General features: G+C 40.3%; 7 protein-coding genes across 8 annotated transcripts; 5 read left to right on the plus strand and 2 right to left on the minus strand.

The window, feature by feature from the left end:
- Window positions 1–968: 968 nt before the first annotated feature.
- Window positions 969–2,746, plus strand: LOC113760797 (protein DMR6-LIKE OXYGENASE 2-like). The gene is made up of 3 exons (XM_027303526.1): window positions 969–1,631; window positions 1,915–2,242; window positions 2,324–2,746. Exons 1-3 carry the CDS (start codon window positions 1,162–1,164, stop codon window positions 2,582–2,584), a joined length of 1,059 nt encoding a protein of 352 aa, XP_027159327.1. The 5' UTR covers window positions 969–1,161; the 3' UTR covers window positions 2,585–2,746.
- A 709-nt stretch (window positions 2,747–3,455) lies between these two features.
- Window positions 3,456–5,435, plus strand: LOC113763946 (probable esterase PIR7A). Its single transcript, XM_027307944.1, has 3 exons — window positions 3,456–3,960; window positions 4,747–4,878; window positions 5,013–5,435. Exons 1-3 carry the CDS (start codon window positions 3,499–3,501, stop codon window positions 5,295–5,297), a joined length of 879 nt encoding a protein of 292 aa, XP_027163745.1. The 5' UTR covers window positions 3,456–3,498; the 3' UTR covers window positions 5,298–5,435.
- A 3,979-nt stretch (window positions 5,436–9,414) lies between these two features.
- LOC113754098 (kinesin-like protein KIN-12D) lies at window positions 9,415–24,033 on the plus strand. The gene is made up of 36 exons (XM_027298433.1): window positions 9,415–9,470; window positions 9,573–10,248; window positions 10,372–10,527; window positions 10,619–10,702; window positions 11,328–11,447; window positions 11,546–11,659; window positions 11,751–11,843; window positions 11,915–12,075; window positions 12,169–12,243; window positions 12,337–12,424; window positions 12,504–12,562; window positions 12,657–12,720; window positions 12,832–12,897; window positions 12,973–13,149; window positions 13,614–13,718; window positions 13,863–14,098; window positions 14,198–14,306; window positions 14,686–14,765; window positions 14,841–14,922; window positions 15,487–17,193; window positions 17,322–17,771; window positions 18,095–20,854; window positions 20,953–21,060; window positions 21,134–21,255; window positions 21,333–21,420; window positions 21,557–21,631; window positions 21,721–21,954; window positions 22,047–22,145; window positions 22,280–22,342; window positions 22,427–22,485; window positions 22,571–22,682; window positions 22,781–22,891; window positions 23,049–23,219; window positions 23,339–23,404; window positions 23,520–23,639; window positions 23,757–24,033. The coding sequence occupies exons 2-36, from the start codon at window positions 9,574–9,576 to the stop codon at window positions 23,874–23,876; spliced, it is 9,009 nt and encodes a 3,002-aa protein (XP_027154234.1). The 5' UTR covers window positions 9,415–9,470; window position 9,573; the 3' UTR covers window positions 23,877–24,033.
- Window positions 24,034–24,847: 814 nt separating this feature from the next.
- LOC113762272 (CCG-binding protein 1) lies at window positions 24,848–26,706 on the plus strand. Its single transcript, XM_027305649.1, has 3 exons — window positions 24,848–25,188; window positions 25,776–25,849; window positions 26,187–26,706. The coding sequence occupies exons 1-3, from the start codon at window positions 24,957–24,959 to the stop codon at window positions 26,490–26,492; spliced, it is 612 nt and encodes a 203-aa protein (XP_027161450.1). The 5' UTR covers window positions 24,848–24,956; the 3' UTR covers window positions 26,493–26,706.
- A 994-nt stretch (window positions 26,707–27,700) lies between these two features.
- On the plus strand, window positions 27,701–30,194 carry LOC113760758. 2 transcript variants are annotated; one of them, XM_027303467.1, is made up of 3 exons: window positions 27,701–27,965; window positions 28,761–29,192; window positions 29,787–30,194. In XM_027303467.1, the coding sequence occupies exons 1-3, from the start codon at window positions 27,918–27,920 to the stop codon at window positions 30,009–30,011; spliced, it is 705 nt and encodes a 234-aa protein (XP_027159268.1). In that variant the 5' UTR covers window positions 27,701–27,917; the 3' UTR covers window positions 30,012–30,194. The 2 variants fall into 2 exon arrangements, with proteins under 2 accessions (XP_027159268.1, XP_027159269.1); XM_027303468.1 differs by having other exon boundaries at window positions 28,764–29,192.
- A 2,841-nt stretch (window positions 30,195–33,035) lies between these two features.
- LOC113760757 (cleavage stimulation factor subunit 77) lies at window positions 33,036–44,428 on the minus strand. The gene is made up of 22 exons (XM_027303466.1): window positions 43,999–44,428; window positions 43,833–43,895; window positions 43,129–43,238; window positions 42,732–42,832; window positions 42,139–42,200; window positions 41,896–42,036; window positions 41,242–41,370; window positions 40,804–40,850; window positions 40,522–40,585; window positions 39,744–39,864; window positions 39,453–39,511; window positions 39,304–39,372; window positions 38,876–39,016; window positions 37,818–37,882; window positions 37,369–37,465; window positions 36,508–36,567; window positions 36,273–36,425; window positions 36,062–36,128; window positions 35,879–35,977; window positions 34,878–35,030; window positions 33,770–33,958; window positions 33,036–33,419 (listed from the first exon to the last, which is right to left on the minus strand). The coding sequence occupies exons 1-22, from the start codon at window positions 44,056–44,058 to the stop codon at window positions 33,259–33,261; spliced, it is 2,211 nt and encodes a 736-aa protein (XP_027159267.1). The 5' UTR covers window positions 44,059–44,428; the 3' UTR covers window positions 33,036–33,258.
- A 921-nt stretch (window positions 44,429–45,349) lies between these two features.
- LOC113761794 (serine/threonine-protein kinase SRK2E) lies at window positions 45,350–50,025 on the minus strand. Its single transcript, XM_027304932.1, has 9 exons — window positions 49,339–50,025; window positions 48,231–48,305; window positions 47,931–48,032; window positions 47,792–47,845; window positions 47,596–47,688; window positions 47,217–47,309; window positions 46,339–46,443; window positions 46,162–46,260; window positions 45,350–45,873 (listed from the first exon to the last, which is right to left on the minus strand). Exons 1-9 carry the CDS (start codon window positions 49,513–49,515, stop codon window positions 45,580–45,582), a joined length of 1,092 nt encoding a protein of 363 aa, XP_027160733.1. The 5' UTR covers window positions 49,516–50,025; the 3' UTR covers window positions 45,350–45,579.
- Window positions 50,026–61,898: the final 11,873 nt, after the last annotated feature.

Genomic DNA, 61,898 nt, shown 5'->3' on the forward strand with positions numbered 1-61,898 from the left:
GTTTTTTTATCATTATGAAGAAATACTAAAAGAAAAGCAAAAATATAAGAATCCTGCTAATTCTATCAATTGAATATCAATTGACAACTAAATAACCAATCGAAAATAATTAAGTACTATAAATCATTTACCTTCCTTACTTACATTAATAACACTTGGAAAAAAATATAAATAATCCAAATTTAACAATGCACCTTACATTATTCAATTCAAATTGGCCAAAAAAAAAAAAAAGAGAAAAGGCCAAGTACAAAAATATAAAGTAGCATAATCAAATGTTCATGTGAAGTTGGATAATAGCATGATTCATGTATTTTATTCTTAAATAATTAATACATTCTAATTGTACAATTGCATTTTGTTTGTCTTAGCAAGGAAAAAAATAACATTCTCACACTTGACATGTGTACATGTATTCCCTATTTAACAACACCCTTTGTACAATGGTAAAAAAATAACATTATGATTTAATGGTAAAATATTGTGAGTATACAACAACTTTGGTGAAACACAATCGTATTAAGAACTGTTTATTAAAACTAATCCATAATTTATCAAAAAGCTCAAAATAAATTCAAAAATCAACAGATCAAAGAGTTCATATTTAGATAGTCTTTGTAACAATAATTAGTTAAAGAAATTGAAAATATAAAATATTCTATTATCAGGTAAACAATAAAATTTTACAAAAATATATATATATATATATCTAAGAGATATTATATTTGAATTAATATAATCACACGCAAAGTACTTGAACTATTACTAGTAAGGTAAAATGTCGAGAAAACATGTCGATCAATCATTAAGTTACACATTTTGCTGAAAAACCATCCTGATGCTAGTAGCTAGCAAGGAAAGTTTAGTTTCAGTCGAAAATATGTAATCCATGACGAAAGGCTCCAATTACAGGTCTTTGTACGATGTTTGTAAGGTTTCTAATTAGCCAACTCCATCCATATGTTTCCATGCTTGCAAAATGAAACCCAAACACGTTTTACCATATATATCACAAATGTCTAGGTTCGGTGAATCTCAATCATCTGCTACAGCTGCAGCATATAAGGCCATTCAGCATTATCAATCTGACCCGAGTTGTCTCTGCCACTGCTGTAGGAGTGCTGCTAGTTCTTAGACTTTTAGCAGAACAATATCCAAGCCATGGGAGAGGCAGCAGTAGACCCAGCTTTTGTTCAAGACATTGAACACAGGCCTAAACCCACAAGAATTGAAGCTGAAGGCATCCCACTCATTGATCTCTCTGCGTTAAACTCTCCCCATTCTGATGCTGATTTGGCGCGCCTGGTCTCTGAGATAGGTGATGCATCCCAAAAATGGGGTTTTTTCCAAGTTATCAATCATGGGGTTCCATTGGAATGCCGAGAAAAGATCGAACTGGCATCGAGAAAATTCTTTGCTTTACCCAAAGAGGAGAAGTTAAAGGTGGGGAGGGACGAAGCGAATCCTTACGGATACTATGATACCGAGCATACAAAAAATGTTAGAGACTGGAAAGAAGTGTTTGATTTCTCTGTGAAGAATCCTACATTTATTCCAGCTTCTCATGAACCCGATGATCAAGAAGTCAGGGAATTGACTAATCAATGGCCTCAAAATCCTCCGGAGTTGAGGTAATATCTGTTTTTTGCGTCCGACCTTTAGAAACTATATACATCAACCAGATAACTTTAGAAATTATATATTATATACATCAACCAGTATTTTTTTGCCTTATAGGAGAAAAGCCATGAAAGTAGGACCCTCTGTTTTAAGGCAGGAACAAAACCCCCTTAACCTTGTTGGTTATGAGTCAAAACAAGCATATGATTTGCCTCTTTATGAGGACCCTTAACCTAGACTACATCATACTTTGGTTTTTTGTGTGATTGAATAATTAAGTTGCATTTCTTCCAGGGAAGTTTGCGAAGACTATGCTCATGAAGTGGAAAAACTGGCTTTCAAGTTATTGGAGCTAATAGCTCTGAGTTTGGGGTTGCCCAAGAACAGGTTCAATGGCTTCTTTGAGGACGAAACGACCTTTATCAGGCTCAATCACTACCCACCTTGTCCTAGCCCTCATTTGGCTCTCGGGGTTGGTCGACATAAGGATGCTGGGGCCTTGACCATTCTTGCTCAAGATGATGTTGGAGGACTTGAAGTGAAGAGCAAAACTGATGGAGAGTGGATTCTTGTGAAACCAACTCCTAATGCTTATATCATCAATGTTGGTGACATTATCCAGGTATCATCAAAGGGCAAATAAGCCATGAAATCGAAGCCCGATGTAATAATTCAGCTAACAATTTTGTCGGATTGTGTGCAGGTGTGGAGCAATGAGAAATATGAGAGTGTAGAACACAGGGTGAGTGTGAATTCTGAGAAGGAAAGGTTTTCCATTCCGTTCTTCTTCAATCCAGCACACCATACCTGGGTTCAACCCTCGGAGGAACTCATCAATGAGCAGAATCCTCTCAAGTATAAGCCCTATAACTGGGGAAAGTTCTTCACAACCAGAAAGCGCAGTAATTTCAAGAAACTTAATGTTGAAAATTTGCAAATATATCATTTCAAGATTGATAACTAAGAAGCTGCTGTATTGGTGCTTGCTCGTGTTAAAACATGTAATATGCTTTCAGCTTTTCACCTTGCCCGGGAAGGCTACTTATTCTGTATCTGTAAATGAGTGAAGAATAAAATTAGAAGTGCTGAAATAAAGGATCACAGCTCACTTGAGTATCCTACTTTATTTCCAATGATACTTGTATTATATTTCTTGCATTCGCTTACTTTTCTCTTAACATTAAAATTTGACTAGTGAATTGAAGGCTGCTGCGCTTCAACACATTAAGAGGTTCAAATATTTGCTAACAGGATTTAATTAAAGTTTTTAGTGTTGGAAACCGGAAAAATGAGTAATGGGAAAATGCAGCCTAAAATGGTTGCTGACTAATGCTGTGGAATAGGCAATTGTCACAGAACTGCAGAAAGCTCATTCCCACAAAAACCAAAAAGAGAACAACAACAATAACTGCTACTGCAACAACAACAGAGCTCAAACCTGAACGCTATCGCTATCCGCTTTCTAATGTGCAAAACTGCACAGAGGCGAAAATCAGATTCAACTTAACACCACGAATAATGTCAATATCCAATTTCAGAATGTGAATCGCACGTTTAAGCACGATCAATTTCAAGACATGAATCCTTAAAGATAAGAAAATAACTTGATAGATCAAGTCAAGCTGGTAAAGCTGGAAACTAATTAACAGACAAATATTTCAAGAATCAAGACAATGGGTTAGTAAAAGTCTTCATATTTTAATTTCTACGAAGGTTCCTTTTCATTTTAAGTGGAACATGTGGCCAAAGTTGATAAACTGCAGGCCCCGCAGACAGAATTCGGTGTCAAAACCTACCATTCAGTTTGGTCATAAGAAATTTAGTAGATTGGTACTTCCGGTTAGAGTCTGATAAAAGAAAACTAGAAAAGAGAGAGACATGGAGGCAAGGAAGTCAGAATTCAGCATGATCATGTCAGTTCTTCTTCCAGTGTTTCTTCTCCAATTGCCAAAACCAACAACATCAGCAACGCCTCGCCTTCAGCCGAGCAAGCATTTTATCCTAGTTCACGGGGCATGTCATGGAGCCTGGTCCTGGTACAAGCTAGTTGCGTTGCTAAGATCAGCAGGTCATAACGTCACAGCTCTTGACTTGGCAGCTTCAGGAATCAATCCAAAGCAGGTCTACGATGTCAAGTATATATCTGATTACTTTCAGCCACTGAGGGATTTCATGGCTTCCCTTTCTTCAAATGAAAGGGTGATCCTTGTTGGCCACAGTTTCGGTGGACTCGCAATTTCGCAGGCCATGGAAATTTTCCCCGAGAAAATTACTGTTGCTGTTTTTATAACTGCTTTGATGCCTGGTCCAGAGCTCAAAATATCCATCCTTAACCAAGAGGTATGCCTTTGCTAACCAAGATTGGTCACATACCTGATATTCCTTTGTTTTTTTTTTGGGTGGTGGTTGTTAGTAAGGTTTCATTTTGAGTAAAAGTTACTTGCAGGCATTGAGTGATTTGCAAAGACTGATTGTGGAACCAAAGAAAATAATAATAGCAAGATGATTTTTTCAGAACTAGATGGGGTGTTCGTGCCAAATTTTTAAAACCACAAGGGGTGTTAGTCTGTCATTTTTACCTCTTTTCTTTCCAGCCTGCGATAGAATGTGAATCAGCAAGTTAAGCAGTATGCAAACCAGTACGGTTGGCATCAGACACTCAACAATGACGTTGTTTTGTTGTCAAATTTGACGGTTAAAATGTTATTGTCAATTACTGCCACAAAGAAAGCAAAGCTTCATTCACTCAGAATGCTTGAATTTATGAAACAGAAAAATAGTTTCTTGGGTTCCTTCCAAGTTCCAACACCTGCCTAGGATATTCATCCTTGAAGGCTGAAGCCCCACAAACAGCATAAACGACTCTCAGATTAAACGATAAACGCCCACCCCAGCAGTCTCTTGAGTGAGTACCAGCCTGTTATTGTAAAGACTATTTAGGATAGAAAATGACCATAGAACGTTGCTTTGCATTCCATCAGGTTGGCCTTTTGAAGTACTTGAAAGTAACTAAATGGAAAGTCGGTGTATGCAAGACAATACTACTTATAAGGGCAGAAGATTTGACAGCTGGTTAGTCCTTTGTCCTATGTCCTTTCTGATCAATTTTACACTGTGCTGTTGTAGTCATTCAGGAGACAGAATTCTCTACTAGATAGCCATTTTCTTTATGACAACGGACCAAATAATCCTCCAACTGCTTTTGTCTTTGGACCAAAGCACTTATCAGCAAAAGTATATCAACGCAGCCCAATTGAGGTAAGGAGAATTAGATTGTCTGTTTCTGGGATTAAAGTTCAAATATGGATTAAGCACTCATAGCTTGTATCTATTCCAGATTATTCACAGCGTCATATAAACTTCATTACCAATTGTGCCCCCATTTGTTGTAGGATTTGGCACTGGCTACAATGTTGCTGAGACCTTTATTCCTGTACAGCGAAGAGGACATGACAAAAGAGCTAATGTTGACGACAAGGAATTATGGATCTGTTAGTCGTGTGTTTATTATAGCGGATGAAGATAAGCTGCAAGAGAAGGGTTTTCAGGAATGGATGATACAAAAAAATCCCCCTGATGAAGTGGTTGAGATCACAGGGTCTGATCACATGGTCATGATCTCGAAGCCAATTGAGCTCTTGGTTCGTCTTCTAGGAATTGCTGGGAAGTACTCTTGATTAGTCACAGGGTCTGATCATACGATTAGTTTTGCTCTTTTGTTATTTAAAGACTTGTTCATTCAGTCACTGAAATGGACATTTATGGTATTCAAGTCTTCCAAGTAATACACAATTTTGCTCCTCTATTGAAAAGCTTTTTCCTCTTTTCTAATGGAAAAGGATAGAATAAGCTGTCAATATCTGCTGAGCTAGACCATATGCTTCAGCAATCAATAAAATGTTAATGCAAGAAGTATACATTCTGCAACTAAGGCCCTACAGTGAAGTAAACACTGCCATGCTTCAAGAATGTTTGGTGTTACATTCTTCCTCTTCATTCAGTGGAAAACGTCCGCCTAGGAGGTGGAGCTTAAAGAATCTCACCTGCACTTTAAATTTGCTCAAGGGAAAAAGAAAACAGTTTGCTTGATTATTATATGCAGACATAAATTGATTAAAATCGCTGGCATGCAAATCATATGAATGTTTGATGTGATGCCACAGATGAGTCGAAAGTGCAATTATTGTCATTTAGTTTGAATATTTTAACTTGTCAGCATACAAATATTAACGCTTATCCATTACTCCATTAATTTAACAAAAAGGTTCTCCAGTTTCTTCAAACTGGGGTACTAAAAAAGTCCTAGTTTCAATATTTTAGATGGTTATTTATTGTCCTGGCAGGCAGAGAAAGAGAAATAAAGCTTACATATAATACAATGACATAGGCTTCTTCGTTAACTTGAACAAATGAATAGAGACAAAGGACGAAGTTATATCCACATCCAGAGTGATACTTTGAAATCCTGATTGCTGCAGAGTGCAAATTTTGTATGTAATTGGAGCTAAAAAATGAGCAAAACTCCTTTCAGAATATGCCAACTCTTGTGAATCTCGCTCATATGAATCCTCCTTTTGAATGCAAAGAACATACCAACACTTTGTCATTCTACAGAAGCCAGAGTATTATGATCCTGATAGAGGCAGAGGCCTATGCACTGCCCATATTGACCATTCATCCCGAAACTGCAAGTCTTTTCTGATTTTCGGTCCTTATTTAAGATATATTACATATTGTCAGCGGTAACAAACTAATAAACCAAGCATTCTGCTCATCAAACATAGCAACCATCTTGCAGGTGAAAGCATTCTTTATTGCACTGAAAAACAATAACAATTTAGAACTTGGAAGCCATTACTGTCCTGAAGAAACAAGAAGAAACGAAAAGGGCCCAAATCACCTTAGCAGTGACATTTCCTAACAAATTTTGCCGGGGAAATGACAAGCAAAAACTTCAAGTATAAATCTCAATTTATGTGCAAAGGTACATCGAGACAAAATGCATATGCATCACAAAGATGGACAGACGTGATACAATCTTGAAAATGGAAGATACAAGCTCAGCTATACATTACTGAAACAGCACACGCACAAGGGCTCTCCTAGACATATTTTGGTGGCAAAAAAAAAGGATTCAAGGAAGAAGACCGACATATGGAGCTGGAACGGTATAAGCTGGATTGGAAGCAAAGAGATGCCGCGAGGTGGTTTGATCGACAACCATTCCAACAGCGTTGATAAAGACCACCACGAACTCAATTACAAGGTTCAGTAGTTCTATGCATAATTCCAATCTCTGGATCACCATTTTTAGCTGCTGCTAGAGTATCCTTCCTTTTGTCCCCAACTGTTCCAAATTTCAACTCTTTTATTTTGTTTTGTGAAAAGAATTCCAACCCTTTTTATACTTGACAGACTTCCTGTCTGAGTTATGCAGAGATAAAGTTGGCTTTTGGAAACTCCAATGGTCACGCCACCTCTTCGTTCTTTTTTCTTTTTTTTTTTTTTTTTTGCCTGACCTTCTTTCTGATAGCAATACCCCATCCTGTGTTAGGTGATTGGGTATACGAAATGGGTAGATGGGCAATTATTGTGTTGATTAATAGTAGTACAATATATATCTCTTCCAACGGGGAATATGACCTTATTATTTAGTAGTAATTGAAAGTCTCGATTTTTTTTTTTTTTTATTATTATTGAAAGTCTAGATTACAACACCACAGTCAATATCTGGACTTATCCATAACAGGTTAGACCAAAAACAAGGAAAAATGCTGCAAACCAATGCAGATTGCGGGGTGCTTGCGGATATAGGTGACAAATAAATTTATTTAGTTAAATTTACTCATATTCGTTCATAAATAGATGGATATGGATATCTTGAATTTTTGCATATAAGTATAAATGAGTTACTCAAAAATATTAATTTATTAAATGGGTATTATTGGGTAACCCATCAAATCCAATTAATCCATTTAGAATTGTCTTTTCCCAAACCTCCTCTCTTCTCCCATTCATTTTTTTTTTCAAATTTTTTATTTTGTCATGATATTAACTACTTTTGTTTCATTATTATTATTATTTGTTGGTTTTATTTTATCATTTTATTCTCTCTTAGTTTGTTAACTTGCTCTTTTTTAGTATTACCAATTTATAACAAGTTTTAGTCTTTTTTCCTACCTTTCCAAAATAAAATTTTAAATTTACATATTAAAAAAATGTTAGGAGTTCAAAATTTTTTGGATTAAATTTTTATATTAATTTTTATAGTACTTTGTTCAAAATTTTATATTCTTATTGTTCAATTGTTAAATAGTATGTAATTTTATAACATAGAGTACGGATGGAAAAAATTTAGTAATTAAGCTTATTGAACATTATAAGTAAATATTTAAAATTAATGATGGGGTGCAAAGGGTGGTATAAATTGAGTTATAAATGGATAATTAGGTTACCCAATTCATATTTTGACTTATCCATTTATATCAATCTAATTAAATGGATATAAATAAGTTGACTCATTTCTACCTATTACTCATTTTAACCAATCTAAACCCGTTTAAGTCACTCATTTTGATATCTTTACCTTTGGGGAAGGAACCCACTGGCAACTGGATTTTTATGCAGATTGTCCGTACCAATGGATATATCTTAAACTAATATATAAGCTGTCTCGGTAATTTGAAGTGATCTTGCGGGAAACTGGCTTTTCATTATCTTACTCTGCCCAAATCAAAATGTACATCAGAATGCTTTATTCATGCACATAAAAATGTGATTCATGAGCACGTATTATTCTTGAAGCACTTCATTGCTCAGGATTTAAATCCCGTGGTAAATGTTGTCGAAATAGTTACGTGATAATTCGTTTGGATTAACTGTTTTTTGAGGTGTTTTTGAAATATTTTATTGTAATAATGTAGGTGAATAATTTTTACTGTAAATGAAGTTGTTTTTGATATTTTTGAGATTATTTTTGTTTGTATATTATTGTATATGAAAATTTTATTTTTTAAAAAATGATCGATCCAAACGGAGTCAACAGAATACTACTCTGTTCTCTGTGCATACAGTGCATTGTATGAACTAACTTACCAAACACGACAAGTTTCTTGAAAATTTTCAGAAACAATCTCATACAACTGTAGCAAACTGATTACTTGTCTGAATGAAATTCCACATCGATATCGTAATTCGACTTTTGTCCAAAAATTGTGAACAGTTGTAATAACCGAAAACGGGGGTAGGAATGACGGAATTTTGGGCCCCTTCTCAAAGGTACCCTATTTCCTTCCTGGCCGTGGAGGGTGGACCACGGCTCGACGTCATTTAAAAATCATAAAATCTAGCCGTTATGAGCAAATTATTTACACTTCAAATTTCAACCCCTTGCTTTTCCCTTTTTCTTCAAAAAGACCCAGCCTGCCCCCCAAATTAGCCTCTGCGGTTCGCACATTTCAAATCCCACAGCCGCGGTGGTGCTTACAATTTTACGCCACCCTCAAAATTCAAAATCTCCTCAAATCCCAGCCGTCCATCCAACCCCAACGCGCCACCCTTGTTACCAAACCCATAATAGTCATAGTGAGTAGAGTACTAGTGCTCAACTTCTCCTTTCAAGATTTCAAGACTCCCCCCTCCCCTCTCCAAATACTACACAGCACATGAAGAATCTGCGGAGAAACTCACTTAATTTCCCTTCTTACCACTGCTTATAGAGCATTAAATCAAGCCGAAGAGTAAAAATCAAGCACTGGATCAGCTAAATATAGCTGCTTTTCTCTACCTCAGAGGAACACAATTTCAGGGTCTCGTGGACTGAGAATTCTTTTTGTCATTTCCTCAGCCAGGTAAACCATCGAAAATCCCTTCTTCATCTTTTCTTTTTTTTTTTTCTCAAGAAATCAAGAAACCTCTTATTTCTCACTTCTGTTTGCTCGTCTTCTGTACAGAATGTTGAGAGATCTCAAGTTCTTGCGCCGAAACACGGGGAAGGATTCCAGTATAGAGGATGCTGAGAATGTTCCACTGAATCCAAAGGACTCATTGGTTCCTCAGATTGGTTCAGATTCATCATCAAGGCCCCCCTTAAATGTAATTCAAGAAGCAGCCCAGGTTTTGAAAGGTGGCTTAGATCAAGAAATGAGTGTTAGGGCCAGTAAAACTGATAGAACCCCTACTAAGTCCACCAAAGCTACAACCTCGGTGCACCTTCGTACACCGGAAAAGCAGGGCAAAAATCGATTCGGTTGGGCCCAGAAAAGTGAATCAAGTTCAAATGCTGCAGAAATGAAGGGTGATGGGAATGGTAATACGCGGACAGTGGCCAATGTTGTAACTCCTCGTTCGACTAGGACTATGGGGAGGGCTAATAATTCCAGTTATTCAGAGTGTAATTCAACTCAAAGCACACCTACAAAGAGTGTGAGCAAGCCTCAAAATCCGGGATTTTGTTTGGCTAGTGGTTCTAGGCCTCCTCCTAGTGGTGGTGCTCGGATGTCCAACTTTGCTGCTCTGTCTAAAGGGATACCAATTTCTTGTAATTCAGTTACTGTTGTCAATTCTGTCGAGGTCCCCCATTTTGAACCCAAGGAGGACCCCTCATTCTGGTTGGAGCACAATGTCCAGGTAAGCTGCTTTTATTGATGTGCTATGTCTTTTCAGCTCTCGATGAATATATTTGTTTATTTTTTTTCCTTACATTATTTGTAAAAGATGTAAATTTGGAAGCTAAGCATTGAATTTATTTAGGTTTTGATACGTGTACGGCCTCTCAGCAATGCAGAAAAAAGTACTCATGGTTACTCTAGGTGCCTGAAGCAGGAAAGTGCACAAACCATCACCTGGATTGGGCAACCTGAAACACGGTTCACATTTGATCATGTTGCCTGTGAATCAATAGACCAGGTATTCTATTAGATTAAAAAAAAAGCAATTACGAATGAATTTCTTGAGGAAATTTCCTTCGTCTAATATCGAAACTATTGCAATTTTTCAGGAAACACTTTTCAGGTTGGTTGGTTTGTCAATGGTGGAGAACTGCTTATCTGGATACAACAGCTGTATGTTTGCTTATGGGCAGGTATGAAATATAAATTGCACGTTCTTCTTAAAATCATTAGAAGTAAACTGGGGAGTGTATATATTGTTGGCTTTCATTTACCAAAGTAGAAGCCTGCAGAATTACCAAGCATTTCATAGGAAAGAATGCAACTGAGACAAAAAAATAAAATAAAATCGTAGGAGAGTATTTCCGAGAATCCCTATCAATAGATAGAATCTGATGCGTATCTTGACTGAACTAAAAGGATATATTACTTCTTATATTTGCTTTATTCTATTGTCTGGCTCTAAATGTCCTCTCCCGCTAAATATTTTGAGACTCTTCTATGATTTTAAAATGTGTAAACTGTCAACAGTTTTACAATTTTCTGTCTCTCCTGGCTTCCTTGAATAACTATTGCCTTTCCTCTGCTAATTATACTTGGTTTTAGGTGTCTGTGTTGCTGTCAAAGTTTCCTCCTTTTCAAAATGCGGCAGTTTTTTCAGCTCTGGTTGTTCACTTGTGGTGTTAATCAAAATTTATTGAACCATTAAACCTTGTCCATATGTAGTTTGAAGTAAAATTGCTTTAATCTGCTTATCTTTTCTTGGGTTTAGCCTGAAGTCAATAGCTTGTCCTGAAATGTAAAAGTTAAACAATGCAGACAGGAAGTGGGAAGACGCACACAATGCTTGGTGACATTGATGAGCTAGAAATTAAACCCAGCTTAAATCGTGGTATGACGCCACGGATATTTGAGTTCTTGTTTGCAAGAATCAGAGCAGTAAGATTAACGCCTTTTCTTTCTTTTGTTCAGTCAACTTCTGATTTAAGTATTTTAACCATATTTGAACATGCTTTCTATGACTCTTTACCATTCAGGAACAGGAAAGTCGTAAGGATGAGAAATTACGATATCATTGCAAATGTTCATTTTTAGAGATCTATAATGAGCAGATTAGTGATCTCCTTGATCCTTCATCAACAAACTTACAGGTACTTTCGGTTCTGCCTTTGTACTAATATGACTTTAAACACACATGAAAGGTTTTGGATGTTTTCTGATAATTAAATTTTCCATTTCAAGTTGCGTGAGGATATCAAGAAAGGTGTGTACGTTGAAAATCTATCAGAATTTGAAGTCCAAACTGTTGGTGACATTCTTAGACTTTTGAGACAGGTGACTACTTCTACTTAGTAATTCAATTTGGAAAATGTCTCTACATGCTGAGCTTTAATGTTGCTGCTTAGGGTTCTTCAAACAGGAAAGTTGCAGCTACCAATATGAACAGAGAAAGCAGCAGGTCACACAGTGTTTTTACATGTGAAATTGAGAGTAGTTGGGAAAAGGACTCCACATGTAATTTCCGTTTCGCACGGCTGAACCTTGTCGATCTTGCTGGTTCTGAAAGGTAGCGCTCTAATATAATCAAGCTTGCCATTCATTTACTATGTCAAAAACATGAACTCCAATATGTATGCCACATTGCCCTCGCTTGCAACAGGCAAAAGACTTCTGGCGCTGAAGGTGAACGTCTAAAGGAGGCAGCAAATATCAACAAATCGTTATCTACTCTAGGGTATGCTCAACATCATTATATGCTGCTGCCAGTATTACCCTTTTGGTGGCAGGCTCCTATATTTAACTTTATTTATATTTTTCCCTCTTGCAGACATGTAATAATGGTTCTTGTGGATGTTGCAAATGGAAGACCAAGGCATATTCCATATAGAGACTCCAGGCTGACATTTTTGCTTCAGGTCAAGTAAAAGTTATTTCTTGCTCGTCATTGAGCATTAACGTATACATACTTTTGTTCTCACAAGGAATGTAATACAGGATTCTCTGGGTGGAAACTCGAAAACAATGATAATAGCCAACGTCAGCCCTTCTATTTGGTCCGTACATATGTTTTTGCTACTTTGATGCACTGTGCCTAGAATGTAGAGGTCCTGAAATTAGATGGACTTTAACTTCATTTCTCTTCTTCAGCTCAGCTGCAGAAACACTGAACACTTTAAAGTTTGCTCAGCGAGCAAAGCTCATTCAGAACAATGTAAGCTATTTTCCTAGTGTATCTAATGTGATCCAGCTCATTTTCAGATTCAACCAATATATTAACTCCTCTTTTTTTCTTTGTTTTTATCTCTCTTTTGTGATAAAATAGGCTGTTGTTAATGAAGATACTTCTGGAGATGTTGTCACATTACAAAACCAGATACGGCTTCTTAAGGTAGCATCTTCTGTTTTGCTGATCTCAATATGCAATCAGTCCAGAAATTTGATCTTTTATGGAACTATTCAACAGGAGGAGCTTTCTGTTCTCAAACATCAAAATGTATCCCGAGCTTTGACATTTGGTCCACTTATGGTGAATAATACACATGAAGATGGCAGTAGTTGCTATGAAGAAGCATTTGAAATAGATCAGCAGTCTTATTTACTTGATAAAGACAAAGGCAGTCTGAGATTATCTACTAAACAGGTATAATAGCTTCCTTTTTGTGCACAACCCTTCTTGCATTTTTTATGTTTCCAGTAATTATCTGCCTCAAACATCAATTAAACGGAGAGGACATGGAGCATTTAGTGGCTGAGGGATCTAATGATAGGAAATGGAGATATCATCAGGCAATAGGACAGAGGATGAGATTAATTATGTCCAACAAATGACAATTGACCATTAGTGTACAGAATGTGGAAGTAATTTTTGCTATTCATATATCATGCATTGTCCACTACGTCACTGTGCCACTCATGAATTAGTTGAATTGCAAGAGAAAAGCTCTATATAACCGATTCCTTTCTAGAATTAAAATACAATTTTAATTTTCATCTTTATGACTTCAAGATCTTTCTTGCTTATGAAATGCTTGTGATGTTTAATTTTAGAATATCTTTTTTTCTGCCATATCCAGCTATTTTATTCTTCAGTTTTTTCTTATCCAGTTCAAATCATTGGAGACTACACTTGCTGGTGCTTTAAGGAGAGAACAGATGGCAGAAATTTCTATTAAACAACTTGAAGCTGAGATTGAGCAGCTGAACCGTCTGGTAGTCCTGATCCTATCTTCTTATATATGTGCTTTTTTTCACAAGAAGAGCCACACTAATCACAAAACACAAGTTATATTGTCATATAGCTCTAAATTCTTTACTTGCTTGATTTTCCTTGCATAATAATACACTGTTTCACAGGTGCGTCAAAGGGAGGAAGACACCAGGTGCACAAAGATGATGTTGAAATTCAGGGAAGACAAGATTCAACGATTGGAGTCTCTTCTTGGTGGATTAATGCCAACAGATGCTTACTTATTGGAAGAGAACAGGGAGCTTTCCAATGAAGTTCAGTTGCTTCGAGCTAAAGTAGAAAAAAATCCAGAAGTGACTCGCTTTGCCCTTGAAAACATTAGGCTTCTAGAACAACTTCGAAGGTAGGATTTCTAAGAATAAAAATCATGAGACATTCTAAAATACTTGCAAGATTAAGAGGTATTGATTTTGGTCTAAAAGTTCATTATTTCTGCTGGTAGATTTCAGGACTTCTATGAAGAAGGGGAGAGAGAAATGCTATCAGCAGAGGTATCTGAACTTCGGGATCAGGTATTCAAGAATCTGAAAAACAGCCGAGATGCTTTTTCTGTTCTCAAGTTTGTGGCATGTATTAACACTATCCCCCTTTTTGACAGTTAATTTTTTCTCTTGACGGGACATTGAAGCAACTTAACCATCTAGACATGAGCATGCTGCCTAATGTAATCCTCTAAAGTACCTTTTAATCTCTTTCTACTGCCATTCCAGATTTAGGTTCAAAATTAGAATAGAAATAGAAGAGATTGTAAGTATCAAACCCTTAACGCCTTACATAATTAATTCTTTGTCCCTTTGTGACAGCAGGGCATAGATGTACCCGAAGAGAATGATTCAGTTCACGAAGAGGTTTGAATTCTCATCTCCAAAGAGTTGGGTGTAATTCCATGATCTTGATTTCTCATATCTGATATGTAGTCTTATATTGCAGTTAAAAAGAACACTGTGTGAATTAGAAGAATGCAGGACTAACCTAAACCGCTGCTTAGAGTACAATGCAAAGCTCAGCAGGTAAAGAGTTCGTTCCTGCTGCATCTTTTCTTCTTCTTTTTTTCTTTTTTGGCTCAACAATTTCAGACTCTGCAGGGAAGTTGAGGATTTGCACTCTTCATTAAGCATTAGTAGATCTGGAGCTGAGGAACAGGATGGCAATATTAAAGTCATTAAGGTAACTTTCTTGGACAATGGCATTCCATTTTATGGGTAGCTAAAGATCACGTTTGGCTCGGCAAGTGGATGAGGCCCATAAATATGCTTTTCTTGAGTTTTGCAAAAGGTCAAAGAACATTTCTTATTTGAGGGATGTGAATAAACTTATTAAATTTATTCATCTTAATTGCTCTTGATCACAACATGTAATTAGTTATGTTTCGAGGAACAGTATATTTAAAATCTCTGTTAATATTGTTGTAAATAATAGCTAATGTATTAAACAGTATATTAACAGGAAGTTATTGAATAACAGTTCCTTTGTAAGTGCAGAAGTGATGTTTAATATGCAAGTCAATTTATCTAACATGAAATTCTGGTCTTTGTATAATTACAGAAGTGCATTTAGTAGGTTTTGTAGCTTAAGAACGTTTCAGGATGATTTGCAGTTCTTAGCATATGCATGAACCTTGTTAGTGGAGCATAATGACCATATGTTATCTTTCTTGCACAGTATGTGTCATACAATATAGGATATGCACTTTCAAGTTGTTGATGAGGATAATTTTCCATGACTTTCCAGGAGTCCATAACGGAAGCTCCATCTTTCCATAATGAGCCAATAGAGGCTGCTCAGAAAGTGAAGAAAGAAACTTGGCCAGGAAATATGAATGAACAAATAGAAGAAGTTCTTGATTTGCAACTGGAGTTGGATATTCTGAAAGTTATTCTCAAAGAAGAGAGGTCTTACCGTCAGCAAGCCGAGACAAGGGCACAATCCCTGAACAGAGATCTTAGTCTGTCAAAGGAAAAGGTCCTTTTGATAACCAAACAGTGTGATGCTGTGGAAGAAGAACTAAAGGAAGCAAAATCCATCATTGAAGCTCTCGAGTCACAACAAATTCTAGTGATCAATGAGTTAGAGGAACTCAGAAACGCTAACACCCAGAACGTGGAAACTTTGCACAAACAGAAGCTTGAACTCTCTACTCTGAAGGAGCAAACTGGTTGTCAAGATTTCAAAAATCTTCCATCAACTACGCACAATGAAGATTGTTCTTTAGAAGAGAAGCTGAACAAGATGCATGCTTCTCTAGAAAAAGCCAACAGACTCAATAAGTGGTACCAAAGTGACAGAGCATTTCAGGCATCCAATGAAGAACAAATGGATGAGGTCCGTAGGCAGGTTGAGGCTGAAACTGCCGAGGTCATTGTATGCCTGCAGGAAGAACTTTATCTTCTTCAGCAAGAAGTCCAAGCAGGTAATGAGAAAGAGATGGAGACCAAAGAGAGCTTGGCAGTTTTGCAAACTGAAATAAAAGAATTGCAGGAAAAATTATCTTTGATGACCCAAGAAAACACAAAATTGAGCAAATTGCTAGAGAACAAAGAAAATGAATTAGCACAATTGTCTGGAGAATGGGATCTGTTGACCAATGAGATTGAAGCTGTTCTTCAAGGTGGGCATGAGTCCCTTAAAGATGCATCAGATCAACTGACTACTATCTCAAGTTCATTTCCCCAGAAAAGCAGTTGGATTTCTGCTCAATTTGGAAGGATGGCAAAACACATTTTTGAGAAGGAATTGCTGATTGAAGAGCTCAACCATTATTTAGATGTTGCTTCCAGTAAAAGAAATGAAATGGAGTGCATGCTGAGTTCTTTAAGAGGAGCCGCTCTGGTTATGACTGAAGTGCACCAGCAAGAGTGCAGTAGAAAGGACAAAGAGATAATCCAGCTATCTTCCCAGTTGACTGCTGAATCTTCTACGATTCTTGAACTGAATAACAGAATCAAGCACGTCGAGGATCATCTTAGAAATGCTTCAACTTGTGCAACAGTTGCTTTTGTTATTGTGAATCGATTATCTGAGTTGAACTCTAATCATCTTGATGCATTAAAGCATTTGGATAAACAGCTCAAGGAACTAGTAGAAACAAACACTAACAAGGATTGTGTTATTCAGAGTCAGGCTTCGATAATTGGCGAAGCAGAGAAGCAGGTTCAGTCTCTTAAAAAAGACTTAGAAGGGTTGAAGGCAAGCTGCAGTGATCTAAGTCTGAAGCTATCTGAGGAGCAGAAATGCGGTAATGCTTTGAGACTGGAGCTAGAAGACTATGAAGAAAAAACTATCTTGAAAACAGGAGAGAAACTTACAGAGTTCAAAAATGGTGTTTCAGAAGTGAGATCTTACATGAAGGAGTATGTGGAGACAATTGGAAGTTTTGGAGGACATGATTCTACAGAAACTTCTACATGCTTCTCCGTCAATGAAAATGATGACAAACGGGTAATTTAGCACTTTCCTTATTTAATCTAGCTGACTCTTTAGTTCATTCACCCTTTAAAAAAGAATGAAGCATAAGATTTCCTCAGAATTTCATTTACTAATTGTGTCTATGTTGGTATTTGTTGCAGACAGGTATGGAGACAAAAGAAGCTTTCAAATACATGAACTCATGTGCTGACGGAGATATAATATTTAAATCACCAGGATGTTTTGCTGACCTAGGAAATAACAGAAGTGGTGAGAACATTTTGGAGTGTCAAAATACTTTGAAGGATGTAAACAACAAAGATGCCACCATTATGCTTCTGAAGAAAGAAATAGAATCTGCTCTCGAAAGCTTGAATGGGGTGCAAGCTGAGATGTCCAAATTACGAGATGAGAAAGATAAATTCTACACATCCGAGAAAGAGATCCAGAGGGGCATTGAGTGCATTGTGAATCAGGTAGTTCTTTTGCAGAATGCTATGGATTATTTTGAAGAGGAATCAAAATTCAGGATTGATAGTCTGGAATTTAAGCTACATGGGTTGGAAGAAATTGTGCAGCACTCTTGTAATTCCTGGATCAAGCAAAAAGAGGTAATCCATTCCAAATTTGTTGATTCTTATTTAAGTGGAATATCTAATAACTCAGGCTGCCTAATTTGATCAAGCAATAAGTGGAATTTCTGATCAATCTTGCAAAACTGTGAATGGACAAGCTCGTTCCTGTTTTTCATAATTGACAACACTATAAATAACCTAAATTTACAAGTTAGGGTAAGAAAAAATATTCACCTTCCTCTGTCAGATTGTGTGTTTACCATTATCCTATAACAAATTCTAGTCTCGGCTATTAACTGAGTCCTAATTGATCGTCTCCCTTGTTAATACTTGATAATTTAACCTGTACTTTTTTGCAGTTGCTTGAGGCAGAGCTTGGGGATGCAAGGGCAGTTTCCACGCAGAAAGACACTGAAGCTTCCTGCATTCTTGCTAAATTTGAAGAGGTCCAAGACACCATGAAAGATGCAGATATAATGATAAATGAACTTATGATAGCGAATGAAACCCTAAAGCTTGAGGTTAAAGAGCTCAGGAAAAAGGAGGTTTCGCTAATTTGTGACAGCGATTCCCTTATCAGGCAAGTTCAAAGCTTGCAGATCATAAACGATCAGAAGAATTGCCACCTTGAAGAAGTCGAAAGACAGTTGAAATCAGATTTTGAAACAATGAAGAGCTCAGTAATGGAAATGGAGTTGGTTTTTTCACAGGTCCAAACTGCTTCGATCAAAGATTGTTTGTCTGTAGCCTCTGATTGCCTTTCCATGAGGTCTTACTTTCATGACTCCATAAAGTTAATGAGCTCATGTCTTGAGGACATCTGGTCTGAGATCATTATCAAGGATTCTGCTGTGTCCGTTCTGCACCTTTGTCATTTGGGAATTCTCTTGGAAACAGTGACTGGATTAAATGCAGAAAATGGTTTGCTAAGCCGTGGGTTTGGTGAATCTAATGCAGTTATATCTGAGTTGAGAGAGCAGAATATCAAATCAAGGAGAGAGCTTGAGAGTTGCAGAAGTCTTGAGGGCAAGTTATTGGCTGACATCAAAAATAGTTTTGATCGCATATCCAGGAAAGAGGATGAAACTGGGGAACTCAGCATCAAGCTAACTACTTTTGAGCAAAAGATAATGGATCTACAGTTTCAAGAAGAGTTAATGTTGCAAAGGTCTAACCATATGGGATCAGAACTTGCAGTGCTAATGAAGGAGCTGGATCTCAGTAACCAGAATGTATTGGCATCTTTTCTAGATCGAGAAAGGTTGCTGAAAAAACAGGAGGAAGTATTCCGATCTCAGCAGGACAATTTCATAATGGAAATGTCTGCAAGAGATTTTGAATTTTTGATCATGTCATTGCAGTTAGAACAAGTGACTGCTATAAAAGCTGACATTGAGAAAGAACAGCAAAGTTCTATTGAAGTTCTTGAGACTTTCAAGGAAGACATGATTTTCCAAGTTATAAATGCAAGAGTAACTGAATCAATCTTGCTTGAGACAGAAGAAGAACATTCTTCTCTACAGAAGGAATTTGAAGTAGCAGGAAAGGAGCTGCAAGCAATGCTGTCAGAGCTTGACAAAAGGAATGCAACAATTTCTCAAATGGAAGATTTCAACAGAACTCTTCTTCTTGATGCTCAGTCACTAAATGAAGTTGCTTCTTTGAATGATAAATTGAAAGGTGAACTTGATGAGGAGATGGAAGCAAAAAAAATTCTGTCATTCCAGGTTGAGAAACTTAATGCTGAATGTCAGAAATTAATAGTAGACAAGAAGGTGATTGAAGCTGCTCTTGAACTTTCTTCTGGAGAAATCTCTACCCTTCAGCAGCAAAACCAGACATTGCAAAGTAATATTGTCTTGTTGGAAGCAACATCTCTTCAACTTCAGAATGAGCTCCAGATGAACAATTCAGAACTTAGCAAGTTCCACTCCGTCGATGAGATGGAGAAGTCAACTCGTGGGGATATAGCAAAACTCAAAGCAGAAAATTCTTTGCTCCTTCAGGAATTGGAGGAGAAGAAAGCTGAACTTATCTCATCCTTAAGGGAGAAGAACATCCTTGATGTTGAAAATAAAAAATTGGAGGATTTCATCTCTTCATTGGAAAATCAAACTGCAAAACTGCAGATAGATATGGATGAGGCAAGAGCAGAGGTAAATGAACTCCGCCTTTCTCAGTCTGTAGTCAAAGATGTCATTAAAACAAAAAGCCAGGATTTGCAAATACAAGTTGCTAGAGTCAAGGCTTTGCAAGAAGAGAAAGCTCTCTTGAGAGGTGAACTCAGAGATTACATGAGCAAGGAACGTGAATATCTAAATGCCTCAAGCTCGAAGTTTGTGAGATGTGTTGATTCAGTGGAATATTTGCATGCTGCAGGCAACAATATATGCAGTTTATCCTCTAAAGAAACTCTTTTGTTGGATGATATGTTCCAAGAATTATGTGTCGAGTTTGGAAAGATATCTAGGTTTTTGGAGGATTTTGAAAATCTAGAGAATTTAACTAAAGAGCTTGCATCTGAAACAGCTTCTTTACAAACTGAGTTACTGAGGAAAGACGAAATTCTTGGCGGACTGCTATTTGATATGAGCTTGTTGCAGGAGTCTGCATCTAATAGTATGGACCACAAAGATGAAATTGAAGCATTGTTGGGTTCTATAAGTTCTTTGGAAGATGAACTCCAATTAAAATCAGACAATCTCAATGAAGCTGTTGCCAGAGGCCAAGAACTTGAAGCTCAGCTGCAGGAGAAAATGAGGATAATATCCTGTTTGGAGTTGGATATTGCAAAAGAACATAAGGCTGTAAGATCACTCAAGAGTGAAAATCTTGAATTGATTGCCAGCATTGAAGATGCTTTAGAAGCTAAGAAGTCCATGGAGGAGGAGTTGGTCGAGAGAAGGAAAGTCAGTGAGAACCTTGAAACTGAGGTTGCTGAAATGGGAATTGCTCTTGCTGAAATGAACATAATGATTGAGTCCTTAAAATGTAATTTGAATGATGTTACTGTTGAAAGGGATGATCTCCATGGGGAAATGCTTGTTTTAAAGAAAGGGCTGGAGATGGCACGAATTAGTGCTGAAGAAAATGGAGCACTTGCTGCAGAAGCTCAAGAGGTAGTGCTAATTTGACATACCACTCTCTTTTTGTAATTTGGGAGATTATTCCAACTGCAATTATCATGTAATACCTATAAATCTTGTTGTTTTAACAGATGGCAGAAATTAGTAAAGTTAATGTTGAAGGTAAGGAACAGGAGGTGAAGCTATTAGAGCGGTCTGTCGAAGAGCTAGAATGTACGGTCAATGTACTCGAAAATAAGGTAGTCAGTCTTGTTATACTTTTAGCTTGAAAGTCTTTATGCCATGTATTTACATCATCTCCTGCTTCGTAAGGTCGAGATACTGAAAGGAGAAGCTGAACGGCAAAGACTGCAAAGGGAGGAACTTGAAATGGAACTTCAAGCTATCAGGCAACAGATGCATAGTGTCAAAAGCTGTGATTCTGATATGAAAAGGTTTGTTGAAGCACAAAAAGCAAACAAGAGTATCAACTATTTTCAATCTTGAAATGTTCATTTCTTGACATCTTTAGGAAACTTGATGAAAAAGAGAAAATCCTTGAAGAAGCCCTTCAGCGCATCCAAATACTTGAGAGAGAGATAGCTGCAAAAGACGCAGAGGTGCAGATTTTCTTCTTTCAGTTTTCTTGTTTCAGTGGCAATTTTGAACTTGTAATGTCTTTTCAGCTGTTCAACACAATGATTTTTCTAACTGCTTTTATCATTTGGAAAGACTACTGAACTTTTTGTTCAACAGATCTCCAGATGCAGGGGTCACATCTCTGAACTAAATTTGCATGCAGAGGCCCAGGCTTCTGAGTACAAGCAAAAGGTACAATAACAGCACACATGCTTTATACTTAAACAGTAGTTGTTAAATTTTTCGTATCTCAGAATGATTCAATGAAACTTCAAAAATAGTTCAAGGTACTGGAAGCTATGTTAGAACAAGTCAAACAGGATGTCCCAGCCATCCATGCATCCGCAAATAAGTTGGAAAAAAATGCTTCAAAGTCTAGGGGCTCTGGTTCCCCTTTTAAATGTATCGGTCTGGGTTTAGTTCAACAGATAAAGTCTGAGAAAGATGAAGAGCTTAGTGCAGGAAGACATCGTATTGAAGAACTTGAGGCCCTAGCTGCAAGTAGACAAAAAGAGGTAGTGTTGATTCAATGGCTTTGACACTGATATTGGTGAAAGGAAATTTTGCTATGCTCGTTGATCAACTAACCAACCAAATCTTCTCTCAGATATTCATGTTGAATGCACGATTAGCTGCTGCAGAAAGCATGACCCATGATGTTATCCGTGATTTGTTGGGTTTAAAGTTGGACATGAATAGTTGTGCGGTAATTTGCAGTCTATCCTTGTCCTTTTTGCAAATGAATTGTTTTAGATGTAATTCTCATGTTCAGCACTAGTAGTGGTTTCGAATTTTTTGGAAGTCTACTATTTTGCTAATAGAATTTTAATCTCTTATCAGAACTTGCTGGATAATCAACAACTACAAATGCTCATGGAGAAGGCTCAACTACATAATGTTCAGGTACTTTTAGCTGTATTGTCATGTTGATATTATTGGACATTTTCAAAGAAACTTTCACATATCCATTTATTCTTCTGCTTATAGGAGCAGGAAGTAGCTAAGCTGAAGCAGCAGTTGAATGAATTTATCAAGGAGAGGAAAGGGTAATCAAATGTCAAGTTTAACCTGATATTGATCTTTGTGCTATGATGATTCATCATATTTATGTCATTTAAAACCTTTCTTCAGATGGATTGCAGAAATTGATAGAAAACAAGCTGAGATGGTGACTACACAAGTTGCGGTGGAAAAACTGCGCCAGCGAGATCAATTGCTGACAACTGAAAATGAAATGTTGAAGGTTGTAGTCTTGTTACTCTTGTACTCAACAACTGACTGGTACATAGAAATCTATAATTGCTAAACCTGTTTTGGCGTCTATGCCTTCTATCTGCTCAGATGGAGAACCTGAATTATAAGAAGAGGACTACAGAACTAGATGCAGAAGTAAAGAAGTTGTCCGGCCAGCAAAATCTCCAACAGCGAATCCATCATCATGCTAAAATCAAGGCAAGCTTTTTTGTTTTTCCTTTATACAGAACCAGATGGAATTATTTTTATTCTCAGATTGATCTTTACAACATATCAATTGATCTTCTTAAGAAAACAATGCCCTATCATCTGTGCAATCAATTGAGAATCAGCAATTTCTTGTTAACTGTAACAGGAAGAAAACAATATATTGAAGAGGCAGAACGATGAACTTAGTGTGAAGTTGAGAAAATCAGAGGCTTTGCTTTCAAGGGTGAAGCAAGAGCTGGCTCAGTTTCGGATAGCTGATGGGAGAAGTCCCTGCATCAACTTTGATGAGGAGCAACGGTTAAACGACAAGTTGATGGTTAGTCCTACATGAGAGCCATATTTAGCCTCAAGGAATATGACTTTTGCATCAGTGTATTTTGAGAGGCATGATATTGTGATGGTACAATTGTGATGAAGTTGATCATTTCTTTATAGGAAACTGAGACAGAGAGATTCCAATTGGCACAGGAGTTAGTCAGCCTATGTACCAGCATACTAAAGGTGAGAATTAGGAGAGACTCAAGAACCTCATTCCGTTATACTTTGACGTTCCTTTTCACAGCAGAACCTTTCTTAAAAGTTGATAAGTGCTCCTGAACCCCAACCAAATGTGCAGGCTGCTGGGATAACAAGGCCAACGTCTGAAGTAAATCTGGCGGTGGCTGAAGAAGCGCTTGATCAGCTCAAGAATAGGGTCAATGCCCTAGAAACAGAATTAGAAGACGTGAAATTAAAGGTAGATTGAAAGCATGTTACATTTTTAAACTAATTTAGAGGGATTTCAATGTTGACATCTGTTATATGGCCATAATGGCATCCAAAATCTAAGATGTCATTAGTTTCTCCTTTTCAGAATAGAATGAACAAAGAAAGGATCAGATTGTCTGAGCTCATGCCAGAAACCTCCACTCCATTGAGCTCACGAACAGACCCCCGCCAACAACCGACACTGCTTTCTGCTTTTGACCGATAATTCCAATTGCTGGTTTGGATGGAACATTACTGTTAGCTAGCATTTCTTCATGTTGTACATAGGGCTATAAACACTAAACAGCCATGTACGTTTTACTCACATCAATTATTTTTCTTCCCCTTTTTGTACATAACTGGATTATTTTGCAGTTTGTTTGTGCACATAAATACTCTCATATATATATATATATATATATATATAGCTTAGTACATAAGAGAACCCAATGAAATTGTTGTTTGTACCTACTTTGTTTTCTTCAATAATCTGTTTCTCTCGTCATAAATATTATGCACCTAAAAGATATCAGTTGCGCAATGACTTTTGTTGATTTTGTTTGTCGAAAAGATAACAAATTTGTTTGTTGTTGTAGATTTTGGGTGAAGAAAATGTTCCAGGTCCATATATCTACTTATAGGACAAAGAATTCAGATTTCTTGTAAGAGTTGTTTCTTGGCGTTAATCTTACACGAGTTCTGATTACACGCATGCATGAACCCAATATCTCTCCTAATATCCAACAGATTCGCTAAAAGTAAGAACGTATTTTTCAAGAAAGTGCTCTAGTTTCCCTGAAGATGAGGAATTTTGTCTTTTGGGGGGTTGCAAGAAACAAGCATCCAAGGAAATCGATTACTAGAAAAGAAACGATGGGCCTGCCACTCAGTATCCAAATCCAACTGAACCACTAGCCGATTTCTGGCCTGTCTAAGTAAGAAAAGGTTAGCGCCCATTGCTTTACACAAACTCTCCCTCCGCCGCGTCCCATCCCGTTAGTACTTTACTTTTTAAAGCCCTTGTTGGTCCCCACAAAGGCCAATCTATAATAGACAATTAATCATTTACTCATATGATCAACGGTTAGTATTCCTCTGTCACAGCCCAAGGATGGAAAATATCTGTGACGCTAAAACTCTCCTCCCTCGAAGAAAAAAATAAATATCTCATCCTTATCCATTGCTTTCTTCTTCCACCGTAGTCCTTAGCATTATTGGACCTTGAAAGCCTATAAAATAATCAATTGAAAAGTTTTTCCGTTGTTTAATGGCCCTTTGAGTCTTATCTAAAATCACAGTAGCAGCAATGCCACTGCAATCGCTCCCTCTCACATCTTCATTATCTTCTTCTTCTTCACTTCTTCTTGAATCTAATCATTCTTCAAGATCAAGGTCTGGTTTAAATTCGACAGTTTGTTGCTCTTCATCTTCCAGAAACAATTCTTATATACCAAAGCTCGAACCGTTCAGTAGAACCAAATTTGAACGTGGCTTAAAGGACCCTCCTTTGATTGAAAAATCCGAAAACCAGCTTGCGGGTATGATTCTTCGGTTCTAGTTTTTTCTTTGAAAGCCTCTTTGTTGCATGGGATTGCAATTAAGAGTAGTAATTTGATGCAAGTCCATGTTTTTGGTTGGTATTTGCATATGCGGTAATTGAGTTTTTCATGAAAAGCATGTAGTTTTTCAAGTTTTATCACTAAATACTTTTTCCTTGGATTCATCAAGCAAAGATTGCTAGTCTGGATGAATCCCAAGTTGATTCACTTTTTTGATATGGGTTACTTGACTTTTTGATGAAAAGTTAGCGCAATTTCTTCTATCCTGGTTTTTTTTTTATTTTAATTCAGCTTATTCATTTGATCAAACAAAGTTTGTATTTTTACGTTTGTAGATTTGTTGCTTGACTGTCGTGAGTATTATGGTTTGGTTTGAGTTCTCCTCTGGTCTATCCAAACCACTAGTATTGCATTTTGTGGAACTATGAACTTGTAAATGCTGTAAAATTGATACAAGCGGATGTCCTCCAATTAAGCCAAATTATTTTAGCCACAGATAATTACTATTAGTCATGGAATTTAATTGTTTCCTAATTTCTTTGTTTATGTTTTTTTTGTGTGTTTAGAGTACTGTTCAACTCTAGAAGGAGACGCTTCCTACAGCTGCTGGAAAGCATATTTTGAGCTCAAAGATCTTGAAGTAAGTTATTTATCTTCGTGCTAAAATTTGAAGCATGAAACTGAAGAAAAATGAAAAAGTTCACAGCTTTGGTTTTGCTCGATAGTCCTAATTTATTTGTATTGCTTGTAAAATAGAGGAGTTGTAACTGTTTTGATTCTTTCATCTGTTGATGTATTTCAAACTGAAAGAAATCCATAAGGACGGACCATCCTATTGTATTTGTAGTGCAGTAGTCCAACTTACAGCGTAAATCAGAATATTGTAGTGATTGCTTATTATTTAACACTGTGCAACGGAAGTAGAAGCCATAATTTGTGTTGGGTTCTCCCCTGCTGATTTCTTGGAGTCTGTGCAGAAAGAGGCATCAAAGGAAGAGATAGAGAGGCTGATAATTGAAGCCGGTGGAGTGAAATCTCTCATTGGCTGCTTACACGGAATTGCAGAGATTCACAAAGCCAAAAAGGGGCTCCACAAATCCGAGAAGAACTCAAAGTCTGAGCAAACAGGGACATGGGCTCGTCCAGTCCCTGATGGATTGCCAAAGTCAAGGGAAGAACTTGAAGAAGAAGAGAGAGCCAGAATGCCTGATTCACCATTCACCAGATTGCTCAGGACAAAGGGAACATGCCCTGCTTGGTACACCCCTGCACCTGATTACTAGATGTTGAGCTCAAAAGTCATCCGTGGCTTTAGTAGTAGACACTGCAGGAGGTGTGTGTGTGCGAATAAAAGCTAGTGTTGGTATTTTTGTACATACCCTACATACGGTCCATGCAAGACTTCTCTATTGTTTGTTTGGGCTAGTTTGCAAGATTGCAATATATGGCTACTCTGTATATATATATATATAATAATTTCAGATAGTTTGAGTGAAATGAAGGTTCATTTTGCTTTGTGATATTTGACTTGGTACTCAGTTCCCGCTATCCCATGCAAAGCATATGTGTACTCGTACATAAATAGTAATTTTGTTCAGGGTTAGCAGTAAATAACTAGTAATACGCTACAATCATAAAAAAGAAAATTGAAAGAAAAAAAAAAGAAAAAAGGAGAGACTAATGCTAATAGATCGAGAGAGAACTCACAGAAGGGAATACCTGCTGCACTAATCAACCCAGGAATGACTCTTCTTAGTAGGGACCCTCCAGGGCCGTAAAAGGGGTTCTTGGGCCAGATGTATCTGGAGTAGAAGTACCGGTTTAGTTTCCTCCTTAATGGCCCAAAAAAAAAAAAAGCTGGCTCACACACTGTCTGAGCAATTATTTGTACAAATCGTTTCATAAAATTTTTTTTTTGGTCTTAGGAGGGGTCTCAACTTTTTTTTTTTTCCTGTAAATATGAATTTTTGTTAACAAACTTCTTTTTTTTTCTTTTCAATTGTAAATGAGAGGTTTCGAAACTACTCACTTATACTTGAGATCCTCGGTGACATATTTTGAGTGCCAATCCAATGCCACCTCTAATATTGTGCCAAGTGTCATAGTAATTCTTGGTCATTTGAAGCAGTACAAATAATAACAAGACACTTGGCGCAATATTAGAGGTGGCATTGGATTGGCACTCAAAATATGTCACCGAGGATCTCAAGACCACTTCACTTATACACTCTCTATTTTTGTACCACTCAATCCATCCCATCCTTCTCTCAAATTGGATCATCTTCAATTTATATTGATCTGCAATCAGCTATTTGATAAATACTATGCGATTGACCTAGTAGTATTACCCTTTTCACGTACATAAGAAAAGGTTTGGGCCAGATCCCTCCTGGTGGATTAACTTAGCCGCAGGAGGACGAAAACGTCAAAGTTGCACCCCGACTTTAGCCCAACTATCTAAATCCATGGGAGAGGATTTTTCCTTTTTGTCATCTCGTCTTGGCGCTTATACAGGAAAGCGTTCCCAGGTCTGCCTGTGTGAATCACGACTCCTTATCCTCATCCTCCTCCTCCTGCTCCTCTTAACGCCTTATTCATGGGGGCGTTTTCTCTGACATCGTAAAGCGCTTCTCCAAGAGTTATTACCGATTAAATTGTGTGCGAGTGTTTTGGTGTAATTGTAAAGTAGTAGGGTATGCTGAAGGAAGATGGCACTGAAACTCAATTTTCCTACAGCCCGTGCTTCTTCATCCAAGGTGAGGCCGCCCTACCAGGGTAGTCTTTCCTCTTCCTGTTCCAAATGGAGAATTACTTGTATTGCTTTCTTTAGGATTTTCTCTGCATTTGTTTTTCTATCCAATGCAGGATATAGATGGGAATTTTGGAACCATATATTTCCAAACTCGTCTTCTGACAAGGGCAAGGAAAATGAGCAACACTCTTTTTAGTAATGTGGGTTACATTTGAGATAGGTGGCATTAATATGTTCTTTTTATTTTTCGTTCTCTCGTTCTTCTCTTGTTTATAAAATTGAAATATAGGAATTCGAAGAGAAATATATGATGATTGTTATGCCAACTGATTGCTGCACAAAATACAATTGTTGGGTAGCTTGGTGGAATTGTCTCAATGGATTGTCTGTGATTTGTGATAGCTGTGTTCCAGTTCTAGTTGGTCAGATGGGATTTTGTTCAACTTTTTGGCCTTCGTTTGCCTTTTTAAGGGGGTCAAAAATAAATGAAAAAAAAAGGCTTTTGTTCTCGATTTTGTACACTTCCTTTGTTTATTGCCTTGTCCAAACGAATGACAAGAGATTGCATTCAAATGCCACCTCCCTGTATGGCAAACCCCCCGACTTTTGTACACTTCTGTTTTTGCATAAATTTTCTCCGCGCTTATTCAATCATTAGTAATGTAATTGTTTGAATAAAAGAAACTGCTACGGAACTGCCTTATTCCTATACCTCTAGTGAAGTCTATTTGACATACAAATCTGGATTTTAGCTGTGATACACTACATGTTTCATATCAAGAAGTTTCTTCTTCTGTAGCAGGGATTTTTACCATGCAGACAGATGGAAAACTACATTGTAAGTGTCAAACCAAAAGGGATGTGTAAATTTACCCAGCCCCATATATTGTGTGCAATGAATATGACTGCAGGACGGTCAGATGAATCTGGGAAGCTGAAATTTGACCACATTGTTCACAAGGCTAAACAACTCTGGGATGGTTCTCCTCAGCCTGTCAAGAGTTTCCCTTGGAATAGAGCATTTGACAATTTCATTCAGCTCATTCTTGACACTGCCTTGGTGGTTATCAAATACTTGTCTCTACCCGTATTTGCTGTTTCTTGCCTTAGCGAAATGTCCTACTGTGCACATGAGAGGAAACTATATTTCGTCCCACTTCCATTTCTTGTTGGCGCTGCTGTTGCTGGGATCTTGAGAACAGCAGCACTGGAGTCATCTCCATCTCTTAAGGTAATTCTTTTGGATACGACATTTTCAAATAGTCCGTAACGGGACAAGCATGTTTTGGAATTAGGATTCTGCTAGTTGGCTATTCTGGAAAAGTGAACCTGGGATATCTGGAGATAATCATGTTTTCTTACATGTTTCTTTGCCGTGAACAAGTCCAATACTTGATGCTTTGCCGATGAAAATGTGCAAAATAGTATGGTGGCTGGGGCTCTTGGTGCTTGAGGAACAGTGCGCTTTTTGGAACATTTGGATGTCCTCTTTGTCTCAATAGGAAAGGAATTCACTTCCACTTGGAAAAAGAGTTAATGGAACCACTATTGTATGCAGACCTGAACGGAATGGATTTCTGTTACAATAGTGAATGACTGGATCATCATTGAATGACCTATTTATTGGACAACAGAAGATGCCGAAATCAATGCACTTCCAAAAGATTATAGATGCCTCTTAGTATACAATTTCCTCTTTTTTTTCATCAAATAAATAATTTAGTGTAGGCAAATGTGCTCTAACTTGATTGATATGTTTTTTTGAAATACAAATGAAAATGAATGCTAACTAGATTTATGACAATGTTTTTGGAGGGATTTTCAGAATGCAGAAGTCCCCTGGCATCTCATTGCGGTTGCTATATTTTTCACATTGATAAAGTGGCCAGGGCCATACTATCCATACTGGGGACGTCTTCTAATTCCACATTTTGCAAATGGCGCATTGTTGAGGACTCTGTGGTTCGCATTTTTATGGTATAGAAGACCAAAGAAGTCATCAGAAACTACAGTGGGTGCATCCACGGCTAGTACAGAAGACACCGTCTGATATGTTGAAAGGACATTTGACAGGTGCAGACATTAATCCTCACAAGAATTTGTTTAACATTGCAGAGCAAATATGCTGTCTTATTTTCCTTTTGGAACTGTTTTTTGTCTCTGTTATTGTTTTCTTGATGTTGTACTTGTGGTTTTCCTGGAGTGATGTGCAATTATATAATTATCAACATAAGTAGATAAAGAGCCGAAGAGCTGTGATGACCTGGAGTTTTCGTCGTCCTCTCATGTGCCGCGCATGTGGGTTGAGAGCATTATGTTGTTCGCGCATTGCGCGACGGCTTCCGCTTTGTTCTTGTCTTTCTCCCCCTGACAGTAACCCATGTGCCTTCTGCTGCATTGCCTGCCGCATTGATGGACTTGTTTCTCTATCTGGCGGTATCCCATGCCTCTTCTTCCCATTATCTTCTCTCTCTCCTTCTTTTGCACAATCTGTTGCTCTGTTTCTTATCCTCTAGCCCTGGTACAAGAGCCTGTTAAGATATCCGTTTCTCTTCTTACCACGCAAGGAGCATCGATCGTCGGTCTCTCGCGTTCTCTGGGTTGCAGGGGTCCAACCGTTTGGTTCTCTTCCTCCTCCTCCGTTGTAAGTTTTCTTCTTCTTCCTTTCCGGTGAGGTGCAGTCTTCACTGTGCCAAAGCGTTTGGTAGTTTTCACGTGATTTCGTCGTCTTCACGTGACCCTTTTGTCCGTTCGTTTAGCGCATCGCGCGAGTTTAGATTGTTAGGCCTGTTCTCTAACCCTATTTCGGACTCAAGCTTTGAGGCGCCGCTTCTCATCTTCTCCTCTTCCTTTTCTTCTGTATCGCCTCTCTCCATTCCTCTAGGGCTAGACACACCTCTTCTTCTTAAACTCTCTCCGTTCCCTTTCTCTTCCTCTCTCTCTCCCCTGTTCTCGCTCGTATTTATTCTGCATTTCCTGACCTGGCTCTTGGCTTCTTCATCTGGGCCTCTCAGCAGCCGAGCTTCTCGCACACTTTCGCTACTTTTCAATCCGTGCTCAAATTTCTCTCCATTGCCCGTCAGTCACTTATTTGCTCCTTGCAGGCAGGAAAACTCATATTGCTTTCTCGATTTTCCACCAACTCCTTCATTCTGTAGCTTCCAAAATCCAATCTGAAATCTGCAATTCACTCCTCGCTGCTGTCTTCCGAGGGGGGAACCTAAAGGATGCTCGCAAGGTGTTGGATGAAATGCTTCATAGAGGCATCGCTTTGACTACAGTTGGTTTCGGTGTGTTCGTATGGAGGTTTTGCAGAAATGCTCAAGTGGGACAGATGTTGAAGTTGTTGGATGAGGTTCATCTCTTTCTCTCCTACTTTGAGTTTTTTTCTTTTCTTATCTCCTTTTTTTCCTTCTCTTTCACCGTCACCGTCTTCTTCATATTGTGACGCCCACTGCTCTCGCTCCCTCAGTGGGTGGTGAATGGTGGCCGGCGTGGCGAATGGCGACGGCTAATTATACGGTGAAAACCTTTCAAGTGGGCCATCTGGTGAAACGTTGAAAATTCGCACAAGTTTAGATTAGTAGTTCGGTTTGGTATCTCATTACTTGATTCAATGCCACCCCTGATTTTGTTTCTCTTAACTTTTGCCGATGATTTTCCTTTTTCCCTTTGATTTTGCTTTTCTTGCTGGCTTCTGAAGGCCATCAAATTTCTCATTTTCTCTTAAATGTGCTTCGGTTGAGGTTTTCAGTGAAACATATAGGTCTTAGCAGAATAGAAATGTTAACGTTATGATTTATTCATGGCTATGACAGATCCTGGAATCATCCTGCAATGGAGGGTCATTGGTTTTGTTAATGACTGCTTTGATCATTTCACCAATATCTACTATAAAAATGAAACAACTATTTCCTTTTTATCAGAGAAGGATCCTATAGTTGAATTTCCTACTTTTCTTGTTTTTATTTTTAAAGACTATAAAAGGACTTAAAATGAGTGGTTGGTTGAGTTTCTGGGTGCTTTGATTTTCAGGAAAGAAAACAGGAAGAAGATGAGAATATTACTAGGAGAATCAATAGGATGAACAATAAGACGTTTCTGGTTTTGGCTCAAATTTTTGAACTTACCACATGCTTTTGGTCAAATTTGTTTGGGCGAAGCTACAATGTACTCTGGACATTTTTGTGATTTGAAGCATTTTGGCTGATATGACAAATGGTCAGGCTTCCACAGTTTAGCTGTTCAATGGGTGTTTGGCGCGTAAGCCCCTGTAAGGAAGTTGGTCCTCTCCAACAGTCGAAACCCCGCACCACAACCCCCAGAATTTTAGGCTTCAATTTGGGACGGTTGTCAATTTATACCACATCTAGTGCGTTGAACTGAGAAAAAAAAAATTTTGGGGCAATGTCGAGATTAGTAAAACTTCTCCTGTTTACAACTTGGCTTACTCTTGTTACGAAACATGATTTTGGGTTGCAGTGGTTTTGGTTTCCAAGTACTTGAAACTGAGCTGCGACAGACCTTTAAGAATCAATAATGAGTCTGCATTAAATTCCCTTCGTTTCAACCGGGAGCTTCTCCCTGCGTAACTTGCATTTCCCCTCAGTGTGATCTCTCATAATTCATGCGCGTGGCTCGTGCAATGGCCAGACCAAGGAGAATTTAGGAAGGCAGGCAGCAGACGCCCGTACGGGTCGCACCAGAGGAAGACAAATACGTCCCACCTCGCTACACTGATTGACATATTCTGAGGTAGAATGTTCAAGACGACAACCTTTGAACGTAATTGATTGATCAAAGTACGAAAACCAAATCAGAATCACAAGGTTAATTACTTTAAGGCTGTGTAAATGTGTTAGCCTTTTTAACTTTCTCTGTGTTGCATTGGAGTAGTAATGACAATTTATTTAGTTGTTCCAGTTAATATTCATGATTCTTCAGAATAGTATGTCAGGATAGCTAGTCAAACCTGGGCGTTAAATCTTGAAGTTTAAATACAGAAATTTGATCCCTTAAAAGCTCTACTTCAATCGATTTGGAAAATAAACCGGAAAAGAAACTCCATGGGAAGTGAACAAATGATCATCTCATTTTATTGCACTGCTTGCTCACAGGAGAACAAGTCAATCTGATTGCCCTCTTACACCGTAAAATCTCCCCTCCTCTCTCTCTCTCTCAAAATTGGATATGTCACAAGAATGGTGAAGGATAAATGTTACAAAGGCTACGGGGTTATTTACAGAAGAAATGGGGAAAAAAAAAAAGGAAAATACTAAAGAACAGATAAAAGCAAATCAACCGGTGCTTCCAGACATCTCCCCAGAAAATGCACTCCCATAAGATGCCGATCCAGTTTGTGAACTGGCACCACGAGCCTTTCGTAATTGCCGTAATTTAAAAGCATCTCTTGGAAGAGGTTGGCTTTGAACTGTTGTACTGTCCTCATCATCTTGTTCTACAGTAAATATTAAGAACATTGGGTTGTCAGTTGTAGTGTTCAATGCGGCAAATCACTCAAAAGCTGGATAAAAGTTGGTTCATCATGATCACTAGCAAAGTGAATCCATCGAAAACAGATGCATCATCCATTCCATATCTACTTCACTTAACTACGAGTTAAGCAAGTTGAAAAAGGTACAAGTGAGAAACAGATGCATAGTTCTCAGTTTTTATGGACCTGACCTTATAGCAATTCATGAATGAGACTTCACCAGGCAATAACAACAGACATGCATAGAAGACTACTTAGACCTATAATGCAGCACAAAAAGAAACTACAGGTGAAATAGAAGATTGTCAACATACTGTCTACGTCCTTTCTCTTTCCAGCATGTCTATCTCTTGTTGGCTTGAATTTTGATGAACCAGATAGGTCACTTGTGCTTGGAGCAGGACCAGTTTGCAGTTGTGTAGAGTTTGCTGCTCTTACGGGCATTAGTGGTATGTTGCTTTGCAGACATATCGCTAGAACAAAATCAACGTCAGGAGATGGACCTACCATTCAGCACACAAACTAATATTAGCTTTTATAGAATATAGTCAACTCATCCATGAAGAGTCCGGTGGATCTTAAGTTGCAAACTTTACTAGTAAGCTTAAGCTACTAAAAATCACTAGAAATGAGCATCAGGTTGCAGGAGATGTCAAAAATCTTTTTACATTTTGTTGTGAAAGACGTAAATACGTTTGACAAATCATGAGATACAACAGCACATAATCAAGGAAAGTTCCCAGATAAGCTTCCCAGGGCCTCAGGTTTCAGGCACTCCAAAATTGGAAAAGCAAAAACATCTTGTAAATCTAACCCCCCAAAAAGTTTTGAGACAGGGCAAACTTATTGTTGCACCACTATTGCCTGGTATCCTCATTTACTTGCTGATAATTAAAGCCCAGGTTTCATTATTGCACCAACATTACGTGTATAATTTTTTCAACGTGTATGGCACAAAAGAGAAAATTGACAACAAAATTACTTTTAAATAAAATGAATGGGGAAGCAGTACCAAATCAAATGGCAACATGGAACATCAGAAAAACAATAAGAACTACAAAATGCTCCAATTCTAAGTTATACGGTAGCATCAAAATATAATTGCAATACCCTGCTACCTGCAATGTATGCATCAAATATACCCATGGTGTAAAGAAGACCAAACGCTTGCAAGATTTTTGCCTTACATTTAAGGTGTCAATCATAATTACGGTAGCAGGAGAGAATAGGCAACAAACGCCAAAAAAAGAAGCTAGGACTACCAACAATATGCAGGGGATGACTAGTGATATTGTCCTGAATTAATATCAGCAGTACAAATAACTGGGCAACTACCTAAAAGTAACACGACATCCAACACCAATCATGTCAGAAGAAATGAGGAAACAAATAAAAGGAAATAGTAGAAAATTGAAGGATTACCTTCAACAGCTGGCAGGTTTGCTACAAAAGTTGCCAATGCAGGTGGTAAGGTTTTCAAAATATCTTTCAGTACATTAGGTGCTCCAGCAGCACCCATTGTATCATTAGGAGGTAAAGCGACTGGAACTCCAGGCTGTAAAGGACCCGTGAGACCTGAAAAAGGTCCAGCATCAAGTTAAGAAACCAGTGACTAAAATTTGAGATACTGCAAAGATAACTAGAAAAACTAAATTCCTAATTCATGATTTTTAAAGCAGACAGCTTCAATCACTTCAATAATACCTTAATTGGACCAAATCAGCAGAGGATGATAGTTGTACCAATCTTTTATCATTCAATGTATTTAGTTAACAATTCAGAGAATATACCTAAGTGCAATATGATGCATAATAGACCATAACCACCTCCAGACTTGACTTGTATGAATTTTCATGCTTTTGTGTCAAATGAACTCAAATAACAAGCTCCATGGTTCCTTCAGTATCAAACTTTAAACTTATAGAAAAGAAAATAACATCAAAAATACCAAATGTTCCCAACTTGAACTTGAAGGAAAGAGTCCCACCCAAAAATAAGAAAGTGGGCAAATTTTAGAAGTCGCAAAAAGGTCATTCACAAAAATTTGAAAGAGTGAATTAAATCTCCGATTTTTATTTTAGAGTTGGCCGTATTCTTATTTACTTTTTCAGTTAACCAAATAACCAGGAAATCTCCGAGTTCCTAATTGTGTATTTTCAAGGAAAAGTTTCTGGAATTATCCTTGAAAGAGTGAATGAAATCCATACTTCATATACATCCACAAAACTTGAATACCTAACATAACTTTTTGTTCTCATGTCACTTAATCAGCCCCAATGCTGTTGCAAGGAAAATTACAACTAGGCCCAAAGTATTAGCATTTACCCCTTCTACGTCTTTCCTTGAGTCTAAACATCCACACCTTCTACCTTTCTAATTCACCAAAATAGAACACACAGGAAAATAAGCAGCAGAATATATACCAATCTTTTGCCTTGGATCATAAACCACCATCTTTGAAGTATCTGGGTAAACAACTTTTACAGAATTTGAAGTGGTAGAAACTGCTGAAGAACTCTTATCTGTAACCGAAGAAAAGAGGTTATTAAATCAAAATAGGGTAGTCAGATTAGATAGTAGTTTGCATGTCAATATGATAGAATTACCTACAGAACTGACACCATTGGCAGGAGTTGGTTTCTCAATCTTCTTACTGATGTTTTTTGAAAGCCACTAAAAACAAATGCAATATTACAATCTAAGTTAAATCATAGCAAAAATAACTTAAATATTCAGTAGACATATATCTAAATCATCTTCAGTTCCAGAGGCAGACCATAAAATATATACACAGAGAAAACATGGTACACAATCTACCTCCTGCCTAGTCAAATGATCCATATCCTTGGAAGAGCAAGGCCACAGGTCCATGAAACTATAGCGTGATATAACATCTTGCAATGAACTATCCAAAGCAGATTCTCCCTCATCACCAGCCCTTGACAGTGCCTCTTTCCTTCGTTGCTCAACCTGATTCAGGGACCTCAAATGGATACATGTATATTCATTCAGACAAATAAAATAAAGTCCAGGTGAAAAGAATGAGAGCTACCTTCAAAATACTAGAAAGATCTCCATATGTTTGTTCAAATTGAGTAAATCTTTTCCAGATCTGCAAAAGAAGAGTGAATTTCTGCTACGGCACTTCAAGAAAAGCCTATCATTTATGCAAAATACCGAAAAAAAAAATAGAGTGAAGAACCAAATGGTAAAGCTTCAATTATCTGGTAAAAATAACACAGTACGTGCACACTGAAGTTGCAAAAACCAGTTGCTCCATTTGGCAATGAAAGCAAACTATGATATTCAATGCCTAGTACTAAGGCAGGCTTCTAAAAACTTTTCTAGGGCAACACAGAAGGACAGCCAGGAAGTAAGCTCGGGAAAGGTAACAAAATAAAGATGCAGTAGTCCAATGTCATCAATGACTAGTCAAATAACAGAACCCAAGTTGTAATTAGAATGTTATTCCTAGAATGGTTCAAGCATGTAGTAACTGCATCTTATTAGTGCTTGGAATAATCAACTCAGGGACAACTTAAACAATTTTTTAGACATTTGAAACTCACAAAACTGAGTGATGAAAACCTAAGAATGGAAGATGTATAGAAATTTTATCATTGAACAGCATGGGGTTGGACTGAATCAACAACAAAAGAAGAAACTATAAAACCAATGCAAGCCCATGTAACTTGAAAAAGAAGGCTTCCGTTAGAGAAAGCAAACTGTAAAATTAATCAGCAAATTTCCAAATGGATGGCTACCAAATGAGTCATTATGGTGAAATGCCATGCATCACAGATCAAATTACTGTGTCATTTATAAGAGATTAATAAATGAAAAATAATTTTATAAATCTTTGCTAAAAACAATAGTATGTTGTAAAAGATGCACATGGTCCAAGTATAACTACCTCAACTGATTCCTCAGGTGGGAGTGAGCTTAATGCTCGCTCAAATAATGCCCGAATATTTCTATCATCATTCAAGCGGGATAGAAAATCTGCATATCTGCAAGATCACATCAGGAGACTGTAATTGGAATTTTTCGTGCCTACGAAAATAAGATTTCTGCTTCACACAGCAATAATCACAGACACCTACTGAACAGGTTTGATGATTCTGCTTCCTTGTTCTGGCTTATTTTTCTTTCCTCACCCAATCAAAATACTAACATAATGACTTTTCAATTCCCTTTAAGAAGGTAAAATGGTGCAATATGATTGATCAATAATATTCACATTTTGGCGATAATATTATGAGTCTGTGACTTGACTTTTGGATGCTTGTCAAAATATCATAACCACCAACAATTGATCATAATCTCCTATACAACTCTAAAGTTTGAACTAAACATACTTACTCAAGGATATATGATGGCTCATGCATGAATCGTTTCAGCCCCGCTTCAAAAATATTGTGTGCAAACTGCAATAGTGATCAATCATATCAGATAACATCAAATTTTCCTTGAACAAAATTTGTGCAGTGTCTTCACCTTTGTATTGCATAATCTACGTTTGTGTTTCTTTTCCAAACCATATAGATCAGTTCAAAAAATAAATGAATTTTAGAGGATCTTGTCTTGAGTTTGTATGGAATATTTATGAAATCTTTTCTACAATCAGCTACTTCTAAATTTCATAAATATTTGAAAGAAGTCCTAATCATTTAGTTGAGACTTCTCTATTCCACTTTACCCTTTCAAATATAAGCAGTTTTCCTGGTTTTTCTTTTTAATATTTTGGACTAGTCTGATTAAAAAATGCCTTGATGTTTGATTCCAAACTCAATTTCTACCCCTTCTTCTTCTTCTTCTTCTTTGGGGGGAATACAAATCAACAGCCTTAGGGGACAAACTAGTCTCTTGATATTCCAAGACCTAAAAACCTGTCATAACATAGATGCCAAGAATTATTTGAATATGAATGTCAAACTACCTCAAAGATAGGAGAATGTCTGGGGAGATGGACGTCTCACCAAGTGTTTAAAAACTTAATGTGTTACAACTGGACAAAATGAGAATCCTTATTATCCTAAAACATGTAATAGAAATCAATGCTCATGAGTAATTCTTCCTAAAGATAATAGAAAGCTTCTGGTTCTCAACAACGTATTCACAGAAAGGAGATGAAAAAAGCAGGAGAGGAATTTATTTTCCTTCTCCTTTCTGCTTTTAGGTTTCATCTGACAGTAAGGAACCAAAAATGGTTCAGAAAGGATACTTCACTAGGAGCCTAATTATACTAATCATATTAGAAAGACAAATATGATATTATATGTTTCTGGTAAGAAAATCTGATCAATATTTTCCACTTGCAATGAGATCCTCGAAGAGAACTCTTCATCAAGGTATAATATAGTTGAAATACAAAGAAAAGCATACAAAACCCAAACCACCTATACAATATTATCAATCACCTTTGCATCCTTGTCAAGACAAAATGCCATCATCGCATAAGCTACATAAACATGGTAAGTGCAGTTAGGAGATTTCCGTGCATCCATAAAGTATTTACGTGCTGCTTCTACCCCTTCTGTTCTTCTTAGAAAGCGGATAAACTGCAGTGTACAACATTTGATATATTAATATGTTAATGCATGCACAAAATTGAACATGAAATGGCTTTCCACAATGAAATCAAAAAACAAATGAGACACATGCTGTAAGCACAGGAGAAGAAAAACAAACTTCTTTCCTTATCTACGCTATAATTACTCAAAAGAAAGTTAAGAGCAGAAACTCAAAAACAGTCAGTGGCAGAAAAAACCCAAAATTTTGTGACATTCATAATCACAATATATGGTTGCAAATTATCTAGCAGACAGATGGCATTGAAGGCAAGAACCTGTATATGTGAAAGAGCAGTAGCATTGCCATCATCACCAAGAAGACTTTCATATACTTTCTTTGACGCCTACATCAAACTAAATTGCATTAAAAAACAAGAGGAGCCTATACAAATGGAAAAGAAAGCAGGTGAAACATTGGGCAAACCTGAATCGAGCCACGGGATTCTTCCAGCTCTGCATACGCATATTTTAGCATTTCTGAATCTGCACGTGAAAGTGAAGACCCAAATACACAAATTACTAGAAACAGTGCACAAAAGAGAAAGGGAAAGTCAAACAACCCAGTACCGGAAAAATCTAGTCAGGACCCATGAATTATACATTTTAAACACATAAAAGATATGCAGAGAACAAGTTCCAGTAGATTAAGCAAAAGTAGCAGAACAAGAATAAATTTATGGCAACTGAAGATTAACAGAATGACAAGAAGTAATACCAGGTAAAGCCTTCAAAGCTCGCTGGAAAATTTTGATTGCAGAGTCTACAGAGCCACTTTTTGCATGCCACGTGGCATAATCATACCATATGTCAGGATAGTGGTATAAATACATGAGGCACTAGCAAAGAAATTGATTAATTAGCAATCTTTCTGCGTACAGGTACAAACAAAAAACAAGCTTAAAGAAACATACATACAGTGCAGTTATGTTTCACCACAAGATACCAATCAAGACATACAACTCCAACAGAAATGAAAACTCAGGATGTTGATCTGAGACCATCATAACCAATGCCTAGAAAGTTCTACAGTGCAGCATTTCCCCAAAGAAGAAACCATTTTTGCATTTCTCAGACGTGCAAATGCAGCAAGCAGGCTAACAGCTACCACAAACCCATACACAAGCAGAAATTACAGAAAACTAGGATTAGCTTGTTCAGGAGCAGTGGCATGACAGATCTTACTTAGATAATAGTTCACACTAACAAGCATATATATCAAACCTTGAAAAGGCACAAAAAGTTTTAGATCAAATCAAATACCTTTCTATCCAACTATTTTATTATTTTTTATTTTCTTTTTCAGGGATACTGAAGGTAATCTATGATAAAATGTTACGCCTAAAGTCTTGCTTCAAGACATCTTTACACCAAGTGGGCTTTCTCTGAAGGACCAAGAAGTCCACATAATCATACAAGCTTAGAACGCTCCTGAGCATTAAGCAACAGCATGCAAATTAGGGGAACTAAGAACAATTAATTTTTTTTTCCACTACCTGTTCGTATGTGAATGCAATACGTTTATTAGCAGAAGCGCTATCTATCCTCTGGGGATTTCCTCTGAAATATAAGAACAGAGAATTACACAAGCTAGATCTTAATGAAAATATCAATCATAAACTACATAACGATAAATTAGCCCAGATGTGGAGCTTGAAGTTTCCAAATGTTTGAATATACACAACTAGATTAATTACTCTACAGATCAATTCAAAAGACATGCATGTACCATTTAAAATAAGGTACCATGTCAAATGTAGAATACCCTGGGTGCTTACTTTTCAAAGGCTAAGAACCTTTTCCATGCTATCCACTGCATTTCTTCCTGCAACAGAAAAGATGCTAAATTACAACATATCATTTGGTAGTGCAATTGTTCAAAACTTTTGTCAGCTGTTCATACAGATCGAAACCAATCCCTCACCTTTCTTTTATGTCTTAGTCAAATACTACGAGGAAAACCAATGCTGATGCATGAAATTTTGAGAAGTACATTTCATATTGTTTTAGCTTTATAATTACTTAATTTGTAGGAACGAGACACTGAAGGTACTTAATAATGTAATTTAGGTACTAGGTGCGCAGAAATCACTTTTCCCCAAAATCTAACAACTTTATAAACTATACATACCACTAAGCCATGAAAGCTGATTCCAGCATTTTTGTCACATGGAAAATGGACTCACCAAGGACTAAAATAAGACACAGGAGATTACCTTGGAAGTACCAGATGGTGGCACAGCAAGCATATTCCAATCAATTTCATCGGCAAACTTTTTCCTCTCCCTGTAAACAGCCCTTGCACTGTTATATTTTGGCTGATATTCAGACAACAATCCTTTTGCCTGCATTATAATATATCAAGAGATCATCACTTATCAGTTTTTGGACATAATCACTCTAAAATTATCATGGAAATAGCAGAATAAAACTCAGTGCAAGAGTTTTCTTTACAATGAATAAGTCCTCAACCTCATACTTGACCAACAACCATGTATGCATGCAGCATATTAGTCTCCTTGACACCCAACCGTTTGATTAATCACATCCCGATTGAACAATTTATAAAGTTTGCCATGGATTCCTTCCAGAGATGCAAGCTATGACTAAGAAATGAAAATATAAGCTAAGAAAGTTTGTCATGGATTCCTTCCAGAGATGCAATCCATGACTAAGAAAGTTTGTCATGGATTCCTTCCAGAGATGCAAGCTATGACTAAGAAATGAAAATATAAGCAAACTATTTCTTGAAAACCTACACTTGGATGCCGCAAACTTTTCTTGGTTATTCTAGTGTTTAACTATCTCAATAGCTCATAACTTCACCACTTTCATATCACACTGGAATAATAAAAATAAGCAATGATTACCAGGGCACGGCTAACTGAGTTTTCAAAATTTTCATACTCCCTCCAGAGTTGCTCAATGTGATGGGTAGGTGTAATAATGGCTTTTTGATATGCTTTTCTTACAGAAGTCATCCTTTGTGTTTCTTCTGCCAAATTTTGAGTCTGCAGCATCATCTTATAAGAGAGAGAAATGAAAGGCAGAAAGAACAAAAGTGAAAGGAATGAACACGAATTATGCAAAGGTAGAGGGAAGCAATCTCCAACCGGCAAGGACTTTAAGAATGCAGTGTGCTCCATCCACACAGGACCAGATGCGATGTCTGCCCCTGTTACCACATGCTATGATTAAGAAATTTTGAGATTTTTAATTAAACACGAGTACAGGCATTCACTCGTACATATTTTCACTCGAGATCTTGAACCTTCTCATGCAAACAAAACAGAAGAGATCATCAATTCCAGCAGCAGGAAAAGTCTCTGTTTTGCCTCCTGAACTAGTTACAACTTATGCGGCTATGACGTAACTTTACATCAGACTTATGCACTTTTTACCTACATGTCCTTTTTATCTTTCAGTGGTGTTCACCATATTTCAAATAATTTCTTATTCAATCCTTACATCTTTTAAACTTAGGCTTCCAATCATCGTTCTTTGCAGTTCAACAATTGTTCATTATAGACAATTGATTTTCAAAATTCCAATAGTCATATGGCCAAGTAATATATCTTGTTGACAATAATGAATCTACCGAATTATAACATTAAAGAGATAACGAATTGTTCACATTGTAATAAACTCTACCAGGCATGAAGCTAGACAGAGCGATTTTCTTCAGAAAATGGTAAGGGAGACATACCGACATAGTTAAGCATGAAATCAAATGCTTTCCTAGTCTCTTCCTGACCTTCTATCCCCTTCTTGTCATTAACCTTCCTAATAAAGCGGATGTAGCAGCGCCTGCAATGCCAAATAGTTGCCAATACAATACAAAGTTTATGTGCAGAAAGCGCAAATGATGGAGTGAAACTTGAAAAGAAGCCTGAAGAGATCTTGTCAAAAAATTATAAGAAGAAATGAAATAGACAAGCTAAGATGGCCCATCATACATGCAAATTTCTTGAAGATGTGTTCCCATTATTCTTTTTCTCTTTGGATGGGGGAAGGGTAAAGGGTAGTGAGGTTTGGGCATGTAAAATGGATTCTAAATTATGACTTTACAAGATAAGAGTAAAACAGCATGTAATATGGCGTACCAAAGAGGAATGTGTAGGCAGTTCAACAGGCAGCGACTGAAAATATGTTTTACGGCATCATCATTATTTACAGCCATGTGAGCCTCAACATACTGCTTCCAGTATTTTGCCTGGACAGAAGAAATAGCATCAGAATTGACACATATGTACAATTAACATCAGTTAAATGTTCCTAAATAAATATAACAGATTGATACCGGTTCAAGATTGTGTGGGAAAAAAAAACTAGTTAACATCAATTAAATGAAATGCAAAACCTACTGCTAGATACTAGTATTCATGCATCTCAGGCATCTTAAGCGAGGCAAACACACATTGCTACTTGTTATTCTCTTTCCCATTAGGCACTAAGGGCAACTTCCAGTGCCATTTCAAAATTTGAGACTGTCGTTCAGCAAGTCTAACACAGGAGAGCATAGCATATATGTAATAAAAATTCTATGTACTGCAATTTTCCTAATAGCTTATACTACAAAAAATGAAACCATTAATTCGTTAAGCATACACGCCAAACGGATAATAGAAGAAGTATTTGACTATATTTATATACCCTGAAAACGATCTTCAAATCGATATCCCTAGTTCCAATAGCTACCAGTTTTGAATCCCAGATGGCTTAATTAATAGGACACATACAACAGTAATACCAAAGATACTAAGATGAAGGCGACTATTCTGGCAAAAGAGTGAGAATGAAGTCTTACTGCAGTAGGAAAAGTAGCCAAAAGTTGCTCATATACCGGCACAGCCTCCGAAATTGGCAAATGCTGCAGCAAGAATGCGTCTCAAAGGGGGATTCAAGGCAAAACCATGAACGATTAAAAAAGAAGTAACAATTAATCCAAGAAGGAGCTGAGCTGTGCAAAATACCGATGCCTCGTTAGCAAGAAGCTCAGCTGCTTCGACATTGTATTTATCCGCCGTTGTCATGATATATACTGCCCCACTCTTTTATATACTTGTCTTTTATTGTCCCAGAACAATCTAACCTCGAATAATTAGAGTCCAAGAAACAGTATCTTGATGCCGATCGAAAAGACTGGAAGGAAGGGCTCGAATTCCACTTACGCCGTCTACTATACACAGCCAATGGAGAGAGAGAGAGGGGGGGGGTGGAGGAGGAGTAAGAAGGCACGTCCAAACGACTAAGCAGCGCGGTGGCTGACTTGCCTTTCTGCTGGATGGGTGGCGGGTAAAGATTAATTGGTAATCCAGAAACCAGTAAGGATGAAACCATATACTAGGGCCACCAGGACCTTCAACCGCGTGTTATATTGTATAAGAATTGCTCTAAATTTCTATGAACAAATTAAATTAGTTGGGGATGGGCTAGGCGTTTCCCCCTTTCCCTGGTCGTCAAGTTGTCATACTCCATGTCCTAATCGAGCAAGTTCTCGAGTGGTAAATTTTCAGTTTTGTGGATGGCTACTTTTCCTGATCCTCTGATTTATGGTAACGTGAGTACTAAACTTTTTTTTTTGCTTTTTTTTTTTTTTTTTGGAAGCAACGTGAGTACTATACTTGTTTGAGCGTAAAATTGTTTGAGCTAAACAGTGCTTGTCAATCTAATACATGCCAACTTTTATTTTTCTTCTCATTTATACTAACGTCATTATTAAGCTTAAAGATTAATCTGTTTGCATGAAAATTATGTTGCGTAAAAATTGCGTTACATCTGAAAGATTAATACTATATGTTATAACATTGATGAAATATCAAATTGTCGTCGATTAATATTGATCCCAATATTATGGGTTGATTGTAAACAAATAAACAAGTTTAAAAATTACACATTTTCATCATATTTCAGATACTCAAATTAAGCTCGGTGTCAAATTTTTTTTTTTATTTACTCATTTTCAGATTACCCCTAGTGATAGTTTTCATTGGATCAACTGCCCCATAGACTTTCAAGAGCGTCAACATTTTTGCCTTCTTGTTGATTTCTCCAACTTCTTCGTCCAATTTGTCAGACACACAGTTGACCATATACGGGTATGCCAAGCACATTACTTCCATTCGTTACCACTAGTCCGATAATGGCGGTGGTTTAAAATTTGGCTATTCTTTTCCGCAAGCAGATTAGGAGGGGAAAAACGGCGAGACTACTCCGCCGCCAGGCCGCCACATCCCTGTGCCCATTTTTAACTCAACCCACGGATCCGTTCCCAAAGATCAGGTTATGTCCTTTGAAAAAAAAAAAAAAAACATAAAGCAACTATTACGGTAATTAACACTTTTTTAAAACATCTGCTGAGGAAAATAGTCCCAGGTCCAGAATACAAAAGCACAAAGAAACAGGACACAAAAGTCTACATTGTGCACAGAACATGCACGAAGTTCGCATTACAGAAGCCTCATGCACCCTGATAAATTACACTGCACAGAGTTTTGTGTCAGCCATTAAGCTTAACATAATCAGGCAGCCCATTTCCCTTTCCCTTATAGTCATCATATTGCATATACTATTTCTCCGCTGCTATCAATATCAAGATCAGGATCACTCTCCATATCTTCTTCCATGTCTTCCTCAACATCTAGGCTGCCAGTAAGGTACTGATTTAGACTGTTCATCCCAGCAGTTGGAATGGTGGCCTCGGTAATTATCTGCATGATTTCATCATCGCTCTGCATAGGCTGGTCTGGCTCCTCAAAATGGTTATTTGCCATGTTGTTGTCCATAAGATCCGCAGGAAGGTTCTTGAGAAACCACTCATGGTTTCTGATCTCAGGAATGGTTATCCTCTAGCAAAACACAAATAACAAGGCAAAACAAAAAAGTTAGGTACTCCCAATTAAATCATCATGAAACAGCATTATCAAGATGCAGCAGCAGATAGGATGTAGCTAGCACGAAATTCAAGCAAACCAAAGATGGACTTCAGTATAATGAGAATAACAGTAGCATCTCTTCCATTTACAAATGACATCTGTCTTTCTCTTGAAGCAAACTAAGTAACAAAGGGACACAGAAATAGGGAAACAATCGAAAGCATCCAATCAAAACCCAGGAATTGGAAAATACAATCTAACCTTTGCAGGTTCAGCTACAAAAATCCTTGAGATCAGATGACGGCATTCTGGAGATATATGAACATAATCGGGAATTGAGTATTGGACGTTCAGAATTCGCTGCAGCAAATTACACCACTTAGCCAAATAACTTAACAAAAGATGACACGTGTATGGAAAAATAGCCTTTGAGATTACCTGTATTGTCTTCCTGAAGTTTTTGGGCTCCTCTGGGTCCTCAAAAGGGTATGCCCCCACAAGCATGACATACAAAGTAACTCCACAAGACCACACATCAGCAATCTATACGAGCAAAAGAATGTTTAATCTTCTTGTGTCTGTCAGGACCATGCTGTTTCTCGCTTATGCAACCCATCAAAATGCTAGCAGCTAAAGCTTGTACGGAAGACACTTCCACTAAAGACTACCAGTGGGGTGATAAGATGGAAGTACATCAAATAGTTAAAAAGTTTAATTTGACTAGTGGAGAGAGCAGTAAGTTCAATATTCCCACATACATGTAGGTGACAGAAGCCCTTTAAGGATGGCCTAATGCAAATAGACAAACCACAAATTCTGCAGGTACACATCTTTTAGAACATCCTGGCAAGCCAATGCCTAATCATCTATGGTGGGTTGAGCACAATAAAGCCAGTAATAAGTTAAAACCAACTATTTATTGCACCATATCCTTAGATTCGGTAACTATAACACGTATAAACTTGTGGTATCAGGGAACTCGTAACCTAACCATGACCCGGTCGGCTCATCAGAACTAGACAGAGACTAATGAGCCTGACGACTTGCTCAGACCTAAACAAACAGTGTGTCTCACTATTAGCTTTGATGGCCATTGTCAGAAATCTTATGACATGCAACAAACATCTTGCAGAAAAACTCAAGACATCAAATTAACTTAATGCAATAAAAAATGCGAACAGCAAGATTTAATGATAGCCTTCTCAAGGATCAATCTCAAGATCAAGATCAGAACGAATGCAGGTGAACCATAAAAATATCTAATACCCTTATTTAATCAGGTTCCTAGAATCAAGATATAGCAACGAAATGGTTACCTTTCCGTCATATTCTTTCTTGAGCAAAACTTCAGGTGCAATATATGCTGGTGTACCAACAGTTGACTTTGGTTGTGAATGCAGCACAGAAGACTAAAAAATAAAGTAATATTTGTCACATATTTAGGCAGACTCCATATAAAGCAACTTTGGAAAGCGGTAAAGCCAGACTGAGGGGAGGGGATCACAAGTTTCTCCAATCTCCATTCACTTGTCATAAACAAAATGCAAGCACATATGCCTAAAAGAAACTATCCTAATTACCACATATACCTGTAAAAAAAAAAAAAGTCCCATACCAGCATATTTGAGCTAGATAAATTGAATTAAGCTCATTAATGATAAGAAAACCAAGTAAAACACAGAAGACATATGATACCTTGGAATAGCCAAAATCACAAATTTTTAGCCTGGGAGCAGGGCTACCATCCAATAATGTGTTCTCTAACTTCAAATCACGGTGGCACACTTGCTTTTGAAAAAAAAAAAAAAAACTAGTCATTCAAACTGACATACATGCAAGTTTATGCAAAATCCAGATGATATGCAATTATATTAGGACTTAATCTCAGTACCATTGCATGACAGTAACTGACTCCTGATATAAGCTGTTGGAAGAAAAATCGTGCCTGTGCACAAGATATAGCAGATAGTTATAAACATATTTCAATAGTAGTCATACATTTTAACCCTGCTAGAACCGCAAATAAGAACCTCATCCTCGCTGAATCGGCCAGCATTGCAGATTCGCTCAAAGAGCTCTCCTCCCGAGGCATATTCCATCACAATAGCCAGGTGGGTTGGAGTCAATATGACCTATAGTAACATCATAACCACAAGGTTAATGCTTAAATAATTCAAAAACCTTACACGCACCCTACCACTTCCAAATCTATATGTATTATAAATATAATTATAAATATGCACAAACAGCGTGTGTGTGTGTGTGTATTTGGTGGGGGGGGGGGGGAAAGAGAGAGAGAGAGAGAGAGGACTATCTCAAAGTGCATTTACCTCTTTAAATCGGACAATGTTGGGATGCCTCAGTGATCTGTGGTTGATTATTTCTCTTTGCACATTCTCATCAATCTGACATAAGAATCACCAATAAGAAGAATGTTGGCGAAGCCAAAAATGGCTATAGTTCAGAAGATGAAAAGATCATATCTCATACAAGTAGCAATATCTGACTCAGCTCAAATACATTGTTTCCAGCTGACTGACTGAATCACTTGAGATCAAACTGTCTACTGATTGATGGAAAGGAACCTACTGGGTATCACTTTTTCATGAACTAGGTTGTCAGCTAATCAGTGCTGTTAAAGTCTAAGAGTCTAAGTTACCTACAGCGACCAGACATACGGCTACTTAATATAAGCCATCCATCCTCACCAAATCACAAGTTACTATTTCAGTTTTGACGTCTAATTTGTACACTCCCAAATAATCTGAAGAACCATGTTGCCACGTGCAGTTATAGCTTAGACAGCTGCAAACATTCGAACTCATTACTCACAAACCTTAAGGGCCTCACCTAGCAACAAGACCTTATGGTGATGGAGGATAACCAGTCTCAAAGACCAAACATCCAAATTAGTTTACTGTAACGTATTGCGTACATCCAGTTTGCAACTATTGAAGAGGTATCTAAACAGAACAAAATTTGCCTATTATCCTGAGAGCACGTGTAATTAGCACAATAAGCTAAAACAGAAAATATGCCTATTCACTACGGATAGAGCTCCAAAGGTCAGTGGACTTATCCTATAAACCCAAGTAGCAGCTTCCTTTTATACCGCAGTTACTGAGTAAAAGTATGTACCAGTTTAACCATATCTAACACAGATGCTAATTTCATTAGATGAAAGTCAATTCACCAAATCATGAAAACACCGGATTAACGCAAACCCCATAAGCTCATTTCAGTTCAATCGAGGTCTGAGTTAGTAAGTTTTTCCTTTTCTTGATTAGCCTTCAAAACAATTAAACGGGAAGAATATGACCAACACATTTCCCGCCCTAAATATAACTAACACTTCCACTTACCAGAAAAGGCAAACCTCAACAAGATAGCTCAGTCGAAACTCAAAAAAAAAAAAAAAAAATTGATACACAAACGAACCTTATCGCCTCTCTCAATATACTTAACGGCCACAAGCTCGTTCGTCTGCCTATCTTTCATGAGCCTAGCCACTCCAAAATTCCCGGAACCGATGTCCCGCACCAGCTCGTAGCGATCGCTGTCGTGCATAATCGGCATATCCATTCCCGGCCCCACAGTCAACGCCGCTCGATCCATTTGCCCCAAAGAAAACCAACTCAAACCGAAAAAAGCCCGAACCCTGATTTCTTCAATCCCAAATTCAAACCCCAAACACTATTATCATAAGTTCATAATCATCAATCCACAACAAGCAGCTAAACGTGCCTCAAACTTCATCCAAACAAGAACCCTAAGCACAATAAAAATCAAAAACCCCGCAAGCCAAAGTGGCAACTGGCAAGCTGTCGATCACAGAATCCAAGTAAATAATTGTTTGTATGTTGTTCGAAGATAGAGACCTTAAAAAGGATGGTTGATGAGCTCAAAGCAAGGCCGCAAGCCCGTGAAGGTTTTACTTACCACCACAACTCTACTACCGAGTTTCACTTTTTCTTGTTTCTAGGTTCTTTTAGTACATCAATTTCATGATCGTCGTCGTCATCATCAATTCACACGAAGCTGTATAGCTATATATACATGTGTACATCTATATAGAGAGTGTAAGCTCGTGAAGTTTAGTGCTTTTTTGCTGTTCACCTTTTTTAGTGCTGTTCACCTTTTAGCTGTGGCTTATTCTGCATTTTCTGTGTGTTTGGTAGGAGGTTCGTTAACTCGTTCTGACGAAGGGGAAATAGGCTTTTTGGGTAAATTACTCGAGTTGCCGTCAAGTTTCTTACAATTGCATCAACGTCTCATCGAGTATCAAAATAACAAAAGATGGCTCCTTGTACGGGTGTTCAGTAGGGGCGAAAAATAGCAGAACGAAACAAAACATCCACTACTACTCCTTTTTTTTTTTTTTTGGACCAACTTGAACTCCACAAAATGGTTCTCCAGTATAATTTATAGTTCATCAGCTAGTTATACAGAACTTGGTAGCTTGAGAAACTTTGATTCTTCGTATATCCTATTGTTTTATTTATCGTATTTTATCTCCCAAAAAAAAAGTATATTGAATGCTACATATTTTAGGAATTCTAACTATATGTGTTAATAAAAGTTAGATGATAAAGAAACAACCCAAAATTTAATACTACTAAACATGTTGCAGAAAATAAGGAAAGCCAATAGTATAAATTTTACAGAGTCCCTGGCAATTATGCTAGACTTGAGGGAAGTCAATTAATATGATAGACGGACCCATTTTAAAGAATTGTTTTGGTAATTGAAGAGGGGGACGGACGGACGGACTGTTGCTCCTCTGAATCAGCGTAAACTGTAAAGGGTAAGATGGATTTGAAAATTGGTGTGGAAATGACGAGAATGGGCCGAGTGTGAAAGGGTTGGAATGACGAAAGTGACCTTCAATTGGTGGATGGATAAGCTTTAAGGCGGGGAGCAGCGCACGAGGAAGCGTTTAGGAGCCGACAACTGGTGATATGTGGTTCGGCGTCGTTTGGCGGCAAAAAGCCAAAAGGCTCTTTCTTGTGTTGTGGTCCCTTCTCCTTTTAGGAGTATTTCTTTATGAAATGAAGGAACGGGGCCCCGGATGTCAGGAGATTTTAGTGGGGCGGTGGTGGCGGACATTCAGTGGGCAGTTAGCCCATTTCTGTATGTCACTAAATGGCATCGTGGCCTCATTCAACGAACTTGTTAGATAATGGGCATTAAAATTCTTTCTTTGGGTCCAAGCCCATCCCGTATCATGAATGTGAGTGATGATGCCAGTTCATGCATCAAGGAAAATCTTCCTTTTCAAAGTGTTAAAGAAATCATCAGGGAAATAAAATAAAATAGTTGCATTGACAACCATGGATACAGCACGTCCCATCCAAGCGAAAGGGGATATGGAATTTGCAAGAGGTAACTCTATATATATATATATTTATTTATTTATTTTTGTAGTTTACTGCTCATCTTAAAACAAGTCATATGCAATTCTAGACGGAACAGAGGTCTGTCTCATATGTTCCATTTTAGGCCAATTGTAGATTTGTAGGTAGAGTGGTTGTCTATATCTATATAAATTTGAAAAGGAATTTTTACCAACAAGCCTTCACAACCCGTCCCACTCTCAACTCTATTTTCCTAGCATTTTATATTTAATTTATTTCATAAAAAATATCATGGGCACATTACACCCCCACGTTTCCCTCAAACAAGAAGTTAACTCCAACTAACACTCCCACGTCTCTTTCAAACAAGAAGTTAACTCCCACTTACATTAAAACTCTTCCAATTCGAACGCCGTGGGCAGATGGTCCAGTGTATGTTACCCAGTGCCCAATCCAGCCAGGAGCAACTTACACATACCGATTCACCATTGAAGACCAAGAGGGCACGTTGTGGTGGCACGCTCACAGCAAATGGCTTAGAGCTACTGTCTATGGAACCCTTGTCATCCTTCCTAAACTGGGATCCCCATATCCTTTTCCCAAGCCCAGGCATGAAGTCCCTATTATTCTTGGTAATTCTTTCAGTTCCCTTTGTAAGTTTGATAGCCTGTGTTGTTTTCACCAAGTTTAATTAAAGTAAAATGGTAAAATTCAATAGGAGAATGGTGGGATAGAGACATCATCAGTGTTATACGACAAGCTCTTTTCACTGGGGCTGCTCCAAACGTTTCTGATGCTTATACCATTAATGGTCAACCTGGTGACCTATACAGATGCTCCAGTAAAGGTTGCTAATTCCCCGTACCAAGAATCCATCTGTAGTGGGGCAAATCCACGCATGACACGTGTCAGATCTGCAGACTGCACACAGCAGGTCGGCGGAAGATACCTCGAGGCTGGCCTGGGCCAGCTCGGCATGAGGGAGCTAGCTCGGCCGTGTCAGTGGCCTCCTATGGTGGGTTTGATGGGCCGCCGTCTCCGAACATTTAGGGGCCGCCGCATAAAACCCTAGGAAGACTCCGAACCCTAGGGGGGACTTTGACTCCCATAAGGAAACTACAAACTCACTCGGTCCTATATATACTACGCTGCCAAGACTACGCAAGGTACGCACACAAGTATTCTCTACTACTACTCTATTCTGAGGCTAAACTGACTTGACCGTCGGAACTATTCTGGGGACATCAGTCCCGCCTCCGTTCTCTCTTTTCAGGACCCCTAGTTCGATTCGCCCGCACAGGTCGGCTGCACCTGAACAGTCCGGCTCGTCACAGCTCAGCTCGGATCCGATTTTTGGCAGTCACATCAATTGGCGCCGTCTGTGGGAAACACGTATTCTCTTTTTTCGCGAAAAACATGCCGAAGACTAGGTCGCAGAGGAACGCTGGCGGATCCAAGGGGACTGAGCGAAGTGGCCCCCAAAACTCCTCTCGAGGTCCAACACCTGGAGAAGGAGGGGCGGGGCCCTCACGAATCCCGCCTGAACAGCTGGTTCAGACGGTGGCGGAAAACTTGCCAACCTTCGAGGCTATCATGAACTACCTCAAAGGGCGGTCGGAAGGTCATCTGAACAAAGAACCTAAGGTCCAGGAAGCGACCTGTCAGAGTCCCGAACCGGGAGCCCGAGCCCGGGCCAAGCGGGCGCGCCAGGAGCTCACGCGTGAGCGGTCGAGGTCGTAGAACCCTCGCACAAGAACTCCCGAACTGAGCACTCGGAGCCCGTTCGGAGGCTCTCCCCCCTGAAGGAGCGACAACAGGTGCAGGACGAGCTGGACCTACTGCTGGACCCTGAGGCGGACAGGCACATTGCTTCCCCCTTCACGGTCGATATTGAGGACTACCAACTGCCCACAAAGTTCAAAATTCCAAACATGAAATCTTACGATGCAACTACGGATCCGGAAGACCACCTGTTCATGTTCATGACGCAGATGCGCCTACAAACGGTTGCGGATCCGGTCAGGTGCAAGACCTTCCCGATGTTCCTAGAGGGAAGGGCCCGACAGTGGTTCCAGGGACTTCCCCCCAGGTCGATCTGGTCTTTTACCCAGCTTGCACGACTGTTCTCAGCGCAGTTCGTTTCTTCACGAGCCTACTCTAAAAGCACCGCACACCTCATGACTATCCAACAGAAGCCAGAGGAGTCCTTGCGCGAGTACATGGTGCGCTTCAATAACGAGTCCCTTCAGGTTCGAGATCGCGACGACAAGGTGGTCATGGCCGGCTTCATCAATGGGCTGCGCAAGCAAAAACTTTACACCGAGCTTGTGGAAAGACCCCCCAAGTCAGTTCGGAAAATGCTAGACCGAGCCCATGAGAAGGCCAACGCGGAGGAAGCCAATCGCCTTAAGAGTGCACAAGAAAGATTGAGGGATGACAAGCGCAGGAGGGGCGCCGACCAGGTGGATGCACGGCCTGGTCAGGGAAGGAAGAGCGCTTATGATCGCCTCCCCAGGAGCCGCCCAATGGGAGGAGACAAGTCCTGGACTAGCCTCACGGCACTCCGAGCTCGAGTGCTCGCAGTAATGGAACAGGAGGGGCTCTCCCGACCTCCTCGGCCTTTGGCCGGGGACAAAAGCAGACGGGACCAAGGTCTGTATTGCGCTTATCATCGAGATGTGGGGCACGATACAGAGGACTGCCGTCACCTCAAGAAAGACATTGAGAAACTGATCAAACGAGGCCATCTTGGACAGTTCATACAAGAGGAACGAGCTGACCAGCAACGAGGAAGACCCAGGTCGAAACGTCCGGGCTACTTCCGGGACCGACCTCAGGGGCCTCGTGGCCGGACTCCCGAGCAGGAAACACAGAATCTGGCGGGGGTGATTAACACTATTGCCGGAGGACCTGCTGGCGGGGATAGCCATACAGCTCGGCGGCACAATTGCCCCCCTCCCACCGGGGAGAGCTCGGCCAAGCGATTGAAGATGTATGAGGAAATAATCTATGGACCTGAAGACGCAGTCCCTTTGGCCTCCAATAACCATGAAGCCATTGTGATAGAAGTCATCACCTGTAACTTCAAGGTGAAGAAGGTATACATAGACAACGGAAGTGCCATAGACGTGCTGTATTACAAGACCTTCAAGGAGCTGCAGCTGGAGGATAGACAGCTTGTACCGGTTCGAACTCCGTTGATCGGTTTTGCAGGTCCTCCCGTGAGGCCGGAAGGAATGATCACTCTCATGGTTACGGTGGGGATGTCCCCGAAGTGCCGAACGATCCCGGTAAACTTCGCGGTGGTTAAGGAGCCGTCGTCCTACAACATGATTCTGGGACGGCCCACGCTGAATGCCCTCCGAGCTATTTGCTCCACCTTGCGCCTCAGTATGAAGTTTCCTACTTCTGCTGGGGTGGCTGAGGTGCTAGGAGATCCGGAGGTGGCGAGGGCGTGTTATATTGCTACCCTCAAGGGCAAAGAGAAATTGGTAGCTCAGACAATTTGTTTAGAGTCCTGGGAGCCCCTGGAGAAAGGGGAAAGATTGGAGACAGACGAGGGGTTAGCCGAGCTGCCCGTCCAGCCCGACCGACCCGAGCGTACAGTGAAGGTCGGCACCGGCCTGGGCGAGCTGGTCAGGAGTTCTTTGGAATCTCTCTTGGAGGAATACGCTGAGATTTTTGCTTGGAGTGCTGATGACATGCCAGGAATCCCCACCGAACTGGCAGTCCATAGGCTACATGTGGACCCCAACGTCCGGCCTGTGAAGCAGAAGAAGAGGAACTTCGCTCCTGAGCGAAAGGAGGTCATCAAGAGCGAGGTGGGTAAGTTGTTGGAGGCTAAGATCGTTAAGGAAGTCTACTATCCTACCTGGCTAACCAACCCGGTGCTGGTCAAGAAGGAGGAGAAAGCGTGGAGGATGTGTGTGAATTTCACTGACTTAAATAAGGCTTGCCCGAAGGACTGTTACCCACTTCCACGGATTGACCAGCTCGTGGACTCAACAGCTGGCTATGAGATCTTCTGTTTCTTGGACGCCTTCAAGGGGTACCATCAGATAGCCCTGGATGAGGAGGATCAGGAAAAGACCTTGTTTATCACTGAGGACGGAACATATTGTTACGTCACCATGCCATTCGGGCTAAAGAATGAGGGCGCGACCTATCAGAGGTTGGTAAACAAGTTATTCAAAAACCAGATCAGTCGAAACCTGGAGATCTATGTGGACGATATGTTAGTGAAAAGCCGAACCCAAGAGCAGTTCATCTCCGATTTGAGGAAAATTTTCGAGGTCCTTCGGAGCTCACGAATGCGGCTAAACCCCAAGAAGTGTACATTTGGGGTCAGGTCGGGAAAGTTCCTGGGCTACATGATTTCTAAAGAAGGGGTGAGAGCTAACCCGGACAAGATCAAGGCTATCATGGACATGGCTCCACCCCGGAATATTAAGGATGTGCAACGTCTAACAGGGAGGATGGCAACCTTGAACAGGTTCCTGTCCAAATCGGCAGTTCGGGGGTCGCCTTTCTTCAAGGCCCTGAAGGGATGTCGACAGTTCGAGTGGAGTCTGGAGTGCCAGAAGGCGTTCGATGAGCTGAAAGCCCACCTCGCTCGGTTGCCAGCTCTGACATCTCCCGAGCAGGGGGAGACCCTATTCATCTACTTGGCTGCGGGTGAGGGGGCTATTAGCGCGGTGCTGGTGCGAGAGGAGGACAAGGTGCAGAAACCCGTATATTATGTTAGCCGCGCCCTGCAGGGGGCCGAGGCAAGGTACTCGGCGGTAGAGCGATATGTTTTGGCATTAGTACACGCATCTCGGAAGCTTAGGACGTACTTCCAAGCTCACCCCGTAGTAGTCATGACGGACCAGCCCCTGAAGCAGATCCTTTCCAAACCCGAGTCCTCAGGTCGAATGGTGAAGTGGGCTGTGGAATTGTCGGAGTACGACCTGGGATATCAGCCGAGGACGGCCATCAAAGCCCAAACCTTGGCGGGCTTCATAGCGGATGGCGTTTCTTTTGGATCGCCCGAAGCGGAGGTCGATCAGGCCAGGGACATACAGGCCAGGAAGGATGGAGAAGATGCTAAAAATGCGCACGCCGGACAAGCAGCCAAGCCCTTCCAGACCCCAAAGACTACCAAGGCCACCCAGACCCGAGAAGCAGTAGAGGTCTCACAGGGCGGAGATGCTGCTGAGGTCATCCAGGCCATACAGGTAGCGGAGGACGGACCGTCCGAAGAAGCAGCTGAGGCCCAGCAGGTCAAAGAAGCTGCCAAGGACAGACAGGCCGGAGAAGCAGCTGAGGCCGAGCAGGCCCAAGGAACTGCCAAGGTCGGAGAGACCGAGGAGGCAGCTAAGGTCGGGCGGGCCGTAGATGCTGTCGAGGCCATGCATCCTGGAAAAGCGGTCAAGGCAGACCTGGCCAGGGATACTGCCCAGGCTGGGAAGGATACAGATGCTGCAGATCCCACCTGGACATTGTACGTGGATGGCGCATCAAGTAAGGAAGGATGTGGTGCATGGCTCTTCTTAATTAGCCCCACTGGGGAAGAGCTGCCCTATGCTCTAAGGTTCGACTTTAGAGCCTCTAACAACGAGTCAGAGTACGAGGCTCTGATTGCGGGGATGGAGATGGCCCGGAGGTTAGGGGCCAGATCGATAAAAGTCTATAGTGATTCACAGCTGATAGTGAACCAAGTAGGGGGGAGTTACGAGGTCAAAGAAGGGTCACTAAGAAAGTACGTGGCCAAAACGTGTGAACTGAAGGGTCAGTTCGAGCAGTTCGCGCTCGAACAGATTCCGCGGAGCCAGAACAAGAGAGCCGACGCCCTGTCTAAACTAGCCTCCACCTCAACTGGCTTCTCAGGTCGGGAAATACTGGTGGAGGTCGTCAGAAGTCGGGCCTATGAACAGGTAAGCGCTGCAGTTATTCAGATAGTGAGCTCTTGGATGGATCCTATCATTCAGTATCTGGTTCGTAGGGAGCTTCCGCAGAGCAGGACAGAGGCCCGCAAAATCCTCATCAAGTCACAGAAGTACGCACTCACACATGGAGTTTTGTACAGGAAATCTTACTTGCAGCCTTGGTTGAGGTGCGTAACGCCTGAGGAAGGTAGCTATGTTTTACGAGAGCTGCATGAAGGCATCTGCGGCAACCACGTCGGCCCGAGAATATTGGCCAAGAAGGGAATGTTGGCTGGGTACTATTGGCTCACCATCTTTAGGGATTCAGCCGAGCTGGTAGCCAGGTGTAGGTCTTGCCAGCTACATGCCCCAATCCATCACACTCCCACTCAGGAAATGATTCCTCTCAGCAGCCCGTGGCCATTCTTCCAGTGGGGGATTGACCTGTTGGGGCCGTTTCCCCGAGCTCTAGGTGGCTGTGAGCACTTGGTGATAGCCATTGATTACTTCACCAAGTGGATGGAGGCCGAGCCCCTCAACACGATAAGCAGCAGGTCGATCCAGAAATTCCTTTGGAAAAGCATAGTCTGCCGATTCGGCATACTGAGGGCTCTCGTCTCGGACAACGGCAGACAGTTCGCTGATCAATCTCTCCGGGAATGGTGCACCGAGCTCGGCATCCAGCAGCACTTCACCTCAGTGGGGCATCTCCAAGCCAATGGGCAGGTCGAGAATGTTAACAGAATCATCCTGCACGCCCTGAGGACAAGATTAGAGTCTGCCCGAACTAATTGGCTGGAGGAGCTACCCACCATACTATGGGCCTACCGGACAACACCTCGGACGGCCACCCAAGAGACCCCCTTTGTCCTGACATATGGGGCCGAAGCAGTGATTCCAGCAGAGGTCGGAGTACCCTCAGGTAGGGTGCAACACTTTGTGGCTCAAAATAATGAGGAGGAGATGCGGCTTAACTTGGACCTGATCGAACACCGAAGGGAAGAGGCGGCTATACGAATGGCTAAGTATAAGGGCCAGGTCGCACGCTACTACAATGCTAGGGTAAGGCACCTTTCCTTCAAACCAGGAGACCTGGTGTTACGCAAGAACTCCGTTAGCCGAGCTGTGGGCACGGGTAAGTTAGACCCAAACTGGGAAGGTCCCTACGTGGTAAAAGAAGCTGACTGGGCAGGTTATTGTAAGCTAGCTTGCCTGGATGGAAGCGAAGTCCTGCGTACCTGGCACAACTCAAATCTAAGGCTTTTTCTTTAGTATCCTGCCCGAGCTGAAGTGGTCAGCTGGACAGGTCTGTTCTATATTTTATTAGCTCACTTTATTAGTTCACTTTATTTAGCTCGGCCTGGGTTGGCACAACTCAATTTTGAGGCCTTTTCTTTAGTAGCCTGCCCGAGCTGAAGTAGTCAGCTGGACAGGTCCGATCTTCACTTCATTAGTTCAGTACGGAGGATTATAATGTATTCAAAGATTTTGAGTAATTGAGAATTTTTACAAGTGTTGGATAAGAAAGGAGGCTATCTATTCCATTTCAAAGGGACATACATAAGGGGGGCCATACAAAAACGAGCTGGCCAGCTCGGGTCCTGCTCTAGCCTAATCAACCTATCCAAAGTACTATCTTTTTAGTTCTCCCCTTGTTGCTCTTGCTCGGGCTCGGGAGAGGTCGCGGGAAGAGTTGGGTCGGCAACCAAGGCAGCCAGGTCGCGCCCATGGGAGTAGCCCGCGACAAGCCTGTCAATTTGATGGACGGCCTGAGGATTGTAGTCCGGCCATCTGCCGAGGTCAAAGCCCGGCAGGTTCAGGGACTGAACATCTGCCATGGCTTTGGTATAGCCAAGCTGCAGGACGGGACCATTCAGGATAGCCAGGTCGTTCATGAAGGCGTCAGACTTCTTAAACTCTTGGACGCCCAGCTGGCGTCCTTCCGTCCTCGCTGTCTCTATTAGTTCGGCCGACTTCTTCTGCTCGGCCTCCAGCTGTGCGGTCAGTTCGGCGATCTTCTTCTTCTCCAGTTCAGAGAAGGCCTGAGAGTCGGCGAGCTGTTTCTTCGTGGCTTCCAGCTCCGCCTCTGCTGCTTCGAGCTGACTGGCCAGCCTACTCTTGGCAGCATCAGCTTGGGAGAGATTTTCCCCTATGTTCTCGTACCGCTGAGCCAGCTCGACACCTGCGACGTTGAGCTGCAAGACCAAACCAGTGAGGGCCTACATATTAAAGAAACTTTACTAAGAGATTGAATGGTGGAGGAATTACCTGAGCTGCGCTCAAGTAGTAGTGCTCTAACAGCTCAGAATTAGAGGCGAGTTGTATGAAATGGTGATCGCGAGGGAGCACCGAACCCTTGACGAGTTCTCGAGCAGCCTCTGGAAACTGAGCTCGGTTGTTCATTGACAGCCCCCACTTCGGGCAGAAATGGAGGGGGTGGGGGTGTGGGCTCAGCTCGGTGGGGGGTTTGAGGGGAATTATATTCCTCGCTCGCCACATAGAAGGAGGCGACTCTGATGTGGCCTGCAGCTCGGCCGAGTTGACCCCATAGTGCTCGGCGGAAGCATCAGCAGGAGATGTTTGTGGTGTTGGGACCTCGGAGGAAGCCACCTCGGTCCTGGCTTTCTTGGTGGTCGTCTTTCTTCTCTTCTTTTTGGGTTCCTCCACTGGGGCAGACTGGGCTGCAGTCTGAGGAATAGGCTCTGGTGGGGGAGGAGCCACGTCGCCAGGAGCAGAGGAGGGCACCGTAGTAGGTGTGCGCGAGCTGCCTGTCCCTTCTATGCTCAATAGCTGGGAGAACCTCTTCACTGAGAACAAAGAAAGAAGTCAGTTCGTGCGGCAAGGAAAAAGAAAAAGAAAGAAGAGGAAGAAAAAGAAGATCAAAGGGATTACAAGCTGTTAGCTCCTCGGGGGTGAGGGGTCGGAGGTCAGGCGCAGGGTCGTTCACCTCTGCTCGAATCAGCCCCGCCGACCGGAGCTGGGCATTGCTAAACTCCTTCACCGATAATCGGGCGTCCGAGCTGACCAGGCGATCTAGCTCGGCCGCGGGAAGAGGTGAAGGAATGGGATCGGATACTTGGGTCTCCTCCCTCCAGGTCAAGAGAGGAAAGCCCGTGTTCTTCACGTAGAAAAACTGAGCTTTCCAGCCCTTAATGGAAGAAGGGGTGTGCGTGAACAGCTCGCGGGTTGGGAGCTCTCCCCCGCTCCTGCGAGCAAAATAAAACCAGCCATGAACTGGTCCGCTCACCTTCATTTGGAAAAATGACCTGAAAAGGTCCAAGGAATAGGGAATTTCGAGGACTCGGCACATAATAAAGAAGCCGAGGATCGATCTGATGGCATTTGGAACGAGCTGGGTTATTCGAATCCCCCAAAAGGTCAGAATTTGGTAAAGGAATTGGGGAATGGGAAGACGGAGACCAGCTATGAGCTGATCCCTGTAGATGGCCACAAACTCAGAAGGAGGTCGGCAAGCATACTCCCCTGGTTGGGCGGCCCTAGCCTCGAACTAGGGGGGGATGTCATACCTCCCCACCAGCTCATCAACATTTCCCTGATCTAGCAGAGGGGGGATAATCTCGACTTCCCCGAAGTCGATATCCGGCCCCCTAGGGGGTCCCGCCCTAGTCCGAGCTGGAGTTACCTCTAGGGGAATCCCCGGGTCAGCAACTCCAGCGTCAGGCCGGACAGGCTGGTCGGATTGGTCCATATCTAAAGCGGGAGTGTGTATGGAGGAAGGAAGGTATTCAGACGAGCTGGAAGAAGAAGAACTAGTGGAAGAGGAGATTATCTCTATGGGTGCAAGTCGGGCTACTCTACGCCTAGGTGCCGAGCTAGTGATATCTGAGTGTGTGGATGAAGAAGACATAAAAGGAAAAAAGAAGACTTACTAGTGGTTAAGGAGCTGATATGTGCTTAGAGGGAAGGCGCTACTCTTGGAGGAACTCTTTAGGCAAGGAGCGAGCTGATAAAATTTGTGGAGGAAGAGAATGAGAAGGTAAGCGTGAAAGTGACGTTTGGTAGGGCCTATTTATAGGCCTCTAGGGCGGGAAGCCGAAAAGTCCCGAGTTGGAAATTTGAATTTATTACTGAAGGACGGTTATCTTGGAAAAACGCTTGAACTGACAACCGTCATCATGGGAGGACGTGACCCTTGAAGTGACGGTTATGACAGTATACGTGGCGGTTACCCGAACAAGGTGCACGGTCGTGGGATCGTGGGTCCCCACCCCAGGCTGACCTGACGCTTCGGAATTTGGTCCAGACTCACGCGACTCCTCGGTGACTCTAGACTCAAGGGGGGCTAGTGTAGTGGGGCAAATCCATGTATGACACGCGTCAGATCGGCAGACTGCACGCAGCAGGTCGGCGGTAGATACCTCGAGGCTGGCACGGGCCAGCTCGGCATGAGGGAGCCAGCTCGGCCGTGTCAGTGGCCTCTTGTGGTGGGCTTGATGGGCCGCCGTCTCCGAACATTTAGGGGCCGCCGCGTAAAACCCTAGGAAGACTCCGAACCCTAAGGGGACTTTGATTCCCATAAGGAAACTACAACTCACCCGGTCCTATATATACAACGTTACCAAGGTTACGTAAGGTACGCACACAAGTATTCTCTACTACTACTCTGTTCTGAGGTTAAACTGACTTGACCGTCGGAGCTATTCTGGGGACATCAGTCCCGCCTCCGTTCTCTCTTTTCAGGACCCCTGGTTCGATTCACCCTCACAGGTCGGTAGCA

This window comes from Coffea eugenioides, chromosome 2, assembly GCF_003713205.1.
Source record: "Coffea eugenioides isolate CCC68of chromosome 2, Ceug_1.0, whole genome shotgun sequence".
Taxonomy (NCBI): domain Eukaryota; kingdom Viridiplantae; phylum Streptophyta; class Magnoliopsida; order Gentianales; family Rubiaceae; genus Coffea; species Coffea eugenioides.

Coding starts and splice junctions, on each gene's coding strand:
- LOC113760797 (XM_027303526.1), top strand. CDS start 1,162: ATGGGAGAGGCAGCAGTAGACCCAGCTTTTGTTCAAGACATTGAACAC. Junction 1,632..1,914: donor CAAAATCCTCCGGAGTTGAG/GTAATATCTGTT, acceptor CATTTCTTCCAG/GGAAGTTTGCGAAGACTATG. Junction 2,243..2,323: donor ATGTTGGTGACATTATCCAG/GTATCATCAAAG, acceptor GATTGTGTGCAG/GTGTGGAGCAATGAGAAATA.
- LOC113760758 (XM_027303467.1), top strand. CDS start 27,918: ATGGCACTGAAACTCAATTTTCCTACAGCCCGTGCTTCTTCATCCAAG. Junction 27,966..28,760: donor CCCGTGCTTCTTCATCCAAG/GTGAGGCCGCCC, acceptor CTTCTTCTGTAG/CAGGGATTTTTACCATGCAG. Junction 29,193..29,786: donor AGTCATCTCCATCTCTTAAG/GTAATTCTTTTG, acceptor AGGGATTTTCAG/AATGCAGAAGTCCCCTGGCA.
- LOC113763946 (XM_027307944.1), top strand. CDS start 3,499: ATGGAGGCAAGGAAGTCAGAATTCAGCATGATCATGTCAGTTCTTCTT. Junction 3,961..4,746: donor TATCCATCCTTAACCAAGAG/GTATGCCTTTGC, acceptor GTGCTGTTGTAG/TCATTCAGGAGACAGAATTC. Junction 4,879..5,012: donor ATCAACGCAGCCCAATTGAG/GTAAGGAGAATT, acceptor CATTTGTTGTAG/GATTTGGCACTGGCTACAAT.
- LOC113760757 (XM_027303466.1), bottom strand. CDS start 44,058: ATGACAACGGCGGATAAATACAATGTCGAAGCAGCTGAGCTTCTTGCT. Junction 43,896..43,998: donor TTCTTGCTAACGAGGCATCG/GTATTTTGCACA, acceptor TTCTTGCTGCAG/CATTTGCCAATTTCGGAGGC. Junction 36,129..36,272: donor ATCATTTGACTAGGCAGGAG/GTAGATTGTGTA, acceptor ATTTGTTTTTAG/TGGCTTTCAAAAAACATCAG.
- LOC113762272 (XM_027305649.1), top strand. CDS start 24,957: ATGCCACTGCAATCGCTCCCTCTCACATCTTCATTATCTTCTTCTTCT. Junction 25,189..25,775: donor ATCCGAAAACCAGCTTGCGG/GTATGATTCTTC, acceptor TTGTGTGTTTAG/AGTACTGTTCAACTCTAGAA. Junction 25,850..26,186: donor TTGAGCTCAAAGATCTTGAA/GTAAGTTATTTA, acceptor GAGTCTGTGCAG/AAAGAGGCATCAAAGGAAGA.
- LOC113754098 (XM_027298433.1), top strand. CDS start 9,574: ATGTTGAGAGATCTCAAGTTCTTGCGCCGAAACACGGGGAAGGATTCC. Junction 13,150..13,613: donor TGAGATTATCTACTAAACAG/GTATAATAGCTT, acceptor TTTCTTATCCAG/TTCAAATCATTGGAGACTAC. Junction 21,632..21,720: donor CTTCTGAGTACAAGCAAAAG/GTACAATAACAG, acceptor CTTCAAAAATAG/TTCAAGGTACTGGAAGCTAT.
- LOC113761794 (XM_027304932.1), bottom strand. CDS start 49,515: ATGGATCGAGCGGCGTTGACTGTGGGGCCGGGAATGGATATGCCGATT. Junction 48,033..48,230: donor ACATTGTCCGATTTAAAGAG/GTAAATGCACTT, acceptor ATGTTACTATAG/GTCATATTGACTCCAACCCA. Junction 45,874..46,161: donor TTGTAGCTGAACCTGCAAAG/GTTAGATTGTAT, acceptor GTGTTTTGCTAG/AGGATAACCATTCCTGAGAT.